Source organism: Bombina bombina, chromosome 2, assembly GCF_027579735.1.
Source record: "Bombina bombina isolate aBomBom1 chromosome 2, aBomBom1.pri, whole genome shotgun sequence".
Lineage (NCBI taxonomy): Eukaryota > Metazoa > Chordata > Amphibia > Anura > Bombinatoridae > Bombina > Bombina bombina.
Genome location: NC_069500.1, coordinates 1,260,290,786 through 1,260,362,874, shown reverse-complemented (window position 1 = coordinate 1,260,362,874; position 72,089 = coordinate 1,260,290,786).

The window sequence follows — 72,089 nt, the reverse complement described above, 5'->3', positions numbered from 1 at the left end:
TGAAGCAACTTTCTAATTTACTTCTATTATCAATTTTTCTTCATTCTTTTGCTATCTTTATTTAAAAAAGAAGGCATCTAAGCTAAGAAGCCAGACAATTTTTGGTTCAGCCACTGGACATCACGTTTTATTGGTTCTGTCCAATCAACAAGGACAAACCAGGTTGTTCACCAAAAATGGGCCGGCATCTAAACTTACATTCTTAATTTTCAAATAAAGATACTAAGAGAATTAAGACAATTTGATAATAGGAGTAAATTAGAAAGTTGCTTAAAATCATGAAAGAAAAAAATTGGGTTCAGTGTCCCTTTAATTTGTTTTGTTTTCTTTTTTGTTTTTCTTTTTGCACACGTTTTTTTTTTGTTTTTTTTTTAAACTTTATTTTTGAAATTTTTAAAGAGGAACTTGGACAGCCCCACGCAACATTATGCAATAACAATCATCATAAAGCTTAGTGTAGGCAACAATGTACAGTTTCAACAATATAGGTGAGTTAGTTTTGAGTCCGATAAGTTTGTTTCCTGAGCTATGTGGCGTAGCCAAGCCTCATATATAACCATAAAACATAAACAAATACAACATTAAAACAACAATTAGTGGTTAATGTCGACCAAAGGGTAGGGTTGGGGCCTGAAGGCATCATATCATTGATTACATAAAGGTACCTGCCAACATCCGGTTAGAGATTGACTTACAACAGTACAAGTTTCTCCTCCTTTGGTCGTGCTCAGTGTCCTCACTCAAGAAGTGGAAACTGGAATAGTGATTGGTATAATAACAGTGGTAGTTAAACCTAATGAATCAAATGTCCCTTCCATAGGAAAAATGCACGTGTCGGCGGATGATTGCAGTCACAGTCAGGGAGTTGCCTCGCCCAGGCTATAGTCTATATAATGTCAGTGTAATCCGTCAGGTGTCTGAGTCAGGTCCCTATAGGCACCAGCGACCATGTAGGTTTTCATTTAGGATGAATGCAGAATGTTGGAAGGGCTGTATCAGTTTTTTTCTTAGACCACCTGGCAGGTAAAGTAAATATGCCTCCCATTTAACTATAAATGCCTTTACTCTAGCTTCACGGTCCCCCTGGGTGTCTGCATGTTCTATCAGTAGCTGTTGGTATAATGCATGGGTAAGCTTTTTAAAAGGAGGTTCTCTAGTTCTGACCCAGTATTGTAGAATTAATTTCCTGGACATCAGCACAACTAAGTTTAGAAATCTTTGATGGTTACGTGTTATAGATGTGTCCTGGAAGAAGAGTACATGTGCTGCTGTCAATTTTATATTAGTTTTAAGTATCTTGGACAGCCAGAATTTAACATTGCCCCAAAATCTCTGCACCTTGGGGCAGCCCCAAACCAGATGTATCATATCCGGGGTGGGTATTGAACATTTGGGGCATTCATCCACAGCGTCTTTAACCCATTTGGATCTGATTTTGGGAGTTATGTATGCTTGATGTAGTATTTTTATTTGAGATTCACGTAGGTAAGAGGATAGTGTGGCAGTCCTGACTGCCAGTATGCTATGTGTGATATGGTCTTGTGTGACCTCCGGAATCCCCTGTCTCTGCCACTTGAGTGTAATATGCTGCATTGTTTGTGTCTCATTATATGTCATTATGAGTTTATAAATGGGCGTGATAGAATGTGTTCCTTGAGAGGCCAAAGTACAAAGAGTAACAATTTTGGTTACGTTTAAGGACGCCAGGCCCTCTGTTAGTAGACTCTGAACATAATGTCGGCTCTGAAAGTATGCAAACCTGTGTGCGCCAGGGAGATTGTATTGTGCTTGTAGGTCTGGGAAAGGAATTATTTGATGCGTTGCAGGGTTAATCAGTTGTGCTACCATTGTCAATCCCTGACGTTCCCAGTCTTTAAAGACAGCGGTCGTGTATCCCGGTATGAAGTTGGGGTTGCCTTGAAGAGGTAGGTATTTACTAAATGTAAATGTCATCCCCCATGTTTTACAAAGTCTGGCCCATGCCCTCAGCGGGTCCCTAAATAGTATGTTTTGCTTGATTTGTGGAGGAAGGGATGGCAGCGGGGTGTGTGGCAAAAAAGCAGGATGTGTGGGAGCTAGTAATTCTTTTTCCACTGGGTGACAGAAATAATCCGATTGTGCCAACCAGCCCACAATCACCTTTACCAAAGATGCCCAGTTGTACCATTTAAGATTTGGGAGACTGAGCCCACCCAAGCCGATTGGTATTGCTAAGTGTAACATGTTGATCCTTGGCTTCCTATGTCGCCACACAAACGTGCGCAACAAGGTTGCCAGTTCACTTAAATCTCTCTTTGTTAGCAAAATAGGAAGCATCTGGAGGGGGTAGAGCAGTTTTGGGAGGATAATCATTTTTAAAAGTTGGATTCTACCTGTGAGTGACAGTGGTAGGTTTCTCCATCCTTTCACTTGGTTTTGGATGAGGGCTATTGTTTTGCCTATGTTTAGGTGGTATAATTTGTTAGTGTCGACGTGTAGGTGGATCCCTAGGTATGTGAAGTGGCCTGCAGTTATTTTCAGGTCAATGTCTTGTAGTGGGATTTTTTGGGTATTAAGTAGCCACGTTAGTTCCGATTTATCTATATTTATTTTGTAGCCTGATATGGCACCCAATTTAGTTAACTTATGTAACAGTTTGGGTATATTGTTGTGAGGGTTAGGAACATATAGAAGAAGGTCGTCTGCGTAAAGTGATAAGCGTATGATTTGTCTATGAATTTTCAGACCTTCGCTACTTTGGCGAATGTGACATGCCAAGGGTTCTATCGCCAAGTCAAAAAGCAACGGGGACAGGGGACATCCCTGTCTAGTCCCCCTTTCCAGTAGGAATGACGGGGATGTTTGGCCATTGACAATTACCGAAGCAGAGGGCGAGGTATACAGTTGTTGGAGTACATTGAGGAAGTTCCCAGATATGCCGAATTTTTCTAAGGAGGTGTAGAGGTGATCCAATTCTATTCTATCAAATGCCTTCTCAGCGTCAATAGCGAGAAGGCATGCGTCTGTATTGGGTCTTTGAAAGTCATGGTAGTATGAGTTGTTATAGTGGGATATGACAGCTAGCGTTTTCCTGATGTTAATTACTGAGGTGCGGCCTTTGATGAAGCCGGTCTGATCTGGGTGTATTATGTCTGGGAGCATTTCCGCCAGTCTGTCTGCCAATATCTTTGTAAACAGTTTGTAGTCACTGTTGAGCAAAGAGATCGGCCTGTATGAGGAGGGAAGCGTGTGGTCTCTGTTTGGTTTAGGGATTATGCATATGTTAACGTCTGTAAATATTGCGTCTGGTATTGATGTACCTTGTAAGTAGCTAGTGTAGGTGTCGGCTAACACTGATGCTATATCTGGACTTAGAATCTTATAGTACTCTATTGGAAGTGAATATGGACCTGCAGCTTTCCCTAATTTTGAACTACCAATGGCGCGTATCACTTCTTGTACATGTATGGGTGCATTAAGACTATCTTTTTGAGCATCAGAAAGTCAAGGTACTGTAACGCTGCGCCAAAATGTGTGCTTGTCTTCTTCGTTTATAATCTGTTTAGTGTATAGAGATTTGTAATAATCTGTAAATACTTCCATTATGTCCTTGGTGTTTGTCTTAAGGTGTGCTCCAGACTTAATTGCAGCTATGATGGATTTAGGTGTATGAAGTCTCACCAGATTTGCTAGGAGCTTGCCAGCTTTGTTACCGTGGCGGTAAAACCTACCCTGTCTGTGCAGATTGAACTTGTGATCAAGAATGTGCAAGTGTGTGTCTCTCTCTTTCTTGGCGTCATAGTATTTCTGGCGATTCGCTGCTGTAGGGTTAGTTAGATAGTTGTTGTAGGCATTAGTTAGCTCTGAAAGGAGCTGTGTAGTGACTTTTTTTTTAGACTTAAAATGGTGTGCTGTGTATGCAGTGATTTTACCTCTTATAACTGCCTTAGAGGCATGCCAAAACAGGTCAAGATTGTCTCTATGCTGTCCATTGTCAAAGGTATATTCCAGCCAAAACACCTTCAGGTGTTGTCTAAAATCTGCATTAGTGTACAAGTAGGATGGGAACCTCCATGTCTTTTTAGTAGATTCTGTTCTTTGAACACGTGTTTTTAATGATTTTTATTATTAACTGTGTTTCAGTTGGATTATCATAAGCACTTTTTATTTATTTATTTATTTATTTATTTATTTTTTATTATTATTTTCTTTTTTTTTGCTGATTTTAATCTTTACCATATGGTTGCATCTCTTGGTTTTGAGCAGGATTCATTTCAGTATCAAAATTATATTAAGGGATTAGGAGTTGTAGCATTTTTTTGTTTACAACAGTTGAGAATGTCCGTTTTACCCTGGCAATCCTAGGATTACCTAATATCGAACTTTACCCATAACATATATATATATCTGGAACAACAGGAGAGGCAAGGGCGCACAGACAACAGGATCCTCTCTGGGGTAGTATATTAAATGTCAAAAGCAGCAACAATAATACATGAGCCAAATGAACACTCACTTGTTAAAACCTCAACACAAATGAGGTATGAAGACAGCAGACACAGTAATACAAGCTCCAGGTTCCAGCTTACTCTTCAAAAGGATATCCAGACCTCTAACAGAAGATAAACCGTTCCTCAGTCCTGTAAACTGCTCATATGCAAGCAGATGATCAGGGGAAACACAGAGGGAACAACATCACTCACAAATGAAACATGCCTTCAGCTGCAGAAACCCACTGTATCCTCTTCAACAAAAACCTGGGATTAGGCTGCAAGTATACTGGGTACCTCTATACCTCCCTATCAGGAGCTGATTGTGATTTAAAGACACAGGAGGACTGTGATTACAGATTACAGATTGGTGACTTGAGTGGGACTTCATTTTTTATAGTGCTGTATTTGCTCTGTGTTTTTCTCTCTCTCTCTCTCTCTCTCTCTCTCTCTCTATATATATATATATATATATATATATATACTGTATATACAACCCCAATTTCCGAAAAAGTTGTGACAGTATGGAAAATGCAAAAAAAAAAGTTAGGACACTTGACTGTTTACAAATGTGTAATATCACCTTTTCTTTTAATAACACTTATTAAGCGTTTGGGCACTGAAGACACCAATTGGTTAAGTTTAGCAAGCAGAATTTCCCCCCATACATTCATTATGCATGTGTTCAGCTGTGCAACTGTAAGGGACCTTCATGGCCTTATTTTATGCATCATAATGCGCCACACATTCTCAATCAGGTACAGGTCAGGACTGCAGGCAGGCCATGCTTACACCCGCACTCTCTGCTTACGCAACCATGCTCTGGTTATCTGGGAAGAATGTGGTTTGGCTTTGTCCTCCTGGAAAATGCAGGAACGTCCCTGGAAAAGACGACATCTAGATGGCAACAAATGTTGTTCCAAAATGTATACATATCTTTCTGCATTAATGGGGCCCTTACAGATGTGCAAGTTACCCATGCCATGGACACTGACTGACAAAGGTTTACCAAAGTATTCCTGAGTCCATGTCAGGATATCCATTACAGACTCATGACAGTTTTTGAGACAATGATGTCTGAAGGATCAGAGATCACATGCATTCAGAAGTGGTTTTCAGCCTTGCACTTTATGCTGTGAGATTTGACTGGATTCCTTGAATCTTTTAATTATATTGTGCACTGTAGAAGGTGAAATGCCCAAATTCCAACTGATTTGTCTTTGGGGAATGTTTCTCTTAAAGTGTTAGATTCCATGGAAATTCATAAGGACTGGAATTATTTTTAAATAGATCATAATAAATAGAAAGACTACGCATTTTAATTAATCAAATTATTTATTACTGAGTAGGCAAAAGTAAAGTTAAAATCAATACATTTCTAATATACTACTTCATACATGGGGATTTAATGGAGATTAAAATCAGCAGCACAGAAAAAAAAGTTATGCCACTCTTGTCAAAAAAAAATATTATGCTACAGAAAATCTAAAAGAGAGTGCTTTTTCTTAGCCCACATTCCCTTTTCCTCATCCTTTTTGAACTATGTTGGCTTTCTGTACTATGACTGTACAATTTCCTCTTGCTGATAGATGAGGCTGAAAGTTTAAGAAAGGTGAATTATATACTAACCAACTAAGCTTCTCGGTAAGAAAATAATTTGAAATGAAAAATAATATCATAAGAAAAGTTAATTATTCAAACGCAAGAGTGTTGTGAACTTTAGTAGACGTCAAGGTCAAGCAAAAACTGTGATACATATAATTGGATGAATTTATATTGGAAAGGCATTTTTTGCTTCTTTCTGTTTTTGTGTTTTGCCCGTTGAACAGATGAGAGCATATGTAACTCAAATGGTTCCAACATCATGATTTGACCAAAAGGCCATTCTTGGAAAAAACTGAACATTGACAGCTGCATTATGATTGCACATAAAAGAGAAGCAAATGTAATAAATTCTTTATTTTTTCACGGCACACAGCTAACAATTACTATATTTTTGCACTCGCTGTCTTTTATATATTACGTGTAGTTGAAACTCATTTTACAAAATACAGATACGAGAATTCAGGGAAATAAAGAAGAACAAACATACAAGTATAACTTTTGTATATATGAAGAGAGAATAAAAGCACTTGTTTATGTAAACCCTTCCCTTCACAATATCATGTATGCTACAAAACGGCACTCACTTAAAGGGACAGTCTACCATAGAATTGTTATTGTTTTAAAAGATAAATAATCCCTTTATTACCCATTCCCCAGTTTTGCATAACCAACACAGTTATATTAATATACTTTTTACCTTTGTGATTACCTTGTATCTAGGAACCTTCTTCCAGCCCCCTGATCACATGACTGTGACTGTTTATTATCTATTGTCTTAAATTTAGCATTGTATTGTGCTAGACCTTAAATTACCCCCTGTGCCTGAACACAGTGTTATCTATATGGCCCACGTGTACTTTCTGTCTCTTTGTGTTGAAAAGAGATTTAAAAAGCCTGTGATAAGAGGCAACCCTCAAAGGCTTAGAAATTAGCATATGAGCCTACCTATGTTTAGTTTAAACTAAGAATATCAAGAGAAAAAAGCCAAATTTGATGATAAAAGTAAATTGGAAAGTTGATTAAAGTTACAAGTCCTATCTGAATAATGAAAGTTTAATTTATACTAGACTGTCCCTTTAATTCAAATGTGTTACCTAAATTCTCCGCAGGATCCCAAAGTCTTCCAAATCTTCAAATGTCTAGCACCTGTGTAGAAATACACCTCTGCTCTGCCCCAAACACAAGAAGAATGCAAGTAGCAGCACTCCAATCATCCAAGACTTCACTGTTTATTTAGCTCCTTAGACAAACAGAAGACAATGTTAAAGCAGCACTCCAATCATCCAAGACTTCACTGTTTATTTAGCTCCTTAGACAAACAGAAGACAATGTTAAAGCAGCACTCCAATCATCCAAGACTTCACTGTTTATTTAGCTCCTTAGACAAACAGAAGACAATGTTAAGAACCCAAAAGGTTGTCTTATGTTTGTCTATGGAGCTGAATTAACAGTGAAGTCTTGGATGATTGGAGTGCTGCTGTTTGCATTCTTTACAAAATCTTCCTAATCAGGTAAACTATTATTATCATCACCTCTCCTACTGAATAGTCTCAATAAATTCTGGCCACTGAGGTGTCCATACAGGGGAATTTATTCAATCATTTTGTTAGCCAAATTGAATTGTTTTGCAGTGCAGGGACATATCCCTTGAAAAGCTACTGTAATATTGTCTATCCTATCTCCTAATATTGTTTATCCTATCTCCAGTTATATCTGAAGCAATATATAAAGAAGCTCCTACACTGATCAAAAAGTCTGTGGGTAGAATGTTCTAAGGTCAGTGTTCTGTCTTAAACGGTTTACTGCAATTTCTTTAAGGTCCGATTTATTTTATGCAGAAAAAAAAAACTGGCAAAATAAATAATGAAAGTACATTACAATGATTTATTGCTGTGAATAATAAAACAGTTTAAGGGGAATTAGCACATCTACATGAGAACTGTACATCTGCTTAGTAAGATATGATAAAATGGGTAGACTCAAAAATGTGTAAACATACAGTAGGCATCAGTGAAAGACTTCTAGCCTACTTGAAAATTTAATTTTACTGCTTTTAATATTATTTTATACCACTGCTATATTTGTAACACATTTATTTAAGATTGTTTGGCGCATAGTATCGTTGTCAGGATAGTTGTTGGTTGATGGATGAAATACTTTTCCTAATGCTTTTCTGGACAACTCAGAACAAGTAACTGATGTCATCAGAGTTGGACAGAGAGCAGCTGAGATCATGCTGAGCTCAATATTTTGTAGAGCTCAGTTGTAAGACACTTGGCCAGACATCATTTTTGCATGTTCAGTTTTTTTTTACTATTTCTAATATATTTATGAGTATAACAACAGCAAATGCTGGCTGTCTGTTTCTGTCTTTTCACCATTTTCCATAGTGAATTTCTGGGACAAATTCTAACTGTAGCAAATTTTGTTTCTGACTTGTGATTGAACTTATATAAAGCTCTATCTTGGTCTAATACTATAAATTACAAAAATAATAAAACTTTTTCAATTATGGTAAAAGGATAAGTGAAAAAGTGTATGTGCTTGTATGTACTGTATGTGTGTATGTATATGTTTGTCTGTGTGTGTGCTTGTGTGTATGTATGTGTGTTTTTATGTATGTATGTATGTATGTGTGTGTGTGTCTGTGTATGTTTGTATGTATGAGTATGTGTGTTTGCATGTGTTTGTATGTGTTTGTGTGTCTGTGTGTATTGGTATGTGTGTTTTGTATGTATGGGTGTATGTGTGTATGTTTGTGTGTGTGTTTGTATGTGTGTGTGTGTGTGTGTATGGGTATGTGTGTTTTTGAATATATGGGTATATGTGTGCGTATCTGTATGTGTGTATGTTTGTGTGTGTGCTTGTATGCATGGGTGTATGTGTGTGTGTCTGTTTGGCTATGTGTGTTTTTGTATGTATGGGTGTATGTGTGTGTGTGTATCTGAATGGGTGTATGCTTGTGCGTGTGTGTGTGTGTTTGTATATATGGGTGTATGTATATGTGTGTCTGTGCATTTGTAAAATAAAAAAAGGTGTAAAATGAATAACTCATAAAAATATTCCTGGATTTAGCTACTGGTACGAATAACATACTCATTGTTCTGTTATTCTGTTCTTTTTTTTATATTGGAGAAGCTTTATTTAAACAAAAACATTTTTTTTTAATTTTCTGTTCAGGATTTACTGTAGCTCTATACCCATAATCAATGCGTAGATTCAAATGTCAAAGATCCTTTTCATGCCTTAGATAATTTCAGTGTTATATGTTTTATGAATGTTTGCTATAGAAAATCAGATTAACTAAGCTATTCTATTTAACACTCATTCTTTTCTAGCCTTGAGAGCTTCAACTAAGGCTGAAGCAATTATGGCAACTTTCATGAAGCACTGCTCAGATCACCTCTGCTCACCAGTGTGTTTGTATATTATTAATACATTTTCAAAGGCAAAGGTTCTTCACTCTTCTTTGTTGTTTCTTAAACTCCACCAACACATGATTCTAACAACATTTTTAGAACTCCAATATCACTTGGCTGATTTTTTTTTTCTTTTGAGCATTTTAGCATACATCATTAATTGTGCATATCAAATGGCAAGATCGTTGCAATACCCTAAAAAAACATACAAATTAAAACAGATTATTTTCCTTTTCTTTTCTTTTTTTTTTTTACTTAAACACATTTTAATGTCTTGTTAATTAATGCAATTATCTTGAAAACAGCTTTTATGAGTCTATCATTAAATGTTAAAGGGATATGAAACCAAACATTTTTCTTTCATGATTCAGGTAGAGTTCTAAAGAGCTCCATTTCACTTATATTACCAAATATACTTTGTACTCCCGATATTCTTTGTTAAATAGAATACCTAGATAGGAAGCAGTCACATGTCTGGAGAACTATATGGTATACGTTTTGCAAGAATGCTTTTGAGGACTAGATGACAACAATGTTTTCATAAAGTATAACATTGTTAAAAACATTATTGCAAAACTGCTGCAGTTTAGTGCTCCGGATACGTGCAGACTCATGAGCCTACCTACCTGCTGTTCAACAAAGGATAGCGAGCGAACAAAGTAAATTTGACAATAGAATTAAACTGGAAACTTTTTTTTATATCTGGCTTAAATCTATATAAATCATGTAAGTTGCATTTCCCGCTAATTTTTTACACAGTTGTTTAGAATTATTTAAGAACTGGAGGCATTAGAGACAGATCTAGAAAATTAGTTCCTGTCGGTGTAAGTTCTAGCCATGTTCATATAGTCAGTGTTAAAAGGAATTGAAACTAAACACTTTAAAATATGCTTATTTGAATCAATGGCATTGTATTGGACCAATACAAATATTTATAGCCATGATACAAGACACATTCACATATAATTTACCAATACCCCTTGATAAAATAACTTTTGGGCTGGCGGAATGTGATCTGACTTGGAGTTTTGGGGGATTTCATCACCTTCCCCCACCTTACTCTCATTCTCTTCTTCCTCTTTTCTTCCTTGATTCTGTGAATAGATAATATGATTGATATTGTATCAGGGTACATATAATTTAATCAATATGTCAGTGCTCACCCATTGACTCTGCCGGCTCACCTTTTACAATATAAACAAATAATAACCTTAGGGAACCAGGCATGATATTCAGCCTTCATGCTTAGCCTAATACCTCAAGCATTTACTGAGACGATATGCCTCTCCATTGACTCCTTTGACTCTCCAGTGTTGTCTTTGACTTGGTGGTGCTGGATGGCCTTGTCTTATTTTATAACAGTATACTTGTCAGTGTTTTTTGTTTTATGTTTTTTTGTTTAATACTGTTTTATTTTTGTTACATATATTATGCATTTTAGAAAAGATTATAAAGACAAATAACATATATACATACAATAAACCCTACTTGCCTGTAGTATCTGGAATTTTTAGGATATTTACTGAGCCAAAAAACAATTAAAAAAATAAATGACTAAATAAGGTTTTATCTGACAATGTTATGTATTCAAATCTGTTAGATAAGTTTTTTTTGCAAAGGTTTATGAAGTGTGTTGAATTTGTTTTCAAATTTGGAGTCATTCAGTCTATCACATAAACAGCTTTTCTACTAGTTTTCAAATAGCTTTGCATTAAAATACAGTAGTAGAAACAGCTACACATATTCATAATGTAAACAAAATGTACATTGTTCTACAGTGTTGTTGTTTATCATCTTTGTTGAGGCCATTAAGGGACAGGTATATGGCAGGGTTAGGCTTGTAAAGCCTTCATCATTGACTTCCCATTCTCTGAAATGAAAAACTTTTAGAGCTTCACTACTGGAAACTAGGACAACATAAATATAGAAAGTATATTGCAAATGTTGTTTTACTACATTAATTAAACAATTTATATTTTAATTGTTTCTTATCCCTTTAAGGTACCTATTTACGGCATTCCAATCCATCAGAAAACACTATTCATACCAGTCTTACCATTATTTTGTACAAAATATTCTTCAGGATCACTTTTGGAGGATATGCTCCAACAGTAATATACATTACAATGTGATAAAATTAAGATTATTTTAAAAAAAACATTTTTTTTAGTGTGGCCACTTTTCTGATTTCTGTGCAAATTTCAAGACCACTGGTCATTTTCTTACATAATATCCTGGTTGTTTGTACAACTGTTCAGTTCCCAGTTCAACAAGCATAACTATAAAATGTTAATATAAATCCTATTTTAAAATGATAAAATATGTTCACAAATAAAATATTAACAGGAATGTTTACCCATAATTGCAATACAACTTTTGGATGTTATATAGAGGTTTACTTGCATTTCAACATAAAATGATAGGATAGGGTTAATTGTACTGATGTTATAAATTTAGCTCATAGTAGATTATAACAAACTGCAGTCACATACACCAAGGCAGTCAATAGAAATAGTGAATACATTTATAATGAAGTTCTTTTTTGCCCTTATCACGAATAGGTTATTCTGAGTTTAAGAAATCCATATGTTCTGAAATTATTTACAGTATACCAAAAAATGTGAGACTGATAAATGAACACAAAATACCCAAAATTAGGAAAAAAAGGTATGTCATGAATGTCCTGTAGGACATGACTAAGGGCACATAACCCGAAATATAGTCCTTTTTTCTATACCTGCTCCTGTAATAGCCATGGAATAAAGGCTTGAAGGATACAAGTGGTGCGGCTGTTGCTTGACTGAAGGTCCTGTATGATATTCCTCCATATACGAGTAGGTGAATTTCCAATCTTTTTAATATTCAAGAACAACGTCAGAGAGAAATGATATATAGTAAAGAGCCTTCAAACACACTAATACACAAAGGTAGAGCCATACTCACATAAATCTAGTAGCAGCATGTATAATACCCATACACAAGACATAAATATTTAGAAGAAACTTCCAATAATTGAGTAAAAATAATAAAATATTAAAATAATACTAGGGGGTAGATTTATTACGCAGCGAATGCTGCTTTTTACCTGCAATGTTTCCGGCTCGTCATATGACCGCTGCTCCTTAACTTGTCAGCAATCATCCTGATCCGATTGACTGCGAATGTGCAGGGGGCGACATTAAAAGAAATGCTTGTGCAATGTTAAATGCCAACAGCGTTGTTAAATGCCAACAGCATTTATCAATGTTGGGTGGACATGATTCGTGGCCCATAGGTCTGCCTAGTTCTAGAGAATCACACCTGGTGCAAGCTTAGAGTTGCTGCACACAACTTCAAGCACCAATACTTATCATATAAATAGCTTCTTTATTGGTATCCCAAGAAAAAAAACAACTGTTGTTGTTTTCTTGGGATACTAATGAAGAAGATGTGTGTATGAAGGTGCTTATAGCCTCTATGTGCTTAATGTACAGTGTACCATTAATAACTCAGCCGAGTGGTAATGCAGATTAAGGTAATAAAGTCATATGGTTAACGGCTGAAATTTTGTAGTGTGTACATTTTTACATACAGTATATACATATATATATATATATATATATATATATAACGGCACATATATATGTTGTATGTCTATGTATGTTTGAGAGAGAGAGAGAGAGCGTGAGTGTCTGTGTGTGTAGTATGTTTAAAGTGTATGTGTGTATATCTTATCATGGCACAAATTAACCCATGTACCCATTTCATATTAATGTACAATAATTGCTTTACACTGTATTTTATGCACAAAAAACATACTTATTCAATTAAATTACTAAAGTCACATTCCTTTTTATTATTTGCAAAGATTTTCTTTAACATAGCTGGATTTTAATAAATTAACTTGTAAGCTAACCATGAGTAAAAGATACAGGCGTAACATTTTAGCAATAAATTTCAAATATGCAGAATTCATTCACTGCACCTCAAACACCGACTATTTCTGGCAATTTCAGTTCACCTCCTGATCTCTGATAAAAATGGTAAAGCTCTTAGAGCTTTTTATTTTTATTGATCTTGGTTAAAACTCATTTATGGTTTGCTTGAGATATTGTGATGCCAGTATGAATATAGTGCACTTGAACTTTGCAAAGGTGAAACAAGAAACATTTTAAATCTAACATACCAAAAATATCAGAAATACTTTAATTTTTATATACTATGTGGCAATGTAGCCACTGGATTTTGTAATGCTGTTTCTAATTTAAAAGGATAGGATATATTGTTTCTGTCAACATGTAAAAGGAAAAAAAAACAATGCATGCCCCAGTTTACTAATTAATTAGGTGTCTGTGCTTTAACAAGCACATCAAACTGAAGAATATTTCTCCAGGCACATAACACAGAATGCTATGAAGCATGTATGGTTATCTGTTCTGTCTACTGAACAATCCTTCACATTTTAGATATGTATTTAGAGCTTATAATCCTTTCAAATCTGAATACGCAATTAACTCTAAATATTTATTTTTAGGTGGGTAATAAATTATTTGCTGTGTATTACAAAAGTAAATAAAAAAATGAATATGCTCTATGGTCTGTTGTATTTGAAATGAACCATCTTTTTTTGACCGTGCGGCCTACGATCCAGACTACATTTTCTGTCACTGATTCTTAGTGAAACCCTAATTATTTTACCTCTGTGCCTCAGGCAAGTCAGCTGTAATTGGAAAATAATAATAATTCTGCACTGAATATGCTTTTATGTTCTGTTGGAACGCAGTGACAACATAAATCCTAAATTAATACTATTGCGCTCCATGGTTACTGTGACCATGCTGGTCCTAAAGGAGAGCGTGTTCTTTTCACCTCATTTACCTACAAACAAATAATTCGATAACGAAAAACAATTCAGCGTTTTCAGGTGAGTTTATTAACTTATGACACTTAATATGGATCTTTATTTGCAAGTTTTAATTATATTGCAAACACTTTTGCTACTTCTATTATTAAAAAAAAAAATTGCTTCCACAGTGTATTTCAATAAACAACTGAGGTTCACACAAATTAAGTTTCTAGCAAAGTTTGTTTGTGATAAGGGAGAATACAAAATGAAATTATATTAGAACTTTATTTATCTTTCAATACAAAGCTTTATTTAAAGAAACACCTTATTTATCCCACAAGATCTCATCTATGCTATTTTTTATGTTAATGCCTTTGGATGTTTACCAAAGGTTATCTGCCCTTGGTTTCATTTATTAAAACCTATAAGATAACACAACAGCATAAAATACAGGAACATTTTGTGAAGAGAGAAGTACATTATACTGAATATATTGAACAGACAAAAATAGTTCAGGAACAGTTCATCCTTTCATAAAGATTTCATAAAGATTGGCTGGATAATGCTATCAAGGTCAGTGTCAAAGTGGGTTATCTATCTTAGAAGTACCTGTCAGTCACATAAATTGTAGACCTAACCTAAACAACCACATATTTGTACAGCTTTCTCTGATACATATTTTTGTGACCAGCACTGTTATTTATGTATTATAACTTTCATAGTATTTTTTTAACCTTACTAACTTGAATTGCAACAGTCAATGTATGGTATGCAGTACATGTGTATGTGTGCCCATCTCTGTATCTATCGACCATCACGTTACTTTAGTTCTTGGCATGTCATTTAAAAAAGAAACAGAATCCAGAAGAGGAGCCCAATGTAAATGAAAGAAAAAAAGAAAAGATGTATATAGTTATACATTAAGCTTAAAGGGACACTAAACCCATTTTTTTTTCTTTCATGGTTCAGATGGAGCATACAATTGTAAGCAACTTTCTAATTTACTCCTATTATCCATTGTTCTTCATTCTCTTGTTATCTTTATTTAAAAAGCAGGAATGTAAAGCTTAACAGCCAGCCTATTTTAGGTGCAGCACCCTGGATAGAGCTTGCTTATTGGTGGCTACATTTAGCAAACCAATAAGCAAGCATAACCTAGGTTCTGAACCAAAAATGGGCCAGCTCCTAAGTTTTACATTCCTGCTTTTTAAATAAAAATAGCAAAAAAACTATGAAAAAATGATAATGGAAGAACATTTGAAAGTTGCTTAAAATTGCATGCTCTATCCAAACCATTAAAGAAAACAATTTGGGTATAGTATACCTTTAAGTGGTTCCCACCCCCTGAAGTTCGTTTGTCATCTGAAAGTATTCTCAGAAATAATAATCTAAACTGAAAATAAAAACAACGATTTAAACCAACATCACCTAGAAAAATATTTCTAATGACCATTCTGACATAGACACAGAATATGTTTTTTTTTAACACTAAACCAAAACATGTTGAAAAATTGTAAGCAAGTTTGGACCCTTGGTGGGAAAAAATATAGAAAGAAGATAGGTCTCTGTAATTACTTACAATTAGGCCCCAGATGACTTCCAAAACATTGGGAATGACCACAATAACACTTGAAAGATAGCCTGAGTTCTAGATAAATAAGTACTTTACAAGATTTAACAAGTACCTTCCTTTTTATAGACTTTGTATATTTTGTAAGTGTATCTAAGGTAATTGTAGAAATTGTTTTCCATGAGTTTTTTGCCTATGGGGATTATTTTATTTACATTTATAGATATGCTCTGGACTTTAGGTTCCAATATTTTAATAACAGCTTAGTACTGTTTCATGTTTCTTTCTATTTTATATAGGAAGACAGGGACCCTTTATTTTACAGATTGTGCTCAGTATGACTATGATTTAAAAATGTTAACCTTTAACCAATTTCTGTTGTGGGAGTGTTCACCAATTTTAACTTTGTAAAAAATACTATTTTATTATACATTTATATGAATATAATATAAAAAATGGCACTGAAAAGTATCCCCTGTTAGTAAATATGTCTTGGTGTGGTTAACCCCTTAATGACCGAGGACGTGCAGGGTACGTCCTCAAAAAAAAGGCAGTTAACGCCTGAGGACGTACCCTGCACGTCCTCGGTGTGGAAAGCAGCTGGAAGCGAACCTCGATATGGAGGCATCCTGCAATAACCTTACATGGCCATCCGATGCAGAGAGAGCCACTCTGTGGCCCTCTCTGCACCGGACATCGATGGCCGGTATCGTTGGTGGGTGGGAGCCGACTTGGGAGGCGGGTGGGCGGCCATCGGTGTATCCTGTGTCATCAAGGGGGGCGGGATCGGAGGCGGGACCGTTAGGGGGCGCGCGTGCATGGAGGTTGGCGGGCGGGCGGGCGCGTGCATGGGGCGGGAGCGGGTGGGAACCGCTACAGTACGGAAAATATTGTTAAGAAAAAGTGCCCTAATCTTGTTTGTGCAAAAGCACAAAAAGAGATCTTGGGGGGGTGGGGGGTTGGTTTTGTGTGGGGGGAAGCTACACTACAGAAAATTTTAATAAAAATTAAAAAAAACCCATGTTTTCTTCTAAACTGGGTACTGGCAGACAGCTGCCAGTACCCAAGATGGCGCAGATTAAGTTAGAGTGGGAGGGTTATAGAGCTGTTTGGGGGGGATCAGTGAGGTTGGGGGCTAAGGGGGGGATAGTAAACAGCAGCATATGTAAATATGCTTTTTAAAAACACAAAAAAACAACAAATATAGCTTTTATTTTAGTACTGGCAGACTTTCTGCCAGTACTTAAGATGGCGGGGACAATTGTGGGGTGGGGGAGGGAAGAGAGCTGTTTGTGAGGGATCAGGGGGTCTGATGTTTCAGGTGGGAGGCTGAGCTCTACACTAAATGTGATATTAACCCTGCAAGCTCCCTACAAGCTACCTAATTAACCCCTTCACTGCTAGCCATAATACACGTGTGATGCGCAGCAGCATTTAGCGGCCTTCTAAATACCAAAAAGCAACGCCAAAGCCATATATGTCTGCTATTTCTGAACAAAGGGGATCCCAGAGAAGCATTTACAACCATTTGTGCCATAATTGCACAAGCTGTTTGTAAATGATTTCAGTGAGAAACCTAAAATTGTGAAAAATTTAACGTTTTTTTTTATTTGATCGCATTTGGCGGTGAAATGGTGGCATGAAATATACCAAAATGGGCCTAGATCAATACTTGGGGTTGTCTACTACACTACACTAAAGCTAAAATTACCCCAAAAAGCTCCCTACATGCTCCCTAATTAACCCCTTCACTGCTGGGCATAATACACGTGTGGTGCGCAGTGGCATTTAGTGGCATTCTAATTACCAAAAAGCAACACCAAAGCCCTATAAGTCTGCTATTTCTGAACAAAGGGGACCCAGAGAAGAATTTACAACCATTTGTGCCATAATTGCACAAGCTGTTTGTAAATAATTTCAGTGAGAATCCTAAAGTTTGTGAAAAAAATTGTGAAAAAGTGAACAATTTTTTTTATTTGATCGCATTTGACGGTGAAATGGTGGCATGAAATATACCAAAATGGGCCTAGATCAATACTTTGGGTTGTCTACTAAAAAAAAATATATATACATGTCAATAGATATTCAGAGATTCCTGAAAGATATCAGTGTTCTAATGTAACTAGCGCTAATTTTGAAAAAAAAAAATGGTTTGGAAATAGCAAAGTGCTATTTGTATTTATGGCCCTATAACTTGCAAAAAAAGTAAAGAACATGTAAACATTGGGTATTTCTAAACTCAGGACAAAATGTAGAAACTATTTAGCATGGGTGTTTTTTGGTGATTGTAAATGTGTAACAGATTTTGGGGGTCAAAATTAGAAAAAGTGTATTTTTTTTCAATTGTTCCTCATATTTTATAAAACTTTTTATAGTAAATTATAAGATATGATGAAAATAATGGTATCTTTAGAAAGTCCATTTAATGGCGAGAAAAACGGTATATAATATGTGTGGGTACAGTAAATGATTAAGAGGAAAATTACAGCTAAACACAAACACCGCAAAAATGTAAAAATAGCCTTGGTCCCAAACGGACAGAAAATGGAAAAGTGCTGTGGTCATTAAGGGGTTAAGGAGCAGTCTGCAAACTCTGTTATGCTCTTAAAGGGACACAAAACTAACTATTTTTATTAATGATACATAGAGAGTTAAAAAAAATTGTATTATCAAATTTTCTTTGTTCTCTCTGTATCCTTTATTGAAAAGCAGGTAGGTACAATCATTAGCACACGTGTCTGGAGCACTCTTTGGCCACAATTTAGCAATAATGTTTTTAACAACTATATAAAATGAAAAAAGAAGTTATGGGTATGATATCCCAAAAAGTAAGGGAATTCAGCACTCTTTCAGACATCCAAAAAAGTATGTTTATTTAGCATTAACGATTTAGGGCCAGATTACGAGTGTCACGCTAACAGTTAAGCGTGAGCAAACAGGGGTTTATCGAATCTGTTTACACGCATCGGATGTAGCGCTCAAATTAAAAGCTGATAGTAAACGTGATTGCTTGAGCGTGATTGAAGTTTACATGCATCGGGATAGCGTGTGCTCAGAGCTATAGTTAACTGTTTTGTAAAACAAAAGTGTCACATAACACATAAAAAATACATTTAAAAGTACAGCTACACTCATAATAACACTATCTATTAAAAAATATTTTTAAAAACATTGCACAAAAAGTAATAAGGGCTCAAAGATACCAGGGGGCCTATTTATGAAAGGCCTGTCGGACATGATCCGACATTGCGCATCATGTACGACAGACTTCGCTGAATGTGGTAAGCAATAAGCTCTCCGCATTCAGCACTGCACCAGCAGCTCTTGTGAACTGCTGGTGCAATGCCGCCCCCTGCAGATTCGCGGCCAATCAGGGGTTTCAATCAACCCGATCGTATTAGATTGGGTTGAATTGCGGCAATCTCTGTCCGCCTCCTCAGAGCCGGCGGACAGGTTATGGAGCAGCGGTCTTTAGACCGCTGCTCCATAACTTGTGTTTCTGGCGAGTCTGAAGGCTCGCCAGAAACACTGGGCTTCAAGCTTCATACAGAGCTTGATAGATAGGCCCCCAGGTCTCAGGTGTTAGAAAGAAAAGGCAGGCAAAGGGTTTAACATAGAGGTACATACATATACATACCTTTGTACATTGAAGCCCTATTTCAAGTGGCTGGTTAATGCTGCTTGAATTTCCCCCTGCGCTGCGCTAGGTGTTTGACCGTGTCTGATGGCATGAGAATGAGGCTCCCATTTGAGCCTATGGAACTGCACTCTAATGAGCGCAAGGCTTCCAGGCAGTGTGAATGCAAGGTATTACTGCTTGGAGCGGCAATATCCTGCTTCTGAAAGCACAATATTGCGCTCCACTCATAATCCAGCCCTTAAATAGATAAATAAAGACAATGATACCACCAAAATCCTGTTAACTGCAGCACTAATGAAATGCAGGCAAATGCCCTCATTTATCATAGTCTGGATGGACAAGGTGCGCCTTGCTCTTGTGCATCCCATTGTGTGAGAGCAGGGTTTGTCAGTCATCCCAATCAGATGTGATCGGGATGATTTAACACTGAGAGCCTTGTGGTAAGGAGTAGCAGTTGTCTGAAACGATCGGGTCCAGAGCGGCATCCGCACCTTCATGAATGGGGCTTCATTTCTTATACATCATACATCATATATCCCGTAAGAGTTTCCATATAGGAGAACTTTAAAGATGGTCATAATTATTACCCTTTTTAAACAAGTCTAATTGCTTGTTTTATATAATATGTTAGCTTTCTGGGTAACTGACAAAAAATTAATTTGTTAAATGAAAATCAAAAATGTGTATCAATGTAAGGTTGTGCTGCAAAGTGTATCTAAACTTTCACAATATTAGATCACTTTATTTTAATCTAAAAAAGTGCTAAAAAACAGAAAATATTACTTTATTTCCAGGACTATGCATATTTTTTTCCTTCTTAAAATCTGATTTAGTTTATTTACTAATACTGAATGGATTATGTTAGTTCTGTCAAGTGAAGAATTGAAATCTGAAGCTAATTATGGAAAAGCCATCACACAAACAGGTGCACTAAATTGCCATTTGGCATTTTATGATATTTGCAAAGCTTGAACGAAGTCACTGTATTATTTTTGTACATACATTTAAATACTCTACACACTAAGCACAAAACAACCTAGAGCTATTTTCCATAATCCTTATGTACTTCTGTTGAATATCTCCAATATTATTTTGTTTAGTTTTTAATTCAAACAATAATTTACCATGTACGTAACTTACTGTGTAAATTAGAGCCTGCTTATTGTGACTTAGATTATGAGTGAGCGCAAAATTGCTCTTTCGTGAGCACGGTATTTGTGCTCCACTCAGTAATACCAACCCACGCAAATGTGAGCTGGTATTACAAGTTAAGCACGATGCAAATGTGACCTTGCATTCGCATTGCATGAAAGCCTTGTGCTCACGAGAGTGCGCTTCCATAGGCTTCAATGGGAGCCTCGTTCTCATGCCGTGAGACACAGAAAAGTACCTAGAGCAGCGCAGGAGGCAATACGCACAGCGTAGGGTAGCAAAATAAAATAATACATGTACTGTATATGAATATATATATTTATGTGTTTATATGTGTATATAAACAAATTAACACATAAATATATATGTACATCATTTATAGTAAAAACACAGTCCCCCATTCACCTCTATGTAAAGGCACTTTTATTTTTTTAAAGACCCCACAAACCCTCACTTTAACCCCTTATAACTGCTTTGTGCAATAAAAATGCTTACATTTTTTATTTATGTAAAGGAACTGTAAACTTTATTTGAGGGGGAAATTGGGGCAACTTTTTATTAACCTGAGGTTTGACCCCTGGTCAATTGTGCTAAGCGCAAAGTGCTTCCGCAAGCTTGTGGAAGCATTAACCAGCCACTTGTAATATTTCATGTGCACACGTTAAAATAGCGTCCACTTTTAATCTAGGCTTAAATTTGCTATTGATTTGTATTATTTGATGGTTTTTCGTCATATTTTTGCATGCTGCCTGTGGATTTTGGGCCAAATTATGAGTGGAGAGCTAACAGTTGCACGTAAGCAAAAAGGGGTTTATTGTGGGTGCTTTTTCTATTGCGATTTACACTAGAATGATTACCGCATCCTCAGAGCTCTGGTTAACTGTGTCACAAAAACCATCAAAAATACATTACAAAGTATAGTTACACTCATAATAACACCATCAGATAAAAAATATTCAAAATATTGCACAAAAAAGTTATAAGGGCTCAAAGATATGAGGTCTCAGGTGTTAGAAAGAAAAAAAAGACAGGCAAAGGTCTTTAACATTGAGATACATACATATACATGTCTAAAGATGGATGTATATGTATGTAAATGTGCATATATTTATATATATATTTATATATATATATATATATATACCGTGTATATATACTGTATATATATATATATATATATATATATATATATATATATATATATATATATATATATATATATATATATATGTTATATATGTGTACATATGTACTAATGTATTTATATGTGTGTATATATGTATTTACAGACACATATAAACACATACATACATATGCACACTCATATAGACATATAAAAGTGCATTGAAGCCCTTTCCAGTTAAGTAGATGAAAACATGTAAAAGCATATTATGCAATATTCACATTTAATAAAGTGTTATAGTGTGTATTTACTGTAAATATTTCACATTCCAATGTTCTGCACATAGCAGAATATGTTCTGTTTATTTATAATATATATTTCCATATACATTTAGATTTAGGTTTTCTTTTATTTATTTCTCTGTCCAGATGATCCCATACTGCCTCTATAATATTTAGGTCTGGGGTCTATGGAGGCCATTCCATGACTATCAGTGTTTTATCAGCTGTTTTTCTCTCCAAATATGATTTCACTGCTTTAGCAGTGCGCATGGGATCGTTATCATGCTGAAAAATATAACCATTCCCAATCAGGCGCTTTACATAAGGAAAATATCCTGGATTTTCTGGTTGTATTCTAATAAAGAAACTGAGAAATAATTATATATGGTCATTATACCATTGCTAAAACAACAAATCTAATGGTGGTCTAAGACTTTAGCACAGTACTGTATATCTGTATATATATCTATACCTATATATAATCATCTCTATATATGTAGGTATACATATACATTATAGTTTACCAATAAACCATCATATATATACTGAATAAATAAAACATATTATGCTATGTGAAGAATATTGGAATGTGAAATATTCATATTTTCACGTTGGATTAGCGCACTTGAGAATGTGCAATCTGGTTTACGCACGAATATGGTGTTTTTCTTTCCTATGGCATGGAATATCCCACTAGTAATTGGAATGACGTTGTGGACTCTCCATGCCCGGAAAGAAAGAAATGTATCAGGTAAGCATAAATTTAGTTGTTTCCACTTTTTTTTTTCTCCATTGAGTTCTATATGGGGAATAAGTGAACAAGCACACAATTTTCTAACTTTGGCTTCATGCACGCATCAGTTTAGCGCTTGTGTGAAAACTGTTGACTTTCAACTTGAAATGTGATCGCTAACCGTTGCAAGCAAAAAGTTTACTTCTAGCAGAGCTCGCGAGCAAGCGGGAGCAATGCTCCATTTGTAATCTGGCCCTTTATTGGGGAAAAAATGGGGAATAGGTCATTCTGGAAATAAGTCGTTCACATTACAATATAGAGATACTCATATTTATCATAAAACCTCCCCTAATGAATAAAAAGCTAGATGTTAATGCAAAATTTTGGAACATGCTATTATTACACAACAATTTTTATTATCCCAGTAATGGGGTAAACAAATGGTTAAACTCATGCGCAGTAGCCACAATAAATTACCTCTCTAGAGTAGCATATACATGTATGACACGAATCACAGTCAAAGTTCTGTTCAGGTCTTGTCTGGTACATGAGCTTAAAAGAACATAATGGATCAATAATAAATTGTCAAAGCATTTTATTATCGCATTTTTGCTTGAACAGAACTATTTAACTTAACCCCCTTAACGACCAGCGACATATATTTGGAGGGAGGTTGTAATAGCTCGGTCTTGCCGCTGGGCCAAAAAACATTTAAGTGCCATAAGCGGTTAAAGGGGTTAAAAACAAAACTATAGTTATTTTTTCACCAGCAATGCTTGAGCATGGCACTTGAGCCATTTAGGAATGGTATAGGTGCATATCTGTCAATCACTGACTGTGATAAGCTCAATATTGGTTGTGCAATAGCTCCATAGCTGATTTTAACTATGAGTTTTAAATTCATAGTTAAAAGGGACAGTCTACTCCAGAATTTTTATAGTTTAAAAAGATAGATAAATAATCCCTTTATTTCCCATTCCCCAGTTTTGCACATCAACACGGTCATATTAATATACTTTTTACCTCTGTGATTACCTTGCATCTAAGCCTCTTTAGACTGCCCCTTACTTTAGTTTTTTTGTCAGAGGCGTTTTACCCATTAAGTGCTGACTCCTAGGTAACTCCTAAACGTCCCTTCACTACAGAAAGCTAAATAAACAGAAAGTGCCTGTAAGAGAAATATTTAAAGGGACAGTAAACCTTAAAAATAATGTTATATAATTCTGCACATAGTGCAGAATTATATAACATTATTTAAGTGCTATAGTTCTAAAAGTTATTTAAGTGCTATAGTTCTAAAAGTTCATTATTTAAGTGCTATAGTTTTTTACCTTTTAATATGAAAAAATATGGCGCTTTTACAGACCCGCTCTCTGCTCTCTGCTGAGCGGGTCTGTTATATTTTGTCAGCGCATCGGGCCAGCTGTATAGTCACAGCCCGGCCCGACCGCGCCATAGCACTAAGTGCAGCTCGCTCCTGTGACAGGAGCGAGCTGCACTTAGTCTTATTGTGCGGTCGGGCCGGGCTGTGACTATACAGCTGGCCCGATGCGCTGACAAAATATAGCAGACCCGCTCAGCAGAGAGCAGAGAGCGGGTCTGTAAAAGCGCCATATTTTTTCATATTAAAAGGTAAAAAAAGGCTTTTAGAACTATAGCACTTAAATAATGTTATATAATTCTGCACTATGTGCAGAATTATATAACATTATTTTTAAGGTTTACTGTCCCTTTAAGTAATATATACAATATTTTATTTTTAAAAAGCTAGCATTTTATAGAATTATTAGGTAAAGGATCCATAGCAACATCTAAACTATACATTCTTGACCATCTCGCTTATGTCTCTTACTATGTATTGAACCTCTTTTGTAATAAATTAGAATATTTTTATTAGATTAAAATGTTCCTTTATTTGGGTATAATTTCCTTCTATACAATGTGTGTGCAGTTGCAATTATTTTTCAGCTTACACATCTGTTTTATAGATTTATCAAATCATGCATGGAATGCACAATGTTCCATGCAGCAGTTTTTGTGTGTTCCTCTGAGACTGTACGCACAATAGGAAGATACGGGAATACATTTATTACCAGTTGTTTGCTTTTGCTTTTTTTTTAATATCCAGCATAGTATAGGGCATATTTATCAAGCTCCGTATAGAGCTTGAGGCCCCTGAAGGCTCACCGGAGACAGAAGTTATCAAGAAGTTATGAAGCAGCGGTCTAAAGACCGCTGCTCCATATCCTGTCCGCCTGCTTTGAGGCGGCGGACAGAAATCAACCCGATCCAATATGATCAGGTTGATTGACACCCCCTGCTAGCGGCTGATTGGCCCGCAAATCTGTAGGGGGCGGCATTGCACCAGCAGTTCACAACAACTGCTGGTGCAATGATAAATGCCGACAGTGTATCTGTACATAAATCCATTTGTATCAGTTTAGCTGAAAAGTGCTCTCTGTTTTATGTATCTTACTGTAATTTTACTGTGTGTGTATCCTGTGTATTCATATTTACATCAAGCTATTCATATATGAATTCCAACAAGGTGTAGGTGCTGCTGTTTTGTATTTATGTATATATATATATACAGTATATATATATATATATATATATATATATATATATATATATATATACACATATACTCAAATAAAATAGAATGCAGCAATATACTCCATGTTTATGTATCTGACTGTAATTTTATTTTCTGTGTATTCATATTTACATAAATCTATTAAAATATTCATATATTAATACCCGCAAAGTGTAGGCACTGTTTTATATGCATTCTACTAATCAAATAAAATATAATTCTTATTGTAGACTGTTTAAACTGTTTTCAGTTTATACCATTCTATTGTTCTATTGTACATGATACTATCATAGTAAGATTTTAGAATAAATGTCAATCATTTTTATAACTTCATAAAAAAAAGCAGATGCCCGGAGGATTTTTTGCAATCAAACCATGTCAGTTTTCACAGCCAAGATATACTGGCACACATAAGCTTATTTTCACCGACTTGTTTAGGTCAGTAGAGGGAGCCGAAGTAATAGCTGTGGAGAGAAATGAACTAGTTTGGCAAAAAAAAAAATTAGAAATGAATTAATCAAATTTGTTACAAAATATGTATTACATTAATGAGAATTCCAAGCAATTAAACTAAAGTGTTTAAATGTATAATAAGTAATATACATAAAAAATATATTTTACTTTGCAAATTTATATTTATTATTATAATTGCCTCATTGATGTCTTATGTACAGGGATAATTAAAAATAAACCATAAACTCCTTTTTACAAGAAAAGGCTTATAACTACTACAGAGAGGAAAACAATGCATTTAAAGGCATTTTTACTATTCATTAATAAAATAAATTATTCTTGAAAATAAGTGTTGTATTTTGAACTGTTTTGATCATTCTTGATGTTTTTCTTTTTAAAAATGACATAAGCTTAAGACCCAAATATACATTTTTTATTATTATCTGCATAACACATATGGCCTTGATGATAAAGCATAGCCTACAGGGGACATTTAAACCTCATGAGTGTAACATAACCAAAATACATGCTCTCTGTTTATCACAATCTTGTTTGAAATACGACCACTGTTAGATGACACAGGTCGAACAAGTAGTTTCCTTGCACCATTGTAGATGAGTTAGGATAGAATTTTCCAATAGCTTTCAAGATGATTAATCAGGATTTTATTACAGAACAGCCAAATGAGGGTTATACTCATTTTACTTATTCATATGAGCAAGCAATATGATTGCCTAGAAAAAAGACATATTATTCACTCTAATATATAAATGTACGTGTGTGTATATATATATATATATATTTATATATACACATACGGTATCAATATATACTTTTTTTATTTACAAAAAAATGGAGATGATTATCATAATGTTCCATAAATAATATTTGATACAATGATGTAAAGGCTACGCCCATACAAAATAATTGTAAAAAATATCAGATCCGTAACACTTGATTTAATACACATTCACCCTTATAGACTACACATGGAATTGTGGTTACTTACAGTCAACTCCATGACAACGGAGCAACAGTGTTTAATGGAAAGTCCTACCGGAATTGATGTTACTTTCCGGTTTTAGTAGGGTGCACACTACACCTACAATGGTCATTCTGCTTTGAAAGAATCCTGAGAGTGACTTTTTTTTTAAAGATATATTTTAGCGTTCAGAGCACCCAGGTGGTTGACAACCAGGAGAACAGATTCACTATTTGTATGGGATATATTATTTTTTGTTATGGTTTAAAAAGAGCAAAATATATCAATGATCACCATTTTAATATTGAAATATATAGTTTTTTTGTTAACACATTCAGCCTGTGCCTAACTGTCTACATCTTTGAGTTACGTTATTATGAATTAAAAAAAAAAGAAATAGTTATCAATAAGTTAGCAGGTAAATTCTGTAATTAGTATGATGAAATTTAAAGGGTTCAGAAAACAATTAGTTTTGTAATACTTGTGTGAGAGTTAATATAGATATAGAAATGACCAACACTTCCAAAAATAAAAAACAATTATGAATGATTAATAAAAACATTTGCCTAGATTACGAGTTCCGCGTTAGCTTTAAAAAGCAGCGTTAAAGGGTCCTAACGCTGCTTTTTAATGCCCGCTGGTATTATGAGTCAGGGAGGTACAGGTGTACCGCTCACTTTTCTTTCACGACTTTTGGCTACCGCAAATCCCCTTACGTCAATTGCGTATCCTATCTTTTTAATGGGATTTGGCTAATGCTGGTATTACAAGTCTTGGAGAAAGTGAGCGGTACAGCCTCTACCTCTAAGACTCCTACCGCAGAAAAAAGTCAGTAGTTAAGAGTTTTATGGGCTAACGCCAGAACATAAAGCTCTTAACTACAGTGCTACAAAGTACACTAACACCCATAAACTACCTATGAGCCCCTAAACCGAGGCCCCCCACATCGCAAACACTATAATACAATTATTTAACCTCTAATCTGCCGACCGGACATCGCCGCCACTATAATAAATGTATTAACCCCTAAACCGCCGCAATCCCGCCTCGCAAACACTATAATACATTTTATTAACCCCTAATCTGCCCCCAACGTCGCCACCACCTACCTACAATTATTAACCCCTAATCTCCCGTCCCCAACGTCGCCGCTACTATAATAAAGTTATTAACCCCTAAACCTAAGTCTAACCCTAACACCCCCCTAACTTAAATATAATTTAAATAAAACAAAATAAAATTACTATAATTAAATAAATTATTCCTATTTAAAACTAAATACTTACCTATAAAATAAACCATAATATAGCTACAATATAATTAATAGTTACATCGTAGCTATTTTAGGATTTATATTTATTTTACAGGAAACTTTGTATTTATTTTAACTTGCATTCTATTGTCTGATCCAATCAGCCAATCGGATTGAACTTCAATCCGATTGGCTGATTAAATCAACCAATCGGCTTTTTCCTACCTTAATTCCAATTGGCTGATAGAATCCTATCAGCCAATCAGAATTCGAGGTACGCCATCTTGGATGACGTCATTCAAAGGAACCTTCATTCTTCGTTAGTCCGTTGGCCGAGGAGGATGTTCCGCATCGGAGGTCTTGAAGATGGAGCCGCGGATGGATGAAGACTTCTGCTGGATGGAGGACCTCTTCTGCCCCGCTTGGATGAAGAATTCTGCCGGATGGAGGACCACATCGCCCGGATTGGATGAAGAATTCGACCCGGCTGGGTGAACACGGCTCAAGGTAGGGTGATCTTCAGGGGGTTAGTGTTAGGCTTTTTTAAGGGGGGATCGGGTGGGTTTTAGAGTAGGGGTGTGTGGGTGGTGGGTTTTAATGTTGGGGGGTCTTGTATTATTTTTTACAGGTAAAAGAGCTGATTACTTTGGGGCAATGCCCCACAAAAGCCCTTTTAAGGGCTGGTAAAAGAGCTGATTACTTTTGTAATTTAGTATAGGGTAGGGAATTTTATTATTTTGGGGGGCTTTTTTATTTTATTAGGGGGATTAGATTAGGTGTAATTAGATTAAAATTCTTGTAATATTTCTTTATTTTTTGTAATTTAGTGTTTTATTTTTTGTACTATAGTTTAGTTTATTTAATTGTATTTTAGTTTAGATAATTGTAGTTAATTTATTTAATTAATTTATTGATAGTGTAGTGTTAGGTGTATTTGTAACTTAGGTTAGGATTTATTTTACAGGTAAATTTGTAATTATTTTAACTAGGTAGCTATTAAATAGTTATTAACTATTTAGTAGCAATTCTACCTAGTTAAAATAAATACAAAGTTGCCTGTAAAATAAATATAAATCCTAAAATAGCTACAATGTAACTATTAATTATATTGTAGCTATATTAGGGTTTATTTTATAGGTAAGTATTTAGTTTTAAATAGTAATAATTTATTTAATTATAGTAATTTTATTTAGATTTCTTTAAATTATATTTAAGTTAGGGGGGTGTTAGGGTTAGGGTTAGACTTAGGTTTAGGGGATAATAACTGTATTATAGTAGCGGCGACGTTGGGGGCGGCAGATTAGGGGTCAATAATTGTAGGTAGGTGGCGGCGATGTTAGGGACGGCAGATTAGGGGTTAATAACAAATTTATCTAGTGCTTGCGAGGCGGGATTGTGACGGTTTAGGGGTTAATACATTTATTATAGTGGCGGCGATGTCCAGTCAGCAGATTAGGTGTTAATAATTTAGGTAGGTGGCAGTGACGTTGGGGGCGGAAGATTAGGGGTTAATAAATATAATATAGGTGTCGGCGATGTTAGGGGCAGCAGATTAGGGGTTAATAGGTATACTGTAGGTGGTGTCGGTGTCCGGAGCAGCAGATTAGGGGTTAATAGTATAATGCAGGTGGCGACGATGTTGGGGGTGGCAGATTAGAGGTTAATAATTGTAGTTAGGTGGCGCCGATGTTAGGGACGGCAGATTAGGGGTTAATAACAAATTTAACTAGTGCTTGCGAGGCGGGATTGTGGCGGTTTAGGGGTTAATACATTTATTATAGTGGCGGCGATGTCCAGTCGGCAGATGAGGGGTTAATAATTTAGGTAGGTGGCAGCGACGTTGGGGGCGGAAGATTAGGGGTTAATAAATATAATAGGTGTCGGCGATGTTAGGGGCAGCAGATTAGGGGTTAATAGGTATACTGTAGGTGGCAGCGGTGTCCGGAGCGGCAGATTAGGGGTTAATAGTATAATGCAGGTGGTGACGATGTTGGGGGTGGCAGATTAGAGGTTAATAAATGTAAGATTAGGGATGTTTAGACTCGGGGTTCATGTTAGGGTGTTAGGTGTAGACTTAGAAAGTGTTTCCCCATAGGAAACAATGGGGCTGCGTTAGGAGCTGAACGCTGCTTTTTTGCAGGTGTTAGGTTTTTTTTCAGCCAGCTCAGCCCCATTGTTTCCTATGGGGAAATCGTGCACGAGCACGTTTTGCCAGCTTACCGCTACAGTAAGCAACGCTGGTATTACAGGTAGAAGTGGAGCTAAATTATGCTCAACGCTCACTTTTCTGAGGCTAACGCAAATACCAGCGTTGTTTAAAGTAAGCGCTGGAAAAAGTTTTTACCCACAAAACTCGTAATCTAGGCGATTGTCTTTAAAGGGACAGTCTAGTCAAAAAAAATTTTTTATGATTAAGATATGGCATGTAATTTAAAAAAACCTTTCCAATGTACTTTTATCATCAATTTTACTTTGTTATCTTGGTATTCTTAGTTGAAAGCTAAACCTAGGAGGCTCATATGCAAATGTCTTAGCCCTTGAAGGCCGCCTCTTATATGAATGCATTTTGACATTTCTTCACAACTAGAGGGTGTTAGTTCATGTGTGCCATATAGATAAACATTGTGCTCATGCCCATGGAGTTACCTAGGAGTCAGCACTGAGTGGCTAAAATGCAAGTCTGTCAAAAGAACTGAAATAAGGGGGCAGTCTGCAGAGGCTTAGATACAAGGCGATCACAGAGGTAAAAAGTATATTAATATAACTGTATTGGTTATGCAAAACTGGGGAATGGGTAATAAAGGGATTAGCTATCTTTTTAAAAAATAACAAATTCTGGTGTAGACTGTCCCTTTAATACTTGGAGGTAAAGAAATGCATATCTACAGATTTTGTTTATATATTTATATCAGAAAATGACAAAACATTTAAAAATGAGTGAGCTAGTAGCTCTTTCTCTTTATTGGTAAATACACACATACATATAATTTAATATATATATATTTCTTCAGGATAATGCTTACTAGAAATCTCCATAAAACACACTTTTATTAAAATAAGCATATGAACCATAAACTAATGAGTTACTCCCTTGATAATTGGTAGCTTTGTAATATGAGATTCTCATGAGACATTGGTGTTACAATAATTAACTATTTGTATTATGTATAGTAAGCACTTTCTGTTTAACTGTATAGCAGCTTCATTTCAGTTAATGGTTTGATCATTTTTTTTTACACAGGAACAATCTCCATTGTACTCTGGAGTTAAGATGCAGGGTCACTGTTAATGGGAAGACTGTATTATCTTAGATTATATTTTAGACTAAAGTAGTTTGAACCTTTGAGTAAAATGTCACTGTTTGTATAACATATTTATAATAATTTTTTTAAAAACATCATTATAAGCAAAATAAAGATAATATGATATTTGCAACTTTTTCCTACTATATTCTCAGGGAATATATTAACAAAAATGCAATTTACTGGTTTCAGATAAAATATAAACATAAAAATGAGGGTGAAATGATAAACATGTTTAAGGAACACTGGCCACGTTTTCTATGATGAGATTAAGCATGTTGATGTTCTTTGGTGCAAGGATATGGTGTAATGACTCAGGATACCTCTAGAGGGCTCCCCCTTAGGAGGAGAGAAGTTTTAATGTGAATGTTTTTATTTTCAATGATATGTGTATGCACCTTTAAGATGGATAGCAAGGGGGTAGTAACTTTGTTGCCTCTCCCCTTTGTCTTACTTTATACTTTAAATAAAGTTGTGTATGGTGATTCAATTATAACATGATTTAGGGGTAAAACCTGAAATGTTGTGTCTACCAAATAAATACATTTGTTTGATTGAAGAGAGTGCTGCAGCCTGTACTTTTTGAATGGAATATTGTAGGACTGTGTGCAGGGCCCTAGGCTTGGCATGCACTTCACCTGTGCTACAAAACACAGAGGTTTGACTTACTTTAGTTTTTTGATTGAGATATTTTTCAAACTAGAAATGAATATTAATTATTACAATACTGGGCATGACCAAAACATCTTGATATTTAAAAAAGTTTGCTTAAAACTGTTTTCTAATGGATTAGAATAACTCAAATTCTTTAAAATAATGCATTGCAAAGGTACTGGAAAAGCACATAATATCTGGTTTACTGGTTTTTCTAATTGATTTGAGAGGCTTCAAATTTGAAAACATCCTAAAAAAAACTGATTAAAAGTATTTTTCTTTGTAGATCTTCTAACTCATTGGATTAGACCTTTAGAAAGAGAGGTTCAAGCTTTTTACTTCTATATTTGTATCTAAAAATAACTCACAATTATTTTTTTTTTACTAATGCAAACATGTGTACATTTGTATATATTTGTAACTGACATCTAATTATTTGCAATATTTGTAATTTTTTTTGTTTTTTTTTTTTGAACAGATGAAATCACAATATCTATTTGAATTGAAATTAAATTTGTTTTTAATTTTACAGAAAATCAGTTAAGAACTAAAAAAAAGTACAATATATATATATATATATATATATATATATATATATAGCACTCACAACATAAACAAGTAAATGGTTTGTATTGAGCAAAAAATGAAAATAAATACAAAACTTAACTTTTCTTAAATATTACTAAAAAGGGGTAGATTTAAAAAAATACATATGCCTACTCCACAGGGTAAAGTGAATGAGATAAATTGGAACAAAATGAAATAAAGAGTCTAAATGATACCTAGGAAATAGGTGACCCTAGGACATTCTATCTGTTACAAAATCTCTGTGTAAATACATCATCTAAGCTCCCCAAGAGTAGTGATCTATACCTTGTAATTGCTGGAATGAACTCTATACGGTATGCACTTAAATAAGATAAGAGTGGATTGTCTCCATTTGTCAGGCAATATCTTGGATTGGTACCTATTAATTGTCAGATTAAATGGTTCAATTCAGTTTCCAGGGCCCATGCTTTTTGAATAACCATAGGTAATAACAATTGAATCTTTGGCCTATACCTTGGAATTATCGTTAAGATCACCGAGGTGAATCACCAAGTTAAATCATATATAGCTCAATCAACCGCTTGTGATATTGAGGCAGATACTCACGATATAGTTACACTCATATTGTCATTTTAATCTCAGCTTCTCTCCTTTAAGGAAATAGTAAGACGGCTGGATATTTTTTCACTTTTGCCAGGAAAAGGGTTTTCAGAGAGTAGTATTAGGTAGCTAACGTTCAAACAAATTAATGATTAATTATTTCATACTCCATAATAAATGCATTTAAGAATATTAACTTTTTAGTTATACAATTGATCATTTGAACTTCATATCCCACAGAAAATTTTGGTTCTCAGCCCACCAAATACAATTAAAATAGAAAGCAGGCAGTCTATAAGTCACTCTAGTGTTTTTATAGCAAAATTCTGTCTACAGATCTAGGCTAAAAACTCCTGCCAGACATAATGACAGAGCATCATATCAAATGACATCACAAGTAACTTGATCCTTTTCTTTTCTCAAAGGTAAAATATTCAGGAACTGGAGGCTCTGGGGTGGAAACTGTACAGTAAAAAAAAGAAAATAATGATACCTGCTCTGCAAATATTGTGTCACTGTTGACCTTTTTGCACATTATGAGTCAATAAAGTGTGCTGTTGAGACATATTTATTAAAATACAATGAGATTTTGACACAACACATATAAAGATAATTGTCTTGTTATTTTTTTTCCTTTTATTAAATTGCTTTAATATTCCTTAGACTACTTTTTAAATAATTTCAGCTTTCTGCAATATTTTACACTTTCAATAAATATCCATAACTAAAATAAAATATTTTTTTTTTTATTTTTTTTTAAGAGATCAGTTAACTAAATGATAAAATAAACAGCAAGAAGATGAAAGGTTAACAGAACTTTTGACTTGAGGATTTCTGAACCCTTCTCATCAAAATCTAGCGGATTATTTTACTAATACAGGACCATAATAGTAAAAAAAGTACATGCTAATTCATTAGTGTATGTAATTTTGAGACTGTTGCCCCCGCTATATTAAAGTGTATTTAGCTTGGACTCTGCTGTGTAACTAGCACTGCTGATCATTCACACTCGTTTACTAGAAAATATACTACTATACCTTGCATAGTCGTCCTTTTCTCACCACAGGTGAGTACTTTGTAGGTAGCTCTTCTACACAAGTGCAGTATTATATCATACATCAGCTGGTCTAAGGGATAAAGTCCTCAAAAGTACCTTGACATAGAAGTGAACGACTTAAGCAATATAGATGGTGATTAGCTTCAATGCAAAGGACACAGTTATGGAGGCCAAACAATTAAAAAGTGAATACCACAAGGAAATGAAAATAACAAGTTACTTTATCAGCTTTCTGCCCTATGAATGAAAAAGAATATGAAAGAGCCACAATTTATAATTAAAAAATAATATGGAAGATGATGTTCCCATTCTGTTAATTAGTCAGGGTCCTAATAACAACACTGTGCTCAATCTCTGGCTTATTCTCACTCTACATCCAGCAAAACCCAGATGTCCTTGAAAGGTACAGATGTCACATCATTAATGACTTACAAAATGGGTGAGGTTTGTATTCAGCTGTTACTGGGATAATGCATTAATCCATTGCATGGATTCCCTATCAAATATAGCCCTTGCTCTTGTTAGATTACCACATTATTCCTATAGTAATGGCAAGTTCCATGTGTTCCCACATTGTTTGACAAGTTTAATATTACTGTCAAAAATATCCATTATAAAATTAATGACAGAAAAATCAAGAGCCTTTAGGTTAATTCAAATTTTGTAAGCATTAAAGATAGGAAATTATATGTTGAAATTCCCTTACTTGTTGATTGATGTTACTTGTGGTGGGAGACATTTCCAAATATCTACAACTTTTTTTCTTAATAAAGTTATATTTTTTCAACCTTTCTCTGTTGCAAATACCTGTTTTATAATATTCTCCCATTCAATACTTGCTCTAATACTTGTGCTTTAAGGAATTACAGCATCATTCTTAAGTGTATTATATCAATCCTGAAGGCTACCACAAGTGGTTGTATCTTTAGCTAGAGAATATCAAATGCAGTCATCAAAGTGCAATCTTATACAGTGGTATTGGATGAGGTTATTGCTTTATATCAGTGTGATCCCAAAGCAAATTGTTATTTGTTCAAATAGGACAAAATGTATTCCCAACAGGGAAGAAAATAAGTAATACATAAAAATAAACAATATAGATTTGTGCTTTGCAAGGGCATCTACTCCATATGAAAAGCACAGTGTTATTATTTATACTTTAAACATGTAACTATATTCTTATTGTCTTACAATTCTGATAAACAAAATCTAATACTGTACTACCAAACGATTCACAATTTTATGTTAACCCTTTTTAAATACCAGATCAACAAAAGCTTTAATATATCTAGTCTCCGCTATGAACTGAAGTAGAAAGGAAAATCAATACAATAATTTCCCTCTACATTCACATACCTAACTTTAAACCTTCTCATTATTCTGGGAGTCATTTTATCAAAATACCATTGAGTAGAAAGATATTTGATTTTTCCAAGGACCTGTATAATAAACTATCACATGAGCAAGATATTGGTTAAAGAGACAGTAAACATAATATTTTCCTACAATGCTTTTAAAGCATTGTAGGTTGTATTGACCTATGTCCCCTTCCTACTGTTTGAATCATATTTGTAAAAACTGCAAGCGGAATAATATTTAAGTACTGTGGTCAATTCAGTTGAATGCACACTCCCATTAGTCTTACGGCAGGTGGTACAACATTTGATTGGTTGGATCTTGTATTGCCTACCAGCATTTCAAGGAAAAAACTGTCAGCCCAACCTCTAACAAAACAAATATATAGCATAAAACAAGATTAGAGGTAGAAAAAGGACATGGTCCACTATAATTCTGCAATGCTTTAGATACAGGGCTCCATTCATACTGTGTAACCCTTGCAGTTCAGGCTTGCTCTACCACCTCAGGCGTGGTGGAGTTAAAACACCCAACTAGCCTAACAGTTGCATAAGGGCAGGGGCCAGTTTGGCACAAGGATTTCTTTGTGCAATGATAACTGCGAGAAGAGGATGAACATCATCTTCTGTTCGCTTACCGCCACTACAGGCAGACAGGTACCTTAATTTGGAAAATTGTCCATCTGTGCTTTGTTTAATGGATCCCTTTTTACACACACACACACACACATATATATATATATATATATATATATATATATATATATATATATATATATATATATATATATATATATATCTCATCTATCTATTTATTTATCTATCTAACTATCATCTACAGTATCTATCTATCTATCTATCATCTATCTATCGATCTATCATCTATAGTATCTATCTATCATCTACCATATCTATCTATCTATCTATCTATCTATCTATCTATCTATCATCTACAGAATCTATCTATCTATCTATCTATCATCTATCTAACTATCTTCTACAGTATCTATCTATCTATCTATCTATCTATCTATCTATCTATCTATCTATCTATCATCTATCTATCTATCTATCTATCTATCTATCTATCTATTATCTATCTATCTATCTATCTATATCTATCTATATATATATATATATATATCATCCATCTATCTATCTCTCTATCTATCATCTATCTATCTATCTATCTATCTATCTATCGAACAGAAATTTAAAAATATATTTTTATGCCTATGCATATTTTTGTTTTTTCCCAGGTTGGTCTTGTATTAGCTGTACACTGTTACAATTCATCATTTATAAGTAAGAGTAAGGATTTAAAATTCACACATAAATTAGATCTTATTTAAAGGACATGACATTTTTCTTTTATGATTTAGACAGAGTATACGATTTTAAACTACTTTCCAATTTACCTCTATTATCGATTTTGCTTCATTCTGTTGGTATCCTTTATTGAAGGAGCAGCAATGCACTACTGGTAAATAGCTGAACACACCGGTAAGCCATTAATAAGAGTATATATGTGCAGCCACCAATCAGCAGCTAGCTCCCAGCTCCTGAGCCTATGTAGGTATGCTATTCAACAAGGGATACAAAGAGAAAAAAGCAAATTTAATAATAGAACTAAATTGGAAAGTTGTTATAATTGTATGATATATTTGAGTTATAAAATAATTTGTTGGGGTTTCATGGCCATTTAAGGGACAGTGGTACCTCATTGTAAGCTCAGTCCTTTTAATGTAGTTTAAATACTTAACTTTATATTTTACGTTGTTTACTTTTTTAATTGTATAATGTACTTTGGCATTTTTTTTAAATGACCATATTCAATTAACATAAAAATCCCTATACTAATTAGTTAAAGGGAGGAAAGCATAAAAACATCACATTCCTATCTGAAAATATCTAGAGCATCTTTTGAAAGTCGCAGAGGTGTTGTTGCCTCCATTACAATATGTCCTTGCAGCCAATCCACATCGATGCAGGGGGAATTAACAGAGGTTCCCATTTAAAGGGAAACAGAGTTCCAGAGAAAGCTTTGATCTTAGTGCTTCCAAACGGAATACTTTTGAGATGTTCTGGGTTTTAAGGTTAGAATTGAACCTCTTTTTATAATACTTTATAATACTTTATAATACTTTATAATACTTTAAGTAAAATAATAGCAAACGGTTCTTCTTGTTAATTCATTCAAAGGGCCACAAAGAGACATGAAATGATTACATATGAATCTGTGGGTCGATTTTTCAAAATCGCTTTAGATTTGCGGCCGTTAGCAGGGGGTGTCAATCAATCCTATTGTATGTGATCGGGCAGATTGATGTCCGCAGCATCAGAGATTTTAAGACCGCTGCTTCTTATCTTCTGTTTCCGGGGAGCCTGAAGGCTTGTGTGGAAACAAGGGTATTCAGGGTCATTCGGCCCTTGATAATTGAGCCCCTGTGTGTCTTCATAGTCTACTAGTTATGACAAATAAACACACACAGGAATTGATAGAATGCTTAATGACTAATGTAAGGTTGGAAAGCTTGGAATAAACATTTTGTAGATTGATCTATTGGAATTAAATAGTTTCCAAAACTTATATATAACCTTTTTATGATTGTAGGTAGGGATGTGCACCTCTGAAAAATTCGGTTTGTTTCGTTTTCAATTAGTTAAAAAAAATATTTAGTTTCAGCAAATTAGTTTAGTTAAGTTTTGTTTTAAAAATTGTTTCACCAAATTAGTTACGTTATGTTATATCGGTTTCGGATCCGTTAGTTTTTTCGGATCCATTCATTTTTTCGGATCCATTCTTATTTCATATGCATTATTCTATTCTGAACTAAGCTATACAATAATGCATATAAATAAAGAATGGTTTCGAAAAAATGAAAGGATACGAAAAAAAGATTTAATTTTATGTAACTAATGTGCCGGCGAATGCCGAAACAAAATTATGTAAAACCGCCACTGTCCCTCACATCGCCAACACTACCTAAACCTCTTACCCCTAAACCGTAGCCCCCCACACCGCCGACACTAACTAAATGACTAAATAAAGTTATTAACCCCTAAAGCGCTGTTCCCTGACATCGCTGACACTAACTAAACCTATAAACCCCTAAACCTCACCCCCCACATCGCCAACACTGCCTAAACCTATTATCCCCTAAACTGCCGTTCCCAAACATCACCAACACTAACTAAATCACTAAATAAAGTATTAACCCCTAAACCGCAGTTCCCCAACATCGCCGACACTAACTTAACATATTAACCCTTAAACCGCACCCCCCCACATCGCAACAACCTAAATTAAACTATATTAACCCCTAACCCTAAACCTAACCGTAACCCTAAACCTAACACCTCCTAACTTTAACATAATTAAAATAGAGCTGAATTAAAGTTACAATTATTAACTAAATAATACCTATTTAAAACTAAATACAAACTTACCTGTGAAATAAAAATAAAACCTAAGCTAGCTACAATATAAATGATAGTTATATTGTAGCTAGCTTAGGTTTTTATTTCACAGGTAAGTTTGTATTTATTTTAACTAGGTAGACTAGTTAGTAAATAGTTATTAACTATTTACTAACTACCTAGTTAAAATAAATACAAACTTACCTGTGAAATAAAAGTAAAAATCTAAGCTGCCTTACACTAAAACCTAACATTACAAAAAAAACAAACCTACCATTACAAAAATAAAAAACCTACCATTACAAAAAATAAAAAAACTCTAAAATTACACACACAAAAAAAAACTACCATTACAAAAAATAACAAATGAAATTATCCAAAACAACACAATTATTCCTATTCTAATAAAAGTTTTTTTTTGATTAGGGCTATTGGGCAAACTTAGAAGAGCTGAATGCCCTTTTAAGGGCAGTAAAAGAGCTGAATGTCCTTTTAAGGGCAATGCCCATACAAATGTCCTTTTCAGGGCAATGGTTAGATTAGGTTTTTTTAGTTGTGGGTTTGGGGTGGGTGGTGGTTTGTAATGTTAGGGGGGGTTTGTTTTTATTTTTTTTATTATTTTGAATAATTAATTTGTTATTTTGTGTAATGTTTTTTTTTTTGGGGGGGTGTTTTTTTTTTTTTAGAATAGCCTTTTTTATTTTTAATAGCAATGCCTATACAAATGCCCTTTTTAGGGCAATGGGTAGATTAGGTTTAACAACTTTATTTTTATTTTATGGGTTTGGGGGACAAGGGTTTGTATACTGTTAGGGGGTGTTTGATTTTATTTTAGCAAAAGAGGTGTTAACTTTAGGGCAATGCCCTACAAAAGGCCCTTTTAAAGGGACATGAAACCCAAACTTTTTCTTTCATAATTTAGACAGAGCATACAATTATAAACAACTTTCTAATTTACTTCTATTATCTATTTTGCTTCATTCTCTTGATATACTTTGCTGAAAATCATATCTAGATATGCTTAGTAGCTGCTGATTGGTAGCTGCATATAGATGCCTCCTCTGATTGGTTCACCGTGTGCGTCGCTATTTCTTCATTAAAGTATATCAAAAGAATGAAGCAAATTAGGTAATAGAAGTAAATTGGAATGTTGTTTAAAATTATATTCTCTACCTTAATCATGAAAGAAAATGTTTGGGTATAGTGTCCCTTTAAGGGGCCTTGGCAGTTTATTATAGATTAGGGTTTTTTATTTTGGGGTGTTTTTTTTTTTTTTAAACGGGGTATTAGAATAGGAATAATTTTTATTGTTTTGGATAAAAAATTTTTTTGTAATGGTAGTTTTTTGTTGTAATTTTAGTGTTTTTTATTTTTTGTTATGGTAGTTTTTTTTTATTTTTGTAATGTTAGTTTTTTTTTTGTAATGTTAGGTTTTAGTGTAAGGCAGCTTAGGTTTTACTTTTATTTCCCAGGTAAGTTTGTATTTATTTTAATAACTAGGTAGTTAGTAAATAGTTAATACTCCCTAGTTAAAATAAATACAAACTTACCTGGGAAATAAAAATAAAACGTAAGATAGCTACAATATAACTATTAGTTATATTGTAGCTAGCTTAGGTTTGCTTTATTTCACAGGTAAGTTTGTATTTAGTTTTAAATATTATTTAGTTAATAATTGTAACTTTAATTTAGCTCTATTTTAATTATGTTAAAGTTAGGGAGTGTTAGGTTTAGGATTTAATATAGTTTAATTTAGGTTGTTGCGATGTGGGGGCCGACGGTTTAGGGGTTAATAGGTTTAGTTAGTGCTGGCGATGTGGGGGCCGGCAGTTTAGGGGTTAATAGGTTTAGTTCGTGTCGGCAATGTTTGGGATGGCAGTTTAGGGGTTAATATGTTTAGTTTGTGTCAGCGATGTTTCGGAACAGCGGTTTAGGGATTAATAGGTTTAGTTAGTGTCGGCGATGTCGGGGAATGGCAGTTTAGGGGTTAATAGCTTTATTTAGTGATTTAGTTAGTGTTGGCGATGTCAGGGAAGTGCAGTTTAGGGGTTAATAGATTTAGTTAGTGTTGGTGATGTGGGGGGTGCGGTTTAGGGGTTAATAGGTTTAGTTAGTGTTGGCAATATTGGGGAATGGCGGTTTAGGGGTTAATAGCTTTATTTAATTATTTAGACTTAGAGTTAGTGTCGGTGATGTGCAGTTTACATTAGGAACAATGAAAAATTCAGAATATGAATAATGGATCCGAAAATTCGGAAACTAATTTATTCATTTTCGGAATTTTTGGGGATGTGCTGATTCAGAAATTCGGATTCATCCGAATCTTCAAATTTGGCAAAATTTGTCAGAAAAACGAAATCGGCCTGAACGAAAGGCACATGTCTAATTATAGGTTATACTTGTTTTTGCACAGTAATTTCAACAAACAGATGTCTACTGTTGTTATTTCTATATTTTTAACAATTGCACTAAATGGTATGACCTCTTCTTCTTATTTCTGAAACAAATTTCTTATTTCTGCAATATACTCTTTTGTTTTCTTGGTAGCTCTTCTGGGTTTATAGCATGACACTTGAACTGCTGAAATTGCAAATTTGTCTTGTGATCTGCTGTTTGGTGATCATTTTGATTTCCCTGTAGAGAAAATTAATGTTGTTAAAGACATTGGAAAATATCATGGGAACAACAAAGAAGGTACAAAAAGGTGAACAGCTATATATTTTAAACATATTTGTTTTAATATCAGGTTTTCATTTTTTATTGGCAATATCAACATTTTTAAACGTTGATATAAACTTTCCACAACTGAAATAAAAGCCATTTCAATTCTGTATATCTCATTGCACACTTAAGCAGAAATTGAACAATATTTCTGTATGCCAATAGCTTGCATTTACATGATAGTTGAAACTGACTGTATTTGATTTGTGTTAATACTAGACATATGTTCACACAAAGAAATAATTTTGCATGATTCAAATATAAAATAAATTGGTTTTGTTTTGTTTAAGATAAGTTCCTAGTGTCATGAGGGTCCATTGAGTTTTGACAACATTATTTGTTTGTTAAGGGATATCTTTTTATTTCCCATGTGGAACATCTTTACGGTAACAGAGGAGCATCTGGATAGCAGCTTAAACTTAATTAAAGCTAAAGTAGTAGTTATTGCTGCTCCAAGCCGGCAGCATCACAAAAAAACTGTTGAATAAGCCAGGAACAAAAGTGAAACTGACATATTTATTTGCTAACACGTGAATCACTCAACTGACAATGAAATTGCTGGATGTCGTAACTGAATAGTGTAAATTTGTACTTCTGAAAACTTTCCCGCCTGAATAGTGTAAATCTGAATTCTTGAACCCTTTCCCGCCTGCAGAAAAGCCTTTCTCACTCTCAGAACAATGGTCTTAACACACAAGAATGACAGAATCAAAAGTTTGCTTTACCATTATTTGTATCTTCATTTATTCATTAAATTAGATGCTTATTTTGAAACAAATGCAAATACAGTAAAATTAACATTTTTGCATTTATCTGAATCTCAATGCACGTGCCTACTTAAAGGGCCACAAAACCCAAAATCTTTCTTTCATGATTCAGATAGAGAATACAAATTTAAACAACATAATTTACTTCTATTATTTATTTTGCTTCATTTTTTAGATATCCTTAGTTGAAGAAAAAGCAATGCACATGGTGAGCTAATCACACGAGGCTTCTATGGGCAGCAACCAATCAGCAGCTACTGAGCATATCTAGATATGCTTTTCGGCAAAGAATATCAAGAGAATAAAACAAATTAGATAATATAAGTAAATTAGAAAGATGTTTAAAATTGAATTCTCTTTCTAAATAATGAAAGAAAAAATGTGGGTTTCATGGCCCTTTAATACAACATTCAAATATTGAATCTTTATCCTTTGACATTAAGAAGCAGAATTAAAAACCTTCTACCAACGTTAAAAGCTAGAAAAAAAAATGGTGTGTGAAATTAGATCTTTTGCATGCTAATGAAAAACCTAATTGACCAATAACAGTAAACCCATGACCAAGCTTTTTAGTTTGGGGTTTACAAAGCTATTTGTAAAATTGAGTCTGAAGTTCAATTATTTCTAGACAGACTAGAAAAGGATGCCAATTCATTAAGCATTCACTGACAGCCGTTATTGTATTATACCTTAAGGAGCAATAAAGAGAGCCATAAGCAACTTCACAAATATGAAGTACTGCAAACCTTGTTTATAAAAAAACATAATGCCAAAGGATTTTTAGACATGTTAGCTTGTTCATTTGAATTACACCTTGATAGGTATTTTTCACTTGCAGCCTGATGAAATGCTCATTAAAAGTGGTAAAATTCCTACTCTAGAATGTTGATAATTGCTATGTTGTTATGATCAACTAGGTCAGGAGGGTGTCACGTAAACTAAAATATGGATGGTAAATCTGTATTCTATATACAGTGTTCATTATTTACTGGATTTTACATGTAATGAAAAGGTAAAAACAGTGCATGCTTCTGCAAAGATTTTTTTATTTTATTTAATAGCCAGGATAAACATTTTTTTCATAAGCACATTTTTTCCCCGTCCTCATAACAAGAAACAAGTCTTGTTTGTTAAACAACTCACTAAAATATAATATACAATCTGGAAGAAATGGTATATGTTATCTTACTTGTTATGCATATGTGTTTAGCTTATTCTATGAGAAATTTAACTGTGAACACAATTTTTAAATCTTATATAGACTCAAATTATTATTATTATTAGTAGTAGTGGTATTAGTAGCAGTAGCTTTACTGTCCTTTTAAATAATTAGTTTAATTCAGGGATAGAGCCAAAATAAAAGTAAGAGTGTATTGGCTAGATTTCATCCACTTTTTTCTAGATTACGAGTTGAGCGCTATTTATTGCTCCCACTCACGTGCTAACTGTTCTCAATGTCGGCGTTTTGCCCGCATCAAGTAACACGTGTATAACAAGTTGAAAGTAAACAATTATTGCTCTTGCCCTAACCCGACACGCACAAAAATCTGGTTACAAATCGCGAGCACATTTACGTAACAACCAACAAGTTGCTCAAAACCTTATCACATTATCAAAAGTGCGCTAACTAGACATATGTTCTATTTATTTATAAATACTTATTTCTACATATATCTGATGGTATTTGGTACAATATGTTTCTATACATATATATATATATATAAATATATATATTATATAGGTATAGATATACATTGTATATCTCATTGCACACTTAAGCAAAAAATAATAATATATATATTAAAGTATAGATAGCTAAAATATCTAATTATGAATACATAGAACATATTCCCTTATGCGAAGTTCATATAACACCTTATTAAATTATTTATTGCATAAATATGATGGATATATATATCCATTTAAAGCAAGATCCACACTCACTGGACTTGTATCAAATGTGTAGTTTATTGCTGAGACATATCAGAGCCAAACTGCAACTTCTTCAGACCAACCGTTTTATATATATATATATATATATATATATATATATATATATATATATATATATATATATATATATATATATATATATATAAATGTATAGTATTTAGGGATATATGTAGGAATATCTATTTATAAATACTTCCCCTATGTGAAGAACATTGGAATGTGAAATATATACACTAAAAACACTGTATGAAAGTTTATTAAATATGAATATTTCATAAATATTATTTTATGTGTTTTCAGCTACATGACTAACATATATACGTACATATAAACATATATATATATATATATATATATATATATATATATATATATATACACACACACACATATATAGATATTTAGAGAATGCAAATGTATGTATCTCTATTTTAAAGCCCTTTGCAGTCCCTTTTTTCTAACACCTGAGACCTCATATCGTTGAGCCATTTTAACCGTTTAATGCAATTTTTTTCAATATTTTTTATTTGATGGTGTTATTATGAGTGTAACTGTACTTTTTAATGTATGTTATGCAACTTTTTATTGGTGCTTAACAGTTAACCTGAGCTCTGAGGTCACACTATCCCAGCACACCCCATGGTGTGGGGGTTGAGAGTGTACATGATGCACTATCCAAATGTGGTCTTTACAGTGATGTACAATGTGATTTTCTGACCAGGCTACTTGAGCTGGTATTAACTAACAATTACTTTATGTATGACAATTATTTCTATCTACAAAAGAAAGGGACGGCGATGGGGTCAAATGTGGCCCCATCTTATGCCTGTTTAACAATGAATTGGGTGGAAGAAACGTATGTTTACACTCATCCGTTGTTTCAGAAAAGGTGTTTAGGGTGGATTCGCTATATAGATGACCTCTTCATCTTGTGGTGGGGCACCCAAGAGGAACTCGATATATTGAAAGGTGATATAGAAAGGGAAGTCCAATTTTTAAGATTTAGTGCAAAAACAAGTACCACTAATATTGAGTTCCTTGACACCATGGTATATGTCTCAGGAGGTAAATTGGAGACAGATTTATACACAAAGCCTACTGATCGCAACACTTTGTTGCATAGATCTAGCTTTCATCCCCCTAGAACATTCAAAAGCGTACCTAAGTCCCAACTCATACGAGTTAATAGAATTGTCAGTGACCCAGAGAAACGTCAGGCAAGATCAGGTCAGATGGTGGAGAAATTCATCAAGAGAGGGTATAGCCCACATGAACTTAATCAGATCCAGGTAGATCCTACTGTTGATCCTGTAGCTAAAAACACAGGGTATTAAAATAGGATCTCTTTTGTGAGTACTTTTAGTACCATGAGTAAGAGCATTTTTCATATAATCAAAAAATATTGGTTTGTGCTGAAGGAGGCTTGTCCAGAGATTTCAGAATTTAAAGAAGTCCCACGAGCAGCTTATCGTAAAGGCAATACTATGGGCAAAAAATTGGTGCATGCGTATGTTAATACCTCTACTAAGGGTCAAACGTTTTTGGGTACCCCTAGGAATGGAACTTTTCCATGACTGGGGTGTGCACAATGTAACAGCGTAATTAAAAGTGGAGAAATATCTCACCCATACACAGGCAAGACATTTAAGATCCCAGGGTATTTTACATATAACTCTACATACGTAGTCTATGCCCTTAAGTGCCCATGTGGTTTACTATACATAGGCGAGACCACCCAGAAGGTCAAGGACCGCTTCTGTCAGCACAAGTCCAGTATTGGCAATGAGAAATTGTCTCATCTTCCTGTCCCCTCACATTTTCTGGAAAAAGGCTATCAAGCCAATCAATTAAGATTCATGGTGATTGACCATGCCAATAAAAAACCCAGAGGAGGAGACAGGTTGAGAGACTTATTGTATAGAGAGGCCAAATGGATTTGGCAATTAGACACCATGTCACCTAAAGGACTCAATTTAGAGTTTGATCTCTTGCCACTAATTTAAAATACTGTTGTTGTTTAAGTATTTTGCTTTTTATTTTTGTTTAACATTTTTATTTTTGATCCTATTATGCTATCTCCAGTCTCTGTGTAATTGCTTTTGTTTTATTATTGTATTTAGTTGTTGGACCAATCCTCCAGTTAGTCTCTAATGGGTTAACAATTGAATTTTTCTCTGTGAGTGTGATGTCATAGTGCACACACCCCTTGTGAGCTTGGGGATTGGCCCTCCACTAATTGCCATGTGAATAAAGTCTTGTTCACTTTTCAGTTTGTGTAAGCTTGAGAAAGAGGCAAGTAGCCTCGAAACGTTGCTCCTATTAAAGGTGTTTTCCAGTTGCTGAGAGTGCTACCTTCATCCTTTTGTCCTATTTGATCCCAGCACACATTAAATTAAATTGCGCTTGAATGAATGTGGTTACTTTCTCTTTGTAATTTGCGTGCCACTCCTGATGTGTGCAAAAAGCCGCGATAAACCCAATATCGCTTGAGGGCAACAGTTAGCATGCCATTTGTAATCTAGTTACTTATAGGTAGCTGCACATATACATCTCTTGTTATTGGTCAACCAGATGTGTTCTGCTATCTCCCAGTAGTGCTTTCAACAAACGACACCAAGAAAATGAAGCAAATTTAACAATAGAAGTAAATTAGAAAGTTGTTTAAAATTGTATGCTCTAATTTTTTTGGGGTTTCATATTACTTTAATTTAACATGTACAGATAACACCAAACTGTACATATAGTTTAACTTAGTAATTGGAAAGGGACATAAAACACAAAACTGAATTCCCTTAAAATGAAATATGTTAAAACACACACACACACAAATCTTTGTCCTTTTCTTCTTCATTATTAATTAACATTAATACATATTTTTAGTTATCTATTTGCACTGCTTTTTCTGTAATTTAACTTTGAAAATGTTGGTTTTCTGCTGCCTTAAAAAGCCAGCGTATATACTACAGGATCCAGGCCATACATCATGCTGTATAGTATTTTTTTGTTTTGTTTTTTTTTATTACTTTATTTATGCAAAAGCATTTAAGTGTACACAGTATCATCCAGTATGTTTACAAAGTACATGTCAGCAGAGGTAACCCCATCTGCAGCTTTATATTCACAAGAGGAAAAATTAAACAGGCAGTACAAGGGGCAACAAAATAGGTTAAATCACCGTTTATTGAAATCCTTTAAAACATAGCAGACATAAAAGATATCCAAATGTGGCTCAACTGATGCGTTTTGCGCCCCCTAGAGGAGCATTAGTCATAGATTATCCCTTCTAGGTTACAGCTCCTTATATACCCAAGAATGGAATTAACCATTTGAACACTCAACAATTAAATTTGCATAAATGATAAAAAAAAGTGTGAGCGGAAAAAATAAACATTTCTCTGTAAGGTGAGATTCATAGGCATAATGTCATCAGCTAGTGGCATATGGCCGAATTAGCAGCGGCAAAGTAAACCCGAATGTCACCCAATACGCTTTTTTTTTTTTTTTTTTTTTTTTTAGTAGTTGCTTTTTTAGTGCATAATAGGCATTTGCATTTGTTAATTTATTTTTGAAACACATGATAAATATGGCCAAGGACAGTGGCATTTGGCTATATTTGGTTCTGGATTATTTGTCTGGAAGAGCAACACACAAAGATCTGGATTTACCTCACACAAATAAATCTGGCGCCAATAATAGGTGAATGCTGCTGCACTTTAACAAACAAATTAAACAATGCACTGTACTGGGACCAAAAATATTCCCGGGCATTTAACGGGAGAGCAGCCCACATCAGTTAAACCTCTGTCAGCCAGGTAGCCATAATAGACCAGATCTTTTGCCCTGCAGCACCCCTGCTTAACAGCCAAACATAAAATATACTTTCTGCTTTACAAAGTAGGCAGACTATAATATCTTTCCTATTGTTACCCATATTAGGAAAGAGTGGGGCTTCTATATAGCAGTAAGGCCCACATAATATCCCGGCCCATCGAGCATTTGCCCTGTATGTTCTATGGCCACTCCGAGCCTTCACATGCTTAGTGCAGAAGTTTATGTATATCTGTTCTTAATTGGCTTCAGCAAAGGAGGTAAGATTATCTTACTCAATAAGCTTTCCAACGTGTATTTCTTTTGACTCTAGAAAATTGTAAATTTTAAAAACACAAGAGTTTTAAATTATTTTAAATTTAAATTTTATACACAGATGTTGTACATGCATCTCTTCGTTGTTCATATATTTATTCATATTTAAAGAAAAAAATCTGTAAAAAAGTTTGAAAATACTAAAAAATGAATATCTGTCTCTAGTAACATTTTTATTGATTTCATGTCATATATTTCTGGATTCTGGAGTTTAATTGACATTCAAACTGATTTGCTTACTGATTTTAGATTTCTATTTTTTTTAAAGCTAAATCACTGGCATTTCCTTTATATATTGTAACTTGATTTTTAACAGAAGTATTAGGAAAATTATTTATTGACATTGATAGAGTTTCAATTTTTTTTAATGTTATTTGGCTGCTTGTTTAAGCAAAAATTTGGATACATTCATGCGAATATTATCTAATTCCAATCTAAATCAATATTTTTCATACACATTTCTGGACATTTGAACTGCTTCCAAATGAAAAACTCCTATAGAGAGGATTAATTGATGAAGAAATACACTGTGGCATCTTCCCACATGTACATAAATCTTTCATCTATACATAGATATTGATGATAAAACAAGAATTCCAGTATGCACTTACGTATTTAACCATTAACATATAACCAGCAGTAGGCTGACTTTAAAATTAAAACTTTGGCAGCCAGGGGTGTTGGTTATAAAGTAAATCTTCCATTTGATTAAAGCCAATGTTGTTTTTTCTAGACTCATACAGCTTCATTTATCAAATGCCAGGCAGACTAAGTTCAAAACCATGAACTTTGTCCGCCTGGTCTTTGGTAAATGGAGCCTGAGTAGGCACTAATATGCTGCCTGCAGTTAACATTACACAATTTGCTGATTGTGCCATGCCGTCCCCTGCTTACGTGTGGTCAATCACGTGTAAGAGGGGGCTGTCAATCATCTCAATCCGATCGGATCCAGGTGATTGCAATCTGCCACCTAAAGTGTTGCAGATAGGTTAAGTAGCAGCGGTCTTATGAGACTGAAACACTGGGGCGCCAAAGAAGCTGTAATTAAGTGTTTAATTTCTAATTATTGCAAGTTAACAAGTTTCCTAAAGTGGCACTAAAATCAACTTTTTTATTTGCTTGAAATAAATCATGGCATTTCAAAATGTGTTTCTGTTTTGAGTTTTTTTTTTTTCTTTCAAATTAAAAAACTATCAGCTAGATTACGAGTTTTGGGTTAGGGTAAAAAAGCAGCATTAAGAGGTCCTAACACTGCTTTTTTATGCTCGCTGGTATTACGAGTCTTGCAGGTTTAGGGTCACCGCACACTTTTTTGAACTTACCGCAAAACGACTTACGTAAACTTTGTAAAGTCTTTTTTCTATGGGACTTCCATAGTGCTGGTATTACAAGTCTGTCCTGGGAGGCCAAAAAGTGAGCGGTACACCCTCTCCTGTCAAGAGTCCTACCACATTTAAAAGTCAGTAGTAAAGGGCTAAAAAGTACACTAACACCCATAAACTACCTATTAACCCCTAAACCAAGGCCCTCCCGCATAGCAAACACTATAATAACATTTTTAACCCCTAATCTGCTGCTCCGGACACCACCACCACCTACATTATATTTATGAACCCCTAATCTGCTGCCCCCAACATCGCCGACACCTACATTATATTTATTAACCCCTAATCTGCCGCCCCCAATGTCGCCGCAACCTACCTACACTTATTAACCCCTAATCTGCCGCCATTAACGTCGCCGACACTATAATAAACATATTAACCTCTAAACCTAACACCCACTAACTTAAATATAATTTAAATAAATCTAAATAAAATTACTACAATTAACTAAATAATTCCTATTTAAAACTAAATACTTACCTATAAAATAGACCCTAAGCTAGCTACAATATAACTAATAGTTACATTGTATCTAGCTTAGGGTTTATTTTTATTTTACAGGCAAGATTGTATTTATTTTAACTAGGTAGAATAGTTATTAAATAGTTAGTAACTATTTAATAACTACATAGCTAAAATAAATACAAAAGTACATGTAAAATAAAACTTAACCTAAGTTACACTAACCCCTAACACTACACTATAATTAAATAAATTAAATAAATTAAATACAATCACCTAAATTAAATTAAATTAGCTAAAGTACAAACCCCCCCCCACTAAATTACAGAAAATAAAAAACAAATTACAGATATTTAAACTAATTAAAATAAAAAAGCCCCCCCCCAAATAAAAAAACCCCTAGCCTAAACTAAACTACCAATAGCCCTTAAAAGGGCCTTTTTGCGGGGCATTTCCCCAAAGTAATCAGCTCTTTTACCTGTAAAAAAAAAATACTAGTAACCAACCCCCCAAATAAAATACTATCTAAAAAAACCTAAGCTCCCCATTGCCCTGAAAAGGGCATTTGGATGGGCATTGCCCTTAAAAGGGCAGTTAGCTCTTTTGCCGCCCAAACCCTAACCTAAAAAAAAAAAACCCACCCAATACACCCTTAAAAAACCTAACACAAACCCCCTGAAGATCGAATTACCGGGAGACGTCTTCATCCAAGCCGGGCTGAAGTCCTCAACGAAGCTGGGAGAAGTCTTCATCCAAGCCGGGCGAATTGGTCCTCCAGACAGGCAGAAGTCTTCATCCAGACGGCATCTTCTATCTTCATCCATCCGGCGCGGAGCGGGTCCATCTTCAAGACATCCGAAGCGGAGCATCCTCTTCTGGCGACGACTAAAGCTGAATGAAGGTACCTTTAAGTGACGTCATCCAAGATGGTGTCCCTTAGATTCCGATTGGCTGATAGAATTCTATCAGCCAATCGGAATTAAGGTAGAATAAATCATATTGGCTGATGGGCAACAATTTTAAATATATATGTATATGCTTATTTACATATATATATATATATACATATGTTAATATGTGTATATAAACATATTAACACATAAATATAAATAAGCATATAAATATATATTTACAGGGAACACACAGTTCCCATAGACCACAATGTAAAGGCACTTTTCAGTGTCGTTTTTTTTTTTTTTCAAACACCCCACACCCGCCAACCTGAGCACCTTGTAAATGCATTATGCAGTTACTTTATTAAAAAATAAAAATGTTAACATTTTTTATTTTTTAATAAAGATCAATACACTGAAATTTGGGAGCAGTTGGGGAACATTTAGAAAATTACTCAGATGTTAACATCTGGTTAATTTTTGGAGCGCTAATTGTAATGACTGGTTATTTATTACACGCCCGAAAACGGGTAAAAAATACCCATTTGCAGGTGTGCAATAAATTTGCGCTCCACTTGTAATCTAGCTGTTAATGTTTTACATTAAAGGGATAGTCAACACCAGAATTGTTGTTGCTTAAAAAGATAGATAATCCTTATATTACCCATTCCCCAGTTTTGCCTAACCAGTTATAATAATACATGTTTTAGCTCTGTAATTACCTTGTATCTATGCCTCTGTAAACTTCCCCTTTAATTCAGTTCTTTTGACAGACTTTCATTTTAGACAATCAGTGCTGACTTCTAGGTAACTTTACATACGTGAGCTCAATGTTATCAGTTTGACACACACACGCCCTCTAGTGCTGAAAAACTGTCAAAATGCATTCAGATTAGAGGCGGCCTTCAAGGTCTAAGAAATTAGCATATAAGCCTACCTAGGTTTAGCTTTTAACTAAGAATATCAAGAGAACAAAGCTAAATTGGTGCTAAAAATAAATTGGAAAGTTGTTTAAAATTACATGACCTATTGGAATCATGAAAGTTTATTTTGGACTTGACTGTCCCTTTAAGCTGTGTGACTTCTAATTAGGGATAAGGGAATGTTTTGCAACATTTGAAAAATTAAACAAATTTTAACACATTTGTTTGCTTCGAATTTTGAATGTTTGTACAGAATTCTAACATCTTTAAATGTAACGTTCAATTTATTTTTTCCTAATTTGAATATTGCATAGTTCAAATCGCATTATGCAATATTCAAATAAGAAAAAATTGAATTGATATATTTGTAATAGTATTTCTAATGCTCTCTTTAATTGTAATATTTGAATAATGAAATATTCTAATTAGAAAAATTTGAGTCAATATAATTATAAAAGTAATTCTAATGCTTTCTTTAAATGTAATATTCAAATTATTCAATATTCAAAATAGAAAATTTGTAATCAATACATGTGTATTAATTTATTAAATTCCCTACCACATGAACTATTAAACTTCTAAAAAGTATTTGTTAAATTGAATGTTACATTTGAAATTTCGAATGTGGACATTCAAACTATTTATTAAAGGATTACTTTCTGTTATAATTTTTAAGCTAAACAACTAACATATTAAAGTTAATAAACATTAATTAAAACCTACTGACCTATATTTTCTCCAAAACGAAGTTTCATAACGTTCTAAAAGTTATATCTTTTATTCGCCGATGATATCATGTTATCCTGCCCACTATTTTCAGCACTGCGTGTTCAAAATACTTAAACCAATAATTTTGTGTTTAAAGCGCCATTTTGAAACCTAGGTATTGTAAACGGATTGGTACAGAGCAAAGGATACCCATGGAGTGGGTTTGGAAAACAATCAAATTTACAGACAAGATTTCTGATATACGGTAGAGATATGTTAATGAAATGCTATTGATAAAAAGCATATTTGGGGTAGTTAGTAACAGGCATAGAAAATATTTACTTAGAGTGGCCCTTTAACATTCGAAAACAAAAGTAACATTCGAAAATTGGAAATAACATTTGATTACCGAATTTTAATGGATTTTCGTTCTTATAAATATTTAATTGTCCAAAACGAATGTCCACAGGACTATTCATTCTACCAAGTGATTTGTACTTTCACCACATTTGCCCATCCCTACTTCTAATAGTATGTACTAGTGTAGAAAACCTAAATATTTTGTTATCATATATAATACTTTAAAATTAGACTGCTAAGGTACAGGTGCAACTTCACAGGACCTGGTAACTTGGCAGCATACAATTTCATACATGAATTGCTTCAAAAGAGTAAATAACTTATTGAAGTCACTGTGGACCTGGGTCTTAGATTTAATGACCTAACTCAGTAGCAGAAATCAAGGCTAGCAGGCAATCAGCTTACCACTATTCATAAATCTCTAAGTATTATTGCTAAACATTTTATTGAAAACTAGCATTTAGTGAAGGTTCTTATCTATGCTTTCCTAAACCATATAAGACATGGCTAACCATATCAGAGAGGATTGCAGTACATTTAATAGCTCATGATCAGAATATTGTATTCCGGAACCAAGAAGATTGTATAACTTTTGTTGGCATTAACTAAAACTATTGCACAGTTCTTGTGAGAAAAAAACAACTTTTTATAAAAAAGAATGAAATTGTAGGCAGATTTTTTTATCCATACTGTGCAATTTTCTTATTTGTAAATACCTGATTGAACAATTGAACTTATATGTTACATACAAATTCAACCTTTTTGTAAGAGGATCCAATAGTGATTGACAAAAGCAAACATGTGAAAAGGTCATAAAGGTACAGTATACAATTAAAACACAACATATATCATTACAGTCATCGGGAAGGTCAGCATGTAAAATAGACAATTGTGTACTTTGCTAAAACGTAATAATATTCCTATGTTAAGGAAATATCTATACCATGTCAAGGTATATAACACGTTATTTAACACAGTTTTTTTTAGCATATATACATAGAAAAATTAAGTCTTGTAAAATTGCCTCAGAGTCATATAATTCTAAAATAGCTTTGTTATGGTATCTACTGTGACACACTCTTATTTTTTCAGAGGATAAAAATAACATATGACAGACTCCCACTCTAGGTCACTATCCAGCAATAAATAATAATTATTATAACCTTTCCATGGTTAAATCAAAATGCGTTCTTTATGTAGAAAATATACTCTCAAATCGTATTGGGCAGTTCAAATGTTTTTGAAAAACTTTATTTAATTAAATAAATAAATGTGTTTGAAGCTTTTATATATGAATACAAATATTGGGAAATTAATTTCTTCTTTCATGGCCAATTTTAATTGCCATAATCATCTTTGCCTTGGTTTTTATTTTATACAATGTTAATGATAGCTAGTGTAATGCTATTTCAGGTTGAAGAGGGCATGTCGTTTCTGGAGCTTACCTTTAAAGGAACATTAAACTCAAAATAAATGCAAGATAGAATGTTGCATACAAAGAAAAGATTAGTATGGGAATAACACGATTTTGTGGTTTTTTTCCATTTCATTAGCTGTTTAAATATTGAAAAAAATAAGTGTAAAGTTTTAATGTCTATAAAACAATGGCAGCTGCAATGTTGTAACTTTCTGCCGTAGCCAATTAGGGACAATTATTAATAGGTCACTAAAGTGTGCAGCCAATGGCTGTGTTGAATATGACAGTGTTCTGCACTACCATATGCACAGCAACTGAAAGTTCTCAATTTCAGAATGGAATTACAGGAAAATGGCGCAAAATAAATAATAAAAGTATATTGCAGATTTGTTTTTTATAATTATATGATTTATCATTTTATATTACCATCTCAATGCATTTAAGGTATCTTTAAATAAATGGCATGTTTAGCTGAAAGAAAAAATAGCTTTTTAATCTTTTAAAGTAAAGGACTTTTGGGCACGATTATCAAAACTTTGCTAGGTCAGACATGAAAAAACAGGTTGACAAGCTCAGAGGCTGCCTTAGGGAATTATCTGAAAAAGGGGCTGACCCTGTGAGTTGCAAGATGTCTTTCTTTGCTGGTGAGAGAACAGTTAGCAGGGAGCACTTGTCACAATGACATTTTGCAGTAAATACAAATTAGATTCATCCGCCTGCAGCATATATTATTTTACATTATTTTCATCAGTGACATCTCCAGTATTTAATGATTGGGGCACTTCCCAGAGGCCCACTTGCGTTTTGTGGGTGGTATTGTTACAAGAGGGGTAGGGCGGGCCTTCTGTGAGTGGGTTGGGTGGTCTATGTAGCTCGGAAATCTTATACAGAGAGATGGTTGTAAACCTGTTTGACAGTTACAGTTGTGGGAGATACATGGCTTTTCCAGCACCCTGACAAATCCACTAATTTGCATATGCAGGTTTTCTATTAAAATAATAAGGGCTTTTCATATTTTTACATAATTTTGCCACCTTTCAGTTTCAGAGAAAAAAAGCAAGACCTGCTTAGATAATACACCAGATATAGAGGAGACATTTCAGCTATACCCATGGAATGCCCCTGTTCAACCCACTAGCAGAGAAAGGGAAACTCATTTTGTAATGAAAATAATACACTTTAAATTTCATATTACAAAAACGAATTGCACATCTGTTTTTGCATGTGCAGTGTAGTTTTATTGTGATTTCAACTGAGTAACTTCAATTATTATTTTTTTTTCTGCATAATTTCAATACATAGGGGCCTATTTATCAAGCTTTGTATGGAGATTGAAGCCCCGTGTTTCTGGCAAGCCTTTAGGCTCGCCAGAAACACAAGTTATGAAGCAGCGGTCTAAAGACCACTGCTCCATAACCTGTCCGTCTGCTTTGAGGAGGCGGACAGAACTCGCAAGAAATCAACCCGATCCAATACGATCGGGTTCATTGACATTCTCTGCTAGCAGCTGATTGGACGCAAATCTGCAGGGGGCGCATTGCACCAGCAGTTCACAAGAACTGCTGGTGCAATGATAAATGCCGAGAGCGTATGATGTCTGCATTTATCGATATGCGGCGGACATGATCCGCAATATCAGATCATGTCCGTCTGCACCTTGTTAAATAGGCCCCAATAGTTTAATTTTTCCATAAAATGCGATTTTTTTCAAAACAATTTTGTTGTGATTTTAAATGTAATTAAACTATGGAATTTTTTATTGCATATTTTTACTTCAATATTTAATTTATTAATTTTATACGCATTTTAAATATAGATTTTTTTAGAGCTCACAGTAGCAATAACTAGCCACTTGTAATGGCTGGTTAATTATGGCAAGCCTGCAAATTGGCAAATGTGCCCGTTTGCTGGCGCGTGATAATTTAGTGCTCCACTTGTAATCTAGCCCTTAATGTTACAATTCTGTACAAGATTCTTATTTATGTTCCTAATACCAAAGATGTAGGTTATGGCTTGCAAACTGTTTCTTACTTCATGTTCCACGGTTACTATCAGGGAGCGGCAGGTTGCATCTTCCAAAATTCTTTTTTGTTAGACGGAATTGTGATTTGGTCTATAACTGCTCTTTTAAGTTATTATTTTTTTCATATTTGATTTCCATGAGTTATACAGTATTGTCCTGTGATATACAGCATATTTCTGTTTGAAAGATGTGTACATTTAGGAACTTACCAGTGTGTTGGAAATAGATGGTATTAAGAGCTTATTTTATGTTTTTCTGTGGGTGAGCTGTCAAACGTAGTATTTATGGCATAACCTCATGTGTAGCATGAGTTTTTGTTTGCACTATATTACTAGAAATCCATAGCAGTGACCATAAAAGCCATGAACTTTTTCTTACTTAAAGAAATATAGGCTGTAGAGAATAAGCAGAAGTTGAGTTACATGGGTATCTGGCCTACAAATTATGTTCAGGGTAATTATTTTCCATTGATTTTATTTCCTTCGTTTTGTCTAACTGCATTTCTTGTCGTCCTTGAGTTGACAATAGCGATTAAACATTCATTATGCATTGTTCTTGTTAATTAGAATGGCATCCACATGTTTTGTTTAGCATGGAACACAGAATTTGATCAAACTTCTACAAAATTACTTATAATATGACTTTATTGTACACAAACGATTTAAATAAATAAACAGATTTCCATCTGAATAACCTATGTTACTGAATTAATTATACATTTATGATGTAATTATGATCATCATTATATTAAATTTCCATGGGATATCCCTCACTATTATTTAGCCTTTTTATTTATTGAACTCTATGTTACAATCTTTCTCTTCTGAGTTTTACTTGTTCAGGGAATTCCATCAGAACAGAATTGAATCTTGTTAGAGGGCACTTCAATTTATTCCATTGCTATAATATCCATTGATATAATAAGACCATTTAGTAATGAGTGTCATGTCTTAAGAATATCCATCATTTTTTAAATGTTTTTTAATAGTGAGATGATTTTTTTAAAGAACACAAATACTTAATAATTTATCATCCCAGAAATAACCTTTAGCATTAAGTTGTAGGTATTTGAAATACACCTCAATATAAATTCTGAAGTTCCCCTCTATATTGAATTATAGGTTGCTGAAATCATCACTGTAACATGTTTTGGAATAGCTCTCAATGATAATTGCAACTTCCTTTCTTATCTTTTAATATTGATTCCCATGTTACAGAATATCCCTCAGTATTGTGGGGACTTCCATGGCATATTTTTTTTTAACATTGATTTACTTTTTAATGAGTGTTCCTTATCTTTGGCTTGGACATTTTTGAAACAACACTCTGTAATGATTTGCTCCTTTTGTACTATTATTCAGCAAAGTAGAAACTTCACTGAAATAAAAGGAAGAAAAGGCACCTGGTAATGCAGTAATCAGTCAGACATAAGAACTTAGAGCTATGAAATGAGTTGCTTGTGTTATTCTTCTTTGCTAGGGGGTTTTATCTTTTAAAAAGTTTTTAACTATTTCTAACTATTTATCAAACATATCCAGTATTATTGCTCACTGCATGTTCTAGTCTCAAAGGAGTATCCAGCATCTGAGATAGAGGGTAGTCAGTTTGCTGGGCAACTGAGAGAACCCGGTCTGCACTTTCAATGCCCAATAGGACCTTCCTGTTTGTGAGTATTACGTTTTAATATTTCCAATGTATACCTGAGTTTGGCTTATTATTGTACCTTGAGGCACTTATTTTTCCTTTTATTTCAGTGATCTACTTCAGTGGTAAACCCAGAAAGTTTGGAAAAGTGCCTTCATTTGATGGTGTCTGGAAGTCTTAAGGATTTAAGGACTCACATGCTCTTTTTTGCCATATATTACATATATGTATATTTGTGTGTGTGGGCATAGAGACCCCATTGTAAAAAAATATTTTTCAAGTATTTATATTTTTTAGATTTCAGAGTGAACATTTTCTGTAAAATTATGAGTTGAAACATTTCCTCAAAAAACAGACTTACATTTGGCAACTAATGAATTGTAAGCAGGGTGGATATGAACTAGTTTGTTAAAGGGACAGTCAATTTGACATTTTTATTGTTTAAAAAGATAGATAATCCCTGTATTAATCATTCCCCGGTTTTTCACAGCCAACATGGTTATATTAATATACTTTTAACATCTGTATCCAAACCTCTTTTGGCAGCCTCCTGATCACATGGCTATTTATTTATAATCTATTGACTTGCATTTTAGCCAATTAGTGCAGTGTCATCCACAACCCGGGCATGAGCACAATGTTATCTATATGACCCACATGAACTAGCTGTGTACTGTTGTGAAAAGCTAATAAAAACAAGTATGTGATAAGAGACTGTATGTAGTGGCTTGCAAACAGGCATAAATGTAGACGTTCAAATGTTATAAAGCATATTAATATAAAAATGTTGGTTGTGCTAAGATGGGGAATGGGTAGTAAAGGTGTTATATATCTTTTTAAACCATAACAATTTTTATCCCTTTAACTATTAACACTGCTCAACAATGAAAATGTTTCTGATTTGAAAATATTTACTTCTTATTGATTTCAGCATGCGAAAAACAAATATGGCATTTAAATCTCTCAGTTAGCTCTTGGTTAAGAGATATAGCCCATTTATGATGATGTAGGATATGGGTATAGAGTAAAGGGTGTAGCTCTCCAAGAGGCCTAGTAAGAAACATGGCAAACCTGAGTACAGGAATGATAAGTCACTGTAGGCCTTGTTTTATTTATTGTCTGTGTATAGTTTGCATGAAATTAAAGTTAGAGTGTTGTTCCTTTCATTTTTTCAGTTTTGTGGTTATGCTTTACATTAAAAGCTAGGATGCCATGTAAATGTGTTCATGATGAACTTTGTAAAGGGGATGAACAAGGATAGAGAAGCTTTACCTGAGTACCCGAGAGGAACATTTCCCCTTTGTTGGCCCGCAAATTTTTGAACTTATTATGGATGAAAACTTTGAGCGAGTCCTCAAGGGTAATGAGAAGGCAGCTTGGAAAGCATTTAATGGTGTTGTTCATGGATTCTTGGGTAACCAAAGAGCTTGAAACTATGTTGAGCTTGTGAATAACCTTCTAGAAAAGTATCATCAATTAGGCTGCAACATGTAACTCAAAATCCACTTTCTCAAATCTCATCTGGACTCCCTCCTTGACAATGGCGGTGCAGTGAGTGATGAGCACAGTGAGGGGTTCAGGGTAGATGGAACGCTTCTTTGTTTGCTAACTACTGTTGAACAGTAACAAGAGATGCCCCAAAATATGTGTACAAGCGACAAGCAAAGAGAAGGTTCTCTTATTAGGCCACTATTTCAGATAGTTCTTTTCAATTGCTGTTGTTTTTTATTTTTAGTTTTGTGATGTTATTTTTGATTGATTGAATGAAATCAACTTTCATTTACATTGTATCAAGAAAATATCACATTGATGTAATATTGACTATATTGTCTCCTATAGAAAGTAATGGAGCTCACTGAAAAGGGACACTTTGCTCCGTAAACAAAGTTAACAATGAGAAGGGGGAGCACTTTAAAAAGTAAATCCTGCAGCCAATATAAATTTATTATTTTATTATTATACTTTATTTATGAAGCACCAGCATATTCTGCAGTGCTGTCCATGGATACAATTCATTTAAATAAAACAATGGTATAAAACTTGTAAGAGACAAGACAAAATTTAAAAACACATACAGGAGGATTTGAGGGCACTATTCCCATGGGAACTTACAATCTAGGGTAGGAGGTTGAGAAACAGGAGGTGAGGACTGAACGATTGAGAAAGATGTTAATGAAAAGTTAGATGAGGGAAATGTTGTTAGATAAGTGAAATTAATGAATTATTGAGTTGGGTGGTAGGCTTCTCTGAACAGAAAAGTCTTCAGGGAGCAGTTAAAGGAAGAAAGATTAGGGCAAACCATGACAGCATGAGGAAGAGTGTTTTCCAGAGGTTAGGTGCTGCACGACAGAAGTCCTGCAGTCTAGCATGGGAAGAGGTGATAGTCGAGGATACAAGGAGCAGGTCATTGTTGGATCTTAGTGGGTGGGCTGGAGTATACTTGTTAATTAGAGAGGATAGGTAGAGGGGAGCTGCGTTAGTAAGAGCTTTGTATGTAAGGGTGAGAATTTTGAATGTAATTCTGCTGTAAATGGGGAGCCAATGAAGGGACTCACAGAGAGGTGCAGCAGATACAGAGCGACGGGAAAGGTGGATTAGCCTGGCAGAGGCATTTAGGATGGATTGAAGGGGGAGAGGCGGGAAAGAGGAAGGCCAGTAAGTAGGTTATTGCAGTAGTCAAGTCGGGAAATAAAAATTGAGTGGATTATTTGCTTTGTGGTGTAGCACTCAGAAAAGGGCGAATCTTTGAAATTTTGCGTAGATGGTTGCGGCAGGATGTAGAAAGCAATTGGATGTGGGGGACGAAGGATAGATTTGAGTCAAGTGTAAGTCTGAGGCAGCGGACTTGCAGCGATGAGGAAATGATGATGCCATCAAAAGGGATAGAGAAATCAGAAGTAGGCATAGAGCTTGAGGGGGATAAGAAGGAGCTCAGTCTTGGACATGTTAAGCTTTAGGTGGTGAGAGGCCATCCAGGAAGAAATACCAGATAAGCAGTCTCTGACGTGAGAAAGGACAGAGGTAGCGAGAGCAGGGGTGGAGAGGTAGATCTGGGTGTCATTAGCATAGAGGTGATATTTAAAGCCATAACTGTTGATAAGTTTACCCAGTGAAGAAGTATAATTGGAGAATAGTAGAGGACCCACATTGGAGTGGAGGAGTTGCTGGCAAATGATACAGAAAAAGACCTGTGAGAAAAATAGGAGTTAATCCAGGAAAGAGCAGTGTCACAGAGGCCAAAAGAGCTAAGGGTCTGTAGGAGGAGGGGGTGGTCAACTGTGTTGAAGGCAACTGAGAGATCAAGTAAGATGAGTATAGAGTAGTGGCCAATATTTTTAGCAGAGAGAAGATCGTTGGTAACCTTGGTAAGGGCACTCTCAGTTGAGTGTTTGGGGCGGAATCCAGATTGCAGGGGGTCAAGCAAGGAGTTGGTGTACAGGAAATGGGTTACTGCTTTTACTAACATAAAACTAGTTCTTCAAGGAGTTTTGATGTTAGTGGGCGCAGTGATATAGGGTTGTAGCTTTCAGGAGAATTAGGGTTGAGGGAGTTTTTTTGAGTATGGGAGTGACATTTGCGTATTTGAAAGAAGATGGGAATGAGCCAGTATAGAGAGATAGTTGAAGATGTGAGTAAAAGAAGGAGTGAGGGTGAAATAAAGGGAGGGTATTAGATGGGAAGGGATAGGGTCGAGCAGGCAGGTAGTGAGGTGTGAGGAAGATAGTAAGGAAGAAACTTTGTTCTCAGTGGCTGTATGGAAGATGTAGAAGGTGGCAGAAGGAGTAACTGGGCCTGTTGTTGGAATATTGCAGGTTGTTGTTGGGATGTTGCTTCGGATAGTACATGTTTTGTTTAAAAAGTAGTCTGCCAGGTCTTCAGTACTAAAGACAGACGGGAGGAGGAGCAGGTGGGTAGAGGAGAGAGTTAAAGGTGGAAAAGAGTCCCCTAGGGATTTAGGAAAGAGTAGATATCAGAGAAAAAAAGTAGGTTTGCTTGGCTAAGTGAAGGACAGAAGTGTATGAATGAAGAATAAACTTATAATGTATGAATTTAGGTTCAAAGTTAGTTTTCCTCCAGACATGCTCAGCAGTATTGGAGCATTTTTGCAAATAGCGTGTTTGCTGAGAGAGCCAGGGCTGCGACTGACGGCGTGATATTTTGCGCAGCAGGAGAGGGGCAAGTGTGTCTAGTGCGGAGGAGAGAGTTTTGTTATAGTGGGCTGTAGCAAGATCAGGTAGGTACTGATAAGTGCAGGAGGGGATGAGCAGGATCCCAACACCGCCGCCAAGTTTCTCACCTGGCCTAGGGGCATGGCAAAAGTGAAGACCACCGTGTGAGAGCAGCAGTGGAAACTGTGTTGGAAGAAGATAGCCAGGTTTCGGTAATTGCTAAAAGGGTGAAAGGATTTGATATAAACAGGTCATGAATGATTGAAAGTTTGTTGCAGACAGAACGAGAGTTCCATAGTGCACAAGTGAAAGGCGTGTGTGCATATGGGATAAATTGGATGGAAATGAGGTTATATGTGTTGCTTTTAAAGTTTTTATAAGGAGTGCATGATTGGGTAATGGTGGGAATGTTGGTGGGCCCAGGATTTGGAGAGATGTCACCTGATACTAATAGCAGCAAAATGAAAAGTAAGAGTAGGTGAGAATGAGATTTATAGCAGTGGGGGTATTTCTGTGAAGTGGTGCTGTTTAGTGACATAGATTTTAAAATAGAAAGTAGTTCATGAGAGCTAAGGTAAGGAGAGGAAAGGAGAGAGGGGCCTATATAAACTGCATGTGGAGAAGGGTAAGGTATGAACATGTGAGCCTGCCTGTGGAATAGGTATGAGACAGTTAAAAGGAAAAGCAGTCCTGAAAACATAGCAGAATATTAAGTGAAAAAGATTGTTTTTGAAAAGAAAATATTTAGCTTGCCTCAAATCTTCTTCAAATCGTGTATAATTCTTAGTGGTGCCACTTATAAATGGTCACATAGACAGATGGGAGCTTAGAGAGATGGAATGCTCTGCAAATGCTCAGACCCCAGCAAATGCTCTCCCCTAGCTGGTTTTAAATTTATAAGGCTAAGGCTACAGCAGACAGCTGAGTTACCAAATTAATAGATTGGAGACAGGGAGATAAGTTACACCCAGGTGAGAAGACTAAGAATTACAACAAGATCAGAGGGATGGATTCAAGAAAGGAAATTGGGTGGGGATTAATTAATTAGTTAAGCAAAGTAAGAGAATAAAGAGATGCACATGCTGGGGACAGAATAAGAGCAGATTATAGGAGTAGACAGTGGGTTAAAGTGACACACAGGGGTTAAGAACAGTGTATTAAATCCAGCAAAAAATAGAGGTTTTAAATAGACGTACCAGGGGTTAAGAACAGTGTAATAAATCCAGCAAAAAACCCCAGAGGTTTTAAAGGGACGTACCAGGGGTTAAGAACAGTGTAATAAATCCAGCAAAAAACCCCAGAGGTTTTAAATGGACGCACCAGGGGTTAAGAACAGTGTAATAAATCCAGCAAAAAACCCCAGAGGTTTTAAAGGGACGTATCAGGGGTTAAGAACAGTGTAATAAATCCATCAAACAAAACAAAGGTTTTAAAGGGATGTACCAGGGGTTAAGAACAGTGTAATAAATCCAGCAAAAAACCCCAGAGGTTTTAAAGGGACGTACCTGAAAGTAAATGAGAAATAGCAGGGTTAGATTCAGTAGATGTTAGGCTTACATAAGTAGCAATCTGTCCGGTTGTAGTTCTTGTATAATTCTTAGTGCTGCCACTTAAAAATGGTCACAGATGGGAGATTAGAGAAATGGAATGCTCTGCAAATGCTCAGACCCCAATAAATCACATTACTCTGCGTACAGCATCTTACAATCACCTATATTTTTGTATACATGTGTTTTTCTATTAGAGTTCTAAGTATTTTGAGAAAAGTTTGCCACCTTTTTGCAAGAAAAAACTTTGAGATCTGTAGTGCGACAACCTTTAGAGAATTACGCTGGAATTAGAGAGACATTTTCATACACTCCCATGTAATGGCCATGTTCAATCCATTTTACAAAAAAAATTACGCTCTGTATTTTGTACTTATAAGTATGAATTTCTGTGTATTTTTCTTTGCACATGCAGTGTATGTAAATAATGATTTACTCTGTGCATATTTAATAAGATTTATTCCTGTGTAATTTACGTACAAATTTTATATTATTGATGAAATACGATTTTTGGTGAAGAATTTTGTTATGCTTTTTGATGCACCTTCCAATCCAATTTTTTCCAGCTTATTTTTGTGTGAATGGTTCAATTTGTTTTGTATAGTTTTGTAAAATACATTTTTTTGTGCACTTCTGTAATGTATGCATCTCCTTTCAGGGTAAAAAGTGGTTTAGATCATTCCACCAGGGAAATAGAAGGACTGGCAAGCATTCTTTAATAATCTCGCCAACCCAGAGAGCTTTAGATCATTAGGTCCAAACAAAGCTTTGTTACTGGACAAAGACTGTCCCTACAAGTGTAACAAGATTTTTAAAGTAAAAGAACTTCCTTTAAAAAATAAAATTATATATATATATATATATATATATATATATATATATATATATATATACACACACATTTATGCATTTTGAAACACTCTGTTTTAGACCCCAAAAAGAAAAAACTAATCTTTATTCTACCTTTTAAGTATTCAATATTTCCTTTTAGTATCTATGTATTGCTCTGTCTGTTTTATCATTTGCATTTAATTTATGTGCACTTACAAATTCTCTCTGTGGTCCAACTTTGTGCTACTAATTATAGTTTCCTGTAAGTGCAATAATTATATTTGAGCCCTAAAACAATTCCAGAATGTCCAACAGAATGTTTTTAATTTCATCTTCTTTACAATGCCAAATTTGAAGTGCAAATGGATGAAGTTATAGAAATGTTAATCTTAGTTTACTGCCTGATGTAATTTATTCTAATGGATATCCAGTCTTAATTTGAAGATAAACTCAATGGTTCGTAGTTCCTCAATTTTACTGTAAAAATATTATGTATAAATAGATTTGTGTCTTTGTCTCTTTATTCTTTTGATTATATTAAACACAACTAAACCTTTTAACCATTTTACATTTTTTTTCTCAGTCAAAAGCAAAACTTTAATTAATTTGCTTGCTACAAAAGTTTATAAAATGAACAGCTCTAGCTTGATGTACAAGAACGTAACTTCTGACTTTTCGTTACTGCCTTTGGTGGAACTCCTAAATGATTTCTCTCCCATCTACCAATCATAGGCAATGCATTCACCCATAACATTTTGTTATCTTTCAGCGCCAACAGGTATACATGAGTTATATTAAAATACCATTGCGTTTTCTTAGACAGAAAAGAGCAAATAGGAGACCAGTCCTTCTGCATGCCTGTAATGGATTAACCTGTATATTATATAGATAAGAAAACAATTATTTTACCGCCTAAATAATTTAATTTGGGACCAAGCAAATACAGATAAAGAATTATGATTATTATTATTCATTTTAAATCACACAACAGATTTAGCTTTTTAAAATTCAGGATACATTTCATAGACAGATACATTTAACAGCTTATACTTCTATTTTTGCTCTTACTTTAATAGAATTAGCAAGCAAGCATACTATATTGTCACAAAATAAGTAACTAAGGGCTCAATTTATCAAGCTATGAGACCAGCTTTGGAGCCCCAGCATTTCGTAAGACCTGCAATTTAACCTCTCCACAAATTTCTTATGGCGGATTTTAATCATTCCAATCAGATCCGATCGGTATCATTGAAAGCCCCAGTTTGCACTCAATCGGCCATGCTCAAGCAGGGGAATGGCTCAACACAGCCCAGGCTCATGAAAGCGAACCTTGTCCGCCCGCCAAATGATACTCCGTTTGTTATGATTATGTTTTAATAAAATTAATTTACTGTGTGTGATACATTTTATATATATATATAGCTAAGTCTGGAAATAATTGGATACTGACACAAGTTTTGTTATTTTGGCTGTTTACCAAAATAAATTCAAGTTACAGTTAAATAATGAACATGTTCTTAAAATGCAGTCTCTCAGCTTTAATTTTAGGGTAGTCGCATCCAAATTAGAGGAAGGGATTAGGAATTAGAGCTCTTTAATATGTAGCCCACTCTTTTTAGAGGGAGCAAAAGTATTTGGACAATTTACACAAAGCTGTTTCATGGAAAGGTGTGGGCTACTCCTTCGTTATTTCATCATCACTTAACCAGGTAAAAGGTCTGGAGTTGATTCCAGGGGTGGCATTCAGAATTGGAAACTATTGCTGTGAACCCATAACATGCGTTCAAAGGAGCTCTCAATGAAAACGAAACAGGCCATCCTTAGGCTGCAGAAACTAACAGTTTGGTACATTCTGAGTAAAAAAAATGCACAGGTGAGCTCTGCAATGCAAAAAAGCCTGGATGTCCAGGGAAGAAAACAGTGGTAGATGATCGTAGGATCCTTTCCATGGTAAATAAAAACCCTTTCACAACAACCAGCCAAGTGAATACCACTCTTCAGGAGGTAGGCATATCATTATCCAAGTCTACCATAAAGAGAAGACTTCACGAGAGCAAATACAGAGGGTTCACCATAAGGTGCAAACTGTTCATAAGCCTCAAGAATAGAAATGCCAGATTAGATTTTGTCAAAAAACATCTAAAAAAAGACGATAAAACTAAAATCAACCTGTACCAGAATGATGGGAAGAAAAAAGTATGGAGAAGGCTTGGAATGGCTCATGATCCGCAACATACCACATCATCTGTAAAAAAATGGTGGAGGCAGTGTGATGTCATGGACATGCACGGCTTCCAATGGCAGTGAGTCACTAATGTTTCTTGCTGATGTGACAGAACACAGAAGCAGCTTGATGAATTGTGAAGTGTATAGGGATATATTGTCTGCTCAGATTCAGTCAAATTCAGTGAAGTTGATTGGACAGTGCTTCACTTTACAGATGGACAACGACCCAAAACATACTGCAAAAGCAACCCAGGAGTTTTTTTAGGCAAAGAAGTGGAATATTCTGCAATGACCGAGTCAAACACTTGATCTCAACCTGAGCCAGCATGCATTTCACTTGCTGAAGACAAAACTTAAGGCAGAAATACCCACAAACAACAACTGAAGACAGCTGCAGTAAAGACCTGGCAACGCATCACAAAGGAGGAAACCCAGTGTTTGGTGATGTCCATGTTTCAGATTTCAAGCCCAGGTACCACGTCAAGGTCTCTCCCAAATCCGGGGTCCCTAATACAGCTATACAAATGCAAGCTCTCAATCAAACAGTGAACAAGTCAAGGGTGCACAGATTTATGTAATCACCCTAGACATATACAAAACACGGAAGAGGACTGCACTCTCAGACTGGACTGGGTACACATCCTATGACCCTGTAACATGATCAGCCCTGGGTGCTCAATAGCACTTTCAGGAAGCTGTGCTGTCCCCAGAGTCACAGGCAGTTAACCCCAGACAAGCCTGGGTGCAAGGCCCATGGAGAAAATTACAAAATAAATTAATACAACACACAGAGAAAGTCCAGCACTTGCTTGCAAGCTCTCGGTTAAGATTAAAAGCAAAACTGGAATGAGTTATTTACCGCATCTGGCCAAATGGGACAATCGCAGGTACCACGTCAAGGTCTCTCCCAAAAGCTGGATCCCTAATACAGGGACAAATATTGCTTTAGCATAAGCAATATTTTGCGCTCAACTCGTAAACTGGACATAAATGTGTTGGCAAGGTACACTAATACAAAAACTATCGAAAGAGACTTTTCATCATCTATCAGACATTTCATGAACTGTCTTCCCTTTCTCTTACACTCTGGTTTTCTTACAATTTCATGAATAGCATGCCTCATACATAAAATAGCCTTTATCATATTCTAATTGCTATACAATTTCTCATTACACATAATTGAAACCAGCTATCTCATTGATCAGATCCCAAGTCCTGTCTCTCATAGATCACTCACCAAAATGACAAGAAGAATATACTGACTTAGACATTCATTACCAATATAGAGATCAATATGAACTACATGATTTAAATCTCAAAAGACACACATGCCTGAAAGGGACATTTTAACAGAAATTTAAATGCATAGCAGTTTCATTTTATTTTTCATTAGACCATATTATGCATAAGTTTGTTTTTTTCTAGTAAACCCCATGGTCCATAAGCCTTGTGCACCAACATTCATAGCTTGCGTTGATGTGATATAAAGGGAAAACTATTTATACACAATAAAAACTGTTTCTATATAAGGTTTGGAGAATATTTGTCTGTTATTTCTTCATTTCTAGTTAATTTAGTCCAATTTTAATAGAAACAATTGACTAACAATCATGTTATTATGGTTTAAATAAATGTGTTTACAATGCATAATATTTAATATTGTCAGTTTCCATTAGTTTTGTTTTAATTTATTTTTTTTTCATAACTAAATCTACCATTTCCATTAACCCCACTTAATCCAAAATATCTCCAAATCCATATAAAATAAGCATGTGACTAGCTCATTCCATTGGAGACAAACAGGAAAAGACAGAATGTAATGTTGTATTCAGTATAATTCAATGAAATGTTGCATCTGTCTTTAGATCTTTTTTCAGTGACAGAACATTTTAGTCCCAGGGGCAAAGGTTCAGAAACCTTTTTTTGCCCTTATTTGCTTCCAGATACTTTAACTGTCTAGCAGACAAACAGATATTGACAAACGTATATTTAATTTGTAGACTGTAAACTTGCTTTGCAGAACACTCTTTTATATTTATAAAACTTTAAAATAGGTCTGTCTTTTTTTTTTTTTTTAAAGATGTTGGTATTTGCTATCTTTGAAAAATTACACAATAAAATGTAATAGATCTATTAGTTTTTCATTTTCATTACAAATATATACGCACACACATGCACACACACACACACGCACACACATGCACACACACACACACGCACACACACACACACACACACGCACACACACACACACACACACACACACACACTTATACATATATAGTCAGGCACTCTCAGACTGGACTGGGTACATATCCTAAGTCACTGTAAATCCAAAAGCCCTGAATACTTAAAGACAGCTTTACTGTTGCCAGCAACCCAGACAGTTAACCCCTATCCAACCCTGGTGCAAAGTCCATAGGGAAAATTACAAAACAAAATTATCAACAGATAACAAAGAAAGTTTCTTGCAAGCACACAGTGATATTTAAAAGCACAAATGGAAGAATAAGTTGCATTTCGTGCAAAACGGTTTAAGCCCAGGACCACGTCAAGTTCTCTTCCCCCCTGGGCCTGCAGCCATACAATGCATGCTTCCAAACAAACAAACTGAGAACCAACAGGGGTGACACTTATGCATAGGACTAAACTTTGCTATTGTGTCAGGTAGAAGGAAAACACTGTATGCTGAGTTTTAGTTCCTTATCTCCTGACACTTCTGACATCCAGTAAGTGTCTCCTCCTATTATTATTATTATTATTATCATCATTACTATTATTATAATTATCATTTTTTATTTGTTATGCATCTCAAATCACGTAGTGCTCATTACATAAGCAGTTGAATACAGTTACTTTTTTTTTTAATTGTGATTACTGATACATAAAAAAGACTAAACAAACAAATTAAGACATGAAGAGAAGAGCTGCAAAGATCTGTCAGCTTACAGGTTGAAGAGTATGCTAAAGTATATGAGGAGCCTGTGAAGGGAGTGGAAAAGTGAAGCAACTGATGTGTTTTGGTAACTAGGGTGGATAAGTCTAGCTGAAGCATTCAGAATAAATGGGAGGTGAGAGTTCACCCTCACTCTGCTTTCTCTAAACTGTTTTTGTTGTGCAAAACCTAAACTCTGCCCAGGAACCCAACGCCATTTCTGCTCAACCATTTCCTCAGCACACTGATCTGACACCACACACACCATGTTGTCTTCTTTCCAGACCACCCAGAGTCTCCACCTTTGATACAAGTTCACCCTTGACAAGTTGAATGTTGGACGTATGCATTCCTCTTCCACTGGAAGGCTTTTTCCCATATCTCAATGGGTGCTTCCATGAAGCAGGCCAAGCAGTAGTCTTAGTTTGCCCTGTAGGGAAGGTTTTATGTTGCAGTAAAGCAGGGTAAAAAAAATAATTGTACTTTTTTACTTCAATTGGCAGCCCTAGGGTATCTTCAAACAAATAGCACCCACCTTGCTTATCAAGTTATTCTGTTGGTAATCATACATTCTGTCTAATTTTTTATTCTATATATATATTGAGTTCATGTGTTTCAACCACACCCACTGCTAACACGGGCATAAAATCCAGCAAATAGCCATGACATCTCTATAAACAAGCATTGACAGTACAATGGGCTATACTGAACAGCTTTGTGACTTCAAACGTGACACTTTCATATGATGCCACCTTTGCCACAAGTTGGTTTGTGAATTGTTTTTCTCTGCTAGATCTGCCCCATTTAACAGTAAGTGTTATTAAAGTGAAGAGGAAGAGCCTAGGAGCAATAACAGCCACAAAGTTGTAGACCACACAAATTCTCAGTGTGTCTGGCTCATAAAAATCACATATTATCTCTTGCATCACTCACTACACAGTTCCAAACCGCCTCTGGAAGCAACATCAGCACAAGAACTGTGCACCAGGAGCTTTATGAAATGGATGTCCATTGCTGAGCAGATATACACAAGTCTACATACACAATGCCAAGAGTCAGCTGGAGTGGTGTAAAGCTTGACACCATTGGCTCTGGAGCAGTGGAAATGTGTTCTCTGGAGTAATAAATCATGCTTCAATATCAATCAGTCTCATGGAAAAAAATTGGGAGTGTTAGATACCAGGAGAACACTACCTACTGTAATGCATAGTGCCTACTGTAATGCATAGTGGAGGAGGGATAATGGTCTGGGAGAGTTTTTAAGAATTTGGGCTAGGCCGTTAGTTTCAGTAAAGGGTCATCTTAATACTATAGGATACAGACACCTTTGACACAATTGGTTGCTTCCAAATGTGTTGTAACAGTTTTAGAATGCCCTGTCCAAGTCCAGTGTGACTGTGCCCCTGTGCACAAAGCAAAGTCCATGAACACATGATTTGATGAGTTTGGTGTGGATCAACTTAAGTGGCCTGCAAAGAGCCCTAACCATAACCCACTGAACATATTTTAAATTATTTGGAATGTCTATTGGAAGCCAAACCTTCTCTTCGAACATCAGTGCCTGACCTCTTCATTTTGGTAGCTGAAAATCCTTACCTACTGTGAATAAAATTGCAAACTTACCTTTGAAAATTCTCATACATGTGCAACTACCGGTATTTTTTAGCTTTACAAAACTTTGTTCTGTTTAGCTAATCAGAGGCTGCTGTGTAAATGTGGTGTAAGGTTGCATTGCTCAGTTGATGAAGCTACTGATTATATATGTGGAAAAACTATTCAGAAAAAAAACATGCGTAAGGGGCTAACTTTTGTTTTTAGAATGGTAGGGAGTAGGGAAATTAAAACCACCCTTTTTATATGTGCATCACCAATTATGCAATGGGTTGCAAAATATTTACATACAGAATAATTGTAAGAGTACTCCCATTATAAATCCTGTATAGTA